The sequence below is a fragment of the Notechis scutatus genome, chromosome 5 (genome assembly GCF_049901735.1).
Source record: "Notechis scutatus isolate UNSWTSFEM ecotype Mainland chromosome 5, rNotScu1.2, whole genome shotgun sequence".
Taxonomy (NCBI): Eukaryota; Metazoa; Chordata; class Lepidosauria; order Squamata; family Elapidae; genus Notechis; species Notechis scutatus.
Window position 1 is genome coordinate 112,305,410 of NC_142013.1, and position 72,089 is coordinate 112,377,498.

Sequence of the window (72,089 nt, forward strand, 5' to 3'; positions counted from 1 at the left end):
AATGAAGGAACATGTATAAATATGTATCACAAATATGGTGTGATTATTCAAGGTAGACCTATTGATGTCTAGGATTTGGGATGTCTAGAGTAGATTGGATCTAGTAACAAGGCTTTGCGGATTCTCAAATCTGATGGACTTTGACCCAACTTCAAGAAAAAGGTCCATTTATGCACCCTTTCTAGTTTGCTGGGTGCTGCAGGAGGCTATCCAGGCCAGAAACAGTCCGTACAGGGGCCTCCTGCAACCCCCCAGGGCCATTTTGGCTGGCAGGGGGCTCCTGTCTCCTTCACCCCTCCCCAGTTATCCCATGGAGGATAATTATAATGCTGATCTGGGCCTCCAAGAAATCCACTTTGACACCAGAGGTGGTATTCAGCTGGTTCTGACCAGTTCTGAAGAACTGGTAGCAGAAATTTTGAGTAGTTTGGAGAACCAGCAAATGCCACCTCTGACTCGCCCCGCCCCCATCTATTCTCTGCCTCCCATTGAGTCCCAGCTGATCGGCAGGGTCTTCTTTTGTTGCCTTGCACAAGAGAACGGAGCTGGAAAGCAGGTTAGTGGGGTGGGGAGGGAATGGGGATTTTGCAGTATCCTTCCCCTGCCATGCTCACCAAGCCACACCCACCAAGCCATGTCCCGCCCACTAAGCCACGGCCACAGAACCGATAGTAAAAAAATTTGAATCCCATCACTTTTGACACCCCTGGTTTAGAACTTATAAAATCCATATTAAAGTCACAACATTTAAAAATATAAACCCCTGTCTTGTATTTCAAGGGGGTGGGAATGCAAATGAGTAGATTAATTAAAAGAAACAACAAGAATGTGGGATCAATTCCTGTTCAGAACTGCATCTCTGCGGTTTTATGCAATGCCTGATGAATCCTCCTTATTTGCCATCAGGGCACCAGCCTGAGTTTGGGGAGGGAATCTCTAATCTGAAAGTAAATAGCAGACTGGTCAGGAAATCAAAAGATAAATTTTTGAAAAGGTCACGCGATTCAAGCTAAGTGCTAAGTTTCATGCAGGGTATACAGCATTAAGAAAGGTTGATATTTTATTATTGGGGAAAGATTGTAACGGAAACAGGAGCTGACATAACTTTTCTCCCTTCTCCTGCCATTGATGATGTCAAAAATGAAAAGAGACAGTTGTGTGCGAGACTCGGATTATTGTTTTCAAATTTAGAGCCTTTTGTCATCATTTGGAAGGTTGCAGTTATCTTGGATTTTCAGTTTTCTAACCTGTTGAGCCCATTCCAATATCACTTCTAATTCAGGGGAATGTGAAAGGAGCAAATGCCATCTTTTCTCCAGGTTTCTGCACATATGGAAATAAATGCATGGTATTCTGGGGCCCATAAGTCTTACAAAGTATCAAAACTCTTTATCCCAATTGAAACCAAAAGGTCTCTCAAGCAAAATCCACAGGCAACACCAAGCTAGATGGCTAAATGGCCCTTCCTAACTGGAAAATGTCTTAATAAACATTTAGAGGAGTGGGTGCCATTGTAGAAGCGGGCAAGGTAAGCCTGTAAAACTTTGGAAAAGGGAAAGATACTTTAACCTCTGTTACTTGCCTTTAAGGATCAAGGGTTGAAGGAAGGGAATCTTCTTCTCAAACAAGAAAATCGAGAAAGAAGATGGTGAGATGCTGAAAAGCCAAAGAAAGACATTGAGAAAGAGTACAGGGAAGAGATACCAAGGTGACAAAGGATCTGGAGATTAAATTATACGAGAAACAGCTAAGGAAACTAGGTATGTTGAAGATAAGGATTATGGATGACAGGATAGCCATTTTCCAATACTTGAAGAGCTGTCACAGAGGAGAGGGGGTCAAATTTAACCTCCACAGCACCTGAGGGCAGGACATGAAGCAACAGGTGGAACCTGAACAGAGAGAGAGAGATCCAACATGGAACTATGGAGGAAGTGAAAACAATTCATCAACACAACAGCTTGCCCCTTGGAATTGTGGGTGCTCCATCACTGGAGTTTTCAAAAAACTATATGTGATGATATAAAAACTCCTGCCTTGAGCAGGGGTTTGAATTAGAAGACCTCCAAGGTCCCATCCATTCTATTATTCTGTAAGATCAGATTGTTGCCGACTTGATCTTAAAAGGAATGCGAATACAAAGGAATAGAATAAAGTAGAGTGCAGTGGAGTGGAGTGGAATAGGAATAGAATAGAATAGAATAGGAATAGAATAGAATAGAATAGAATAGAATAGAATAGAATAGAATAGAATAGAATAGAATAGAATAGAATAAGAATAAGAATAAGAATAAGAATAGAATATTGGAATGAAGAATAGAGTAGAGTAGAATATAGCATAGCGTAGAGTAGAATAGAATGGAATGGAATGGAATAGAATAGAATAGAATAGAATAGAATAATGGAATGGAATGGAGTAGAGTAGAGTAGAATAGAATAGAATAGAATAGAATAGAATAGAATAGAATAGAATAGAATAGAATAGAATAGAATAGAATAGAATAACAGAGTTGGAAGGGACCATGGAGATCTTCTAGTCCAACCTCCTGCTTAGGCAGGAAACCCTACACCACTTCAGACAAATGGTTATCCAATATCTTTTCAAAAACTTCCAGTGTTGGAGCATTCACAACTTCTGAAGGCAAGTCGTTCCACTGATTCATTGTTTTAACTGTCAGGAAATTTCTCCTTAGTTCTAAGTTGTTTTTCTCCTTGATTAGTTTCCACCCATTGCTTCTTGTCCTGCCCTCAAGTGCTTTGGAAAATAGCTTGACCTCCCCTTCTTTCTTGTGGCAGCCCCCCCAAATATTGGAAGACTGCTATCATGTCACCCCTAGTCCTTCTTTTCATTAGACTAGACAGACCCAATTCCGATAACTGTAAATTTCCAGTCCTCTAATCATCCCGGTTGCTCTTCTCTGAACTCTTTCTAGAGTCTCAACATCTTTTTTACATCATGGCAACCAAAACTGGATTCCATGGGTGGCCTTACCAAGGCCTTATAAAGTGGTATTAACATTTCACATGATTTTGATTCTATCCCTCTGTTTATGTAGCCTATAATAGCCTAGAAGGAGATTTACAATGTATGGGTATGGAGGAGTCTGGCTCTCTGATGTTATTCCAGTAAAAGACAGTCTGAAGATAATGTACATAACAGAATAGATCCCTGCAGATCCCAAAGGCATAATTGCTCAATTTTTGCCTACAGGACAGGTAAATAAACAGTTAACAGCAAACAGTAATAACAAGAGTCACAATAACGGAGGCAATCTCATATAAAGATCTTGAGTAAATGCAGATTGAAGAATGAATAGGGTAAGTACTGCATTTTACCAGTATCAAAATCTCATTTAATTCCCATCATTTGGTTTGACGCTGTTGCTAGAGATTGATAATGTTCTAAGCATGTCTGCTTTTGGGATCTATTCCTCTGCCAATATCATGACTTAGAACTGGAATGAATAAAAAACGGTGCTGTCTGTTTATCTCAGCTGTTCATTAGGAGTAGCAACATCCCAGGAAATTTGCAAGTGATGGAAATTAAAGTCTACTAATATGTTAACGGTCTTAAATTACCATTGTCCCACAGAGCCAGGCCATGCAAGGTTTCCATGTGATTGCAAAGAAAGGTTGCAGAAGGCGCAGAATACAAATGCAGCTCCTGTCTGTGACTTTAAAAGATTAATAGAGTTGGAAGGGACCTTGTAGGTCATCTAGATGATAGATAGATAGACAGACAGATAGACAGATAGGAGAGAGAGAGAGATGAGAGAGAGGGTGATACAGAGAGAGTATGGTATATATTCCGAGAGATTGAGACAGAGAATATAAAAGAGAGAGAGAGAAATAGAGACAGAGATAGAGATATACCCGTGTTTCTCATATAATAAGGCGGTCTTAATTTTTTTGAGGCCGAAAAATGGCTAGGCCGTCTTTTTGGGGTTGACTTAATTCCCCCATTGCATCTTCAGGTGGGCGGCGACGGCTTGGATGTTGACCTCGGCGTTGGTGGGGCACCGTATCAGGGTCAACGCAGGCAGCACCATATCCGGTGTGCAACAAAGTACTTCCTAACGGCAAGCCCCCACCATTCCCCCATTTCGCATGTTTTAATATAGGCCTTAATTTGGGGGAGGGGCTTAATTTCATTTCATGCCTATAAAACATGCTGGGACTTCCTATTGGGGGAGGCCATATTGTTGGAGAAACAGGATAGATGAGTGAGAGAACGAGATAGAACATAGGTGATCGATTAGAGAGAGAGAGATACAGACAGACAGACAGAAGTAAGAGAGAGAGCGAGATAGGAAGAAAGAAAGACAGAAAGAAAAGAAAGAAAGAAAGAAAGAAAGAAAGAAAGAAAGAAAGAAAGAAAGAAAGAAAGAAAGAAAGAAAGAAAGAAAGAAAGGAGGGAGGGAGGGAGGGAGGGAGGGAGGGAGGGAGGGAGGGAGGGAGGGAAGGAGGGAAGGAAGGAAGGAAGGAAGGAAGGAAGGAAGGAAAGGAAGGAAGGAAGAAAGAAAGAAAGAAAGAAAGAAAGAAAGAAAGAAAGAAAGAAAGAAAGAAAGAAAGAAAGAAAGAAAGAAAGAAAGAAAGAAAGAAAGAAAGACAGCTATAACTGGGTTTAAAGGGCAATGCCCACCATCCTCTCTTTGGTGTTCCCTAATGGACGGAAGAAGTGTAAGGTCAATTTTTCTTTCTTTTGTCTTTTTGTATTTGATAACACCCGTAGATGGCTACCTAGTCTCATTGTATCATCTTCATATACTACCTCAGAACAAAGCCTCAGGTTCTCATACCGGCGTGGTTATTGCTTCCAAATCCCCAAGAACTCCCAATTCAAGACAGAGCAACAACAACTCCCTTGTCGTTGTGTCCTGAAAAGAGATTTAATGAGTCACAACCAAAGGTGGAATTCTACCGGTTCAGACCGGTTCAGGCAAGCTGGTTGTTAAATTTGCATCTGGTTTGCTGAACCGGTATTTAAACCGACTGGCTGGCCCCGCCCCACCCATCCCACCCTGCTCCTCCCAGGAGTCTTCACATGGCCAATTTTTGAGGTAGGTACGTGCAGGGTCTGCGCAGAGGCTCTGGGAGGGGAACAAATGGCCCTCCCGGATGTTCTGGAAGTCTGGAAATGGGCCCGTTTCCAGCTTCTGGAGGGCCTCCACAGAGTCCAGGGGAGGTTGTTTTCGCCCTTCCAGAGGCCCAAGGGAAGCCTCTGGACCCTTGGGAAGACGAAAAACACCCCTTCTGGAAAGTTCCAGAAGGCCACGCCCTCCATGGCCACACCTACCCAATGAACCAGTTACTGGCATTTTTGAATCCCACCCCTGGTCACAGCAAAACCTGCAGACATGTTCTTGTGCAGTCCGAGGTCTCTCTTTCCATTGAGTTTGCTTGTTTTTAATGCCATGATATTAAAAACATGAGCATGCAGATCAAAAGGAATGGCTTTTTCCTTAAACCCACACCCTGCCTATAAAAAGCAATCAATCTTTTTGTATGGAAGTGATATAGATATGTTAAATGCCATGTTTCAGAACTGGGCAGAATGCAGGAGCCTGGCATTTATAGACCGATTTCTGATTTTTATTTGCTCAAGTTATTGGAGGTTGTATTTATCTCATCTCCGGTTTAAAGCAATCATCTACATTTTGACTCTTTTCTCAGAAAGTAATATCAATCTAAAATTGCAACTTCTGTGAGTTTCCAGAGACAAAAAAATAACCCCGTTTAGTCACTGTTTCATGAAGTCACAATAAGTAACAATAAAGTTATTCTATTCTATTCTATTCTATTCTATTCTATTCTATTCTATTCTATTCTATTCTATTCTACTCTACTCTACTCTACTCTACTCTACTCTACTCTACTCTATTTATTTTTTATTTTATTTGGTTTGTCAATTGCTTACAAGATAATAGGTATAAGTAAAAACATAGTTATGAAAACATGGATACATATAAGAAGAATAAAAGAAACAATAGGACAGGGACGGTAGGCACATTGGTGCGCTTATGCACGCCCCCTACAGACCTCTTAGGAAAGGGGTGAGGTCAATAGTAGAAAATCTAAGGTTAAATTTTTGGGGTTTGGGGAAGAAATCACAGAGTCAGGTAGAGTATTCCAGACATTGACCCTCTGTTGCTGAAGTCGTATTTCCTGCAATCAAGTTTGGTGCGATATTCTGCTATACTCTATCTATTTTCTAATCTAATCTATTTTCTATTCTGTTCTGTTCTATTCTATCTTCTTTCCTATTCTATTCTATTTTCTATTCTGTTGTGTTCTATCTTCCTTTTCTATTTCTATTTCTAATTCTAATTCTTCTATTACTATTCTATTCTACTCTATTCTACTCTCTATTTCTATTCTCTATTCTATCCTATCTGTTCTATCTCTCTCTTCCTTCTATCTCTCATTCTCTTATCTTCATTCTCATCCTATCTATCCTCCCATTCCTTACTGCTTGTCTCGACTCAACTCAACTCGACTATTTCTATTCTCTATTCTATTTTCTATTCTGTTCTGTTCTATCTTCCTTCTCTTCTCTTCTCTTCTCTTCTCTTCTCTTCTCTTCTCTTCTCTTCTCTTCTCTTCTCTTCTATCTTCATTCTATTCTATTCTATTCTGTTACTTTCTGTTCGAATTGACTCTTCTCTTCTCTTCTCCTCTTCACTTCACTATAAACTTGGAGATCTCCTAGTCCCGTGATGGCGAATCTATGACACACATGCCGGAAGTGGCACTCAGAACCATTACTGCCAGCAGACAAGCCCTCGCCCAGGGCAGGTCTACTGTACATGCGCGTGTGCCGCCCACCCGACAGCTGATTGTCAGGTATCTGGCATACATGCGTGGGGAGCGGAGGCTCGGGAGACATGCACACATGTGCAGAGATGTGCGGTGCACGAGGGTGTTGCGTGCATGCACAGGGGATATGGGGGCATGCATTGCCTTCCGGGTGCTGGCACGCAAGTGCATGCATTTACAACTTCTAGAGGCAAGTTGTTCCACTGATTAATTGTTCTAACTATCAGGGGGGAAGGTGTTTGGTGCAAGGAAACTTCTTGAAGTCTGGAAGAAGTTTAAAAAGATGGGGGGGGAAAGATTAAAAATAATAGAGATTGGTTTAAAAAAAACCGAGCAAAATCAAAACAGGAGAGAATTTTACTCGTGTTAAATGTGAGAGTCAATCTTCTCTATAGGATCCCTTATATGAAAAACCTGTTTATAGAGTAGAATATTATACAATTTCAGAAAAATGGCTGTCCTGACTCTTCTTGAAAACCTCCAGTGATGGACCCACAATTTCTGAAGCCTTTCTAATGATTAATTGTTATCACTGTCAGGAAATTTCTCCTTATGTAAGACAGATCTCTCCTTGATTATAAAATCATGCAAGAATTGTCTTAGAAACTGTGGTGGAATCGTGAAGACCTTTGACCGTGTTTGCTCTCCACAGTTCTCCAGATATTGGACAATTCTCCTTATTGCTTATTGACCTCTGTGATCATATTAAGAGCAATTGCGTTCTCTTCGCTGATGATGTAAAGCTGTTCAATACCACAGACAATACTGCTACCCTACAAAAAGATCTTGACTATGTATCAGAATGGTGAAACAAATGGCAACTTCAAATCTCAACAAATAAATGCTCTGTTTTACATATTGGCAAAAAAATCAGAAAATAAAATACAAGCTGAATAGCCAAGATCTTGTTGATGACCCAAGCTCTGTAAAGGACCTTGGAATACTCACCTCTAATGATCTAAGTGCTAGAGCCCACTGCAACTACATAGCCAAAAAGGCATTAAGAGTTGTTAACCTAATCCTACGTAGCTTTTTCTCTGGTAATATCACACTACTAACCAGAGCATACAAAACATTTGCTAGACCAATACTCGAATACAGTTCATCAGTCTGGAACCCTCATTACGTATCTGATATTAGCACAATTGAGAAAGTCCAGAAATATTTCACAAGAAGAGTTCTCCACTCTTCTACTCGTTGTAGAATACCTTATGCCACCAGACTTGAAATTCTAGAACTAGAAAACCTTGAATTACGCCGTCTTCGGTCTGACTTAAGCATGGTATATAAAATCATACATTGCAATGTCCTACCTGTCAATGAATACTTCAGCTTCAACCATAACAACACAAGAGCACACAATAGATACAAACTCAAAGTAAACCGCACCAAACTTGATTGCAGGAAATACGACTTCAGCAATAGAGTGATCAATGTCTGGAATACTCTACCCAACTCTGTAGTCTCTTCCCCAAACCCCAAAAACTTTAACCTTAGACTGTCCACTATTGACCTCACCCCTTTCCTAAGAGGTCTGTAGGGGGGCGTGCATAAACGCACCAACGTGCCTACCGTCCCTGTCCTATTGTTTCTCTTATTCTTCTTTTATTTTTCTTATATGTACCCATTTCATGTATTCACAACTATGTATACACTTATACTTATTATCTTGTAAACAATTGGCAAATAAAATAAAATAAATAAATAAATAAATAAATAAATTGCTCGATTGGCTCTCTCCTTGATTATCAAATCATGCAAGAATTGTCTTATAATGGTATCGGGAATCATGAAGGGTTTTGACCATGTTTGGTTTCCATGGTTCTCCAAACAGGTGAACGGAAGGAAGAGAGGAGATTATTACAAAGCAATGAAACTCAGAAGTAGATAGTGGTAGGAAATTAAGAGAACTTATGCAATGAATTGCAATAGTAATTGCCTAGCCCTAACCTAGATACTACTACGTCCATGGGGCCATCTTCTCACTGTTTCCTATAATGATTCTACCCCAGAGGTGGGATTCTATCAATTCAGACCAGTTTGGGTGAACCAAATGTTAAAGTTACAGCTGGTTTGCTGAACCGGTATTTCAACTGACCAGCTGGCCCCACCCCTCCCAGGAGTCTCCACGTGGCCCACTTTCAATGGCGGAAAAGTGCAGAGTCAGCACGGAGGCTCTGGGAGGGGAGGAAATGGGCCTTCTGGAAGTCCAGAATGGGCCTGTTTCCAGCTTCTGGAAGGCCTCCAGAGCCTGGGGGAGACCTCTGCACCCTTGGGAGGGTGAAAAGTGGCCTTTCCAGAAAAACTGGAAGTCGCGAAATGGGCCTATTTATGACTTCCGGTGGGCTTCCAGAGACTGGGAGAGGCTGTTTTCGCCCTCACAGAGGCCCAGGGGAGGCCTCTGGACCCTTGTGAGGGTTAAAAACGGTCGTCCCTGGGCTCTGGAGGCCCACCAGAAGCCAGAAACAGGAAGTTCTGATAGGCCCTGCTCACCATGGCCAAGTCCACCAAAGCAACTGGGCAGAGAATCAGTTGCTGAGATTTTTGAATCCCACCCCTGCTCTACCCACTTACTCAAAAGCATTTTGTTGCACCATCATTTCTACCTCCAAATCCTTTCAAACGAATTATAAAATGTATGCAATCCGTCTTCCCATCTACTGAACCCACCATCTTGAGAACAAGAAGCCAAAGTTACTGTTCTGTTCTGTTCTGGAACCAGTGCTACTAGCCCACAAAAACCCACACCAAAGGAAAATGAGGTGATTTTCATCTCTCCACCCCTCCATATTTTTTATTATTTGTCGTGAATATTTCTCTGGTCCATTCCTATGACAGGGAGTTTCTAAGATACCCAGCCACCTTTCCCTTTTAGAGATCTACTAGGTTATCCAAGGACCAAGAGCCATAAATCAGGTTAAGACAACAGTTCATGCAAACGGAGCATTGAACTGCCCACACGGGGTGTGTCATGCCACACCATATAACTTTATATACTGTTATTGCCCTCTAGCCCCATCTAGTGGCTGGAGAGACAAATATGCCCCAAGTATATTGTTTTGAAGCTGACCTAACCCATTTTACCCATCAGCCCACACTCTCAAATCAAGTGCATGCTGGAAAGCCAGACTTCATTTCCTTTAGTATTTGGAGAAGGCAGAAGCACATAGTCATCCAAGGACAAACCCACATCCCACACAGAGCATTGTTGGTGAGATTTAAATTGCTTGTATTTATTAACTGTTATGTTCAGCGTAACACCTAATACCATCTATCTTGTATTTGGTTCTCATTGCATGCATCCTTATTTTCCCCCAGTTTCACCATACCCTGTTCTTTTAATAAAGCATTCAGACATATGCATGCAGTCTGTTTTATTGGAGGATAGGTGGCTATAGCTGCATGTTGAGCTGCACGGAGACTAATGTGTAGTGGGGACAGAACAAGGTGTTTGAAAGAAAACCTGAGGTTTACAGCCATCTCAAATACTCCACACCTGAGCACGAAATCAATTAGCTCACCTTTCAAACACCAGATAGAATAAGCCAGCATTACGAAGGTTGCAAAGCTGCCTTCAAGCCAATGCAAATACCCCTTATTAATTTATTTGACAAACAGTGCTTTGTTGTTGTTTGTCCCCCAACGAAACCAAAGGACACCATCCTTCACATCTTGATTAGCAGACTGCTCAGCTGTGAAAGTCCACGCTCTCCTCACACCCCAAAAAGAGATGTGGCTGAGTGTTCATAAATACACAAAAGTAATCTTATTAACACCGGGAAGGATAATGGCTTTCTCGTTACGAGCAGCTTGAAAATGCTTCTGATCTTTTCCCTGGGATGAGATTAGTCTAATTATAACAACAGTTGGGTCATACAGGTGCCACAAATGAAGGCAATAAAAAGCCAACCAGGTAGGCCACATGATGGGAGATGTACATCAGAGCCAACATGCACGCAACTCACCTGTTACACTCCAGACTCATAAACAACTAAGTTTAAATGTGTGTTTGCAGTCTCTCCTATCCTATTGAAAATAAGACAGTGGTGCTTTGATTGCTGCCAAAACAGTCTCAGCACCTTTAAATCTATGGAGATTTTCAGTTTCATCAACTTCAACCATGGTGGCCTAATGGCAGTGGTGTGATTCAGATAATAGATAACAGATAATCAGAGTTGGAAGGGACCTCGTAGGTCATCTAGTCCAACCCCCTGCCCAAGCAGTAGGCCCTACACCATTTCTGACAGATGGGAGTCCAGTCTCTTCTTGAAAGCCTCCAGTGACGAAGCTCCCACAACTTCTGAAGGCAACTTCTGTTCCATCGGTTGATGGTTCTCACTGTCAGAAAATTTCTCCTTATTTCCAGGTTGAATCTCTCCTTGTTCAGTTTCCATCCATTGTTCCTTGTCTGGATTTTGGGTGCCTTGGAAAAATAGCTTGACCCCTTCCTCCTCTCTGTGGCAGCCCCTCAAATATTGGAAGACTGCTATCTTGTCTCCCCTGGTCCTTCTCTTTACCAGACTAGCTAGGCCCAGTTCCTGCAACCGTTCTTCTTATGATTTAGCCTCCAGTCCCCTCATCATCCTGGTTGCTCTTCTCTGCACTTTTTCTAGAGTCTCAACATATTTTTATAGTGTGGTGATCAAAACTGGATGCAGGACTCTAGGTGTGGTCTTACTAAGGCTTTATAGAGTAGTATTAGTACCTCCCTTGATCTCGATTGTATCCCTTTGTTAATGCAGTTTAGGATTGCATTGGCTTTTTTGGCTGCTGCTGCACACTGCTGGCTCCTATTTAGCTGGTTGTCCACTAAGACTCCAAGTTCCCTCTCCCACTTCCTGCTATTGACCCTGGTTTCACCCAGTCTATATGTGTCCTTTTGGTTTTTCAATCGGTGTAACAACTGGTTTGGTGAGTGCGTGCTTTGTGCACTTTACGTGCACGCCTAGGATTTAGGAAAGACCATGTTTAGCTATAATACTTACCTTCTGCTGTGGCCCCAGTGAGTAAAACAGTTGATGTGCAGCAAACCACTCTGCTGGGAAAATCAGCTGTGCTCAAAAACAAGTAAATAAAGAACAGGAAAAGGGTAGGGCTGGAGGCCAGGGCCAGGTGATCGCAGGAACAACTGGTTCGCCCAAACCAGTCTGAACTGGTAGAATCCCACCCCTCCCTAATGATGAAGATGCTGATTTCTCACTCGGAAGGTTGAGAGTTCAATCCTAGGTAACAGCAGATGTTACTCTCTTAGGGTGCAAAGGAAAAGTATCTGCTGTGAACTCTGTGTGGCATCAGGAAGGGCGTCTGGCCAGTAAAGACTCAGCTCCATTCAGTGGCCACAACTCTATCCCAAATTAAAGGATTGTAAATTAAGAGTTGTAAAAAGGTGAGGTGTTTTAGATGATCTAGGTCATGGTTGTCCCAAAGATGTTTTCCAAAAGGCAACCGGGCCTTTGTTGTTGTTGTTTTTCCTTTAAAAACATTTCACTTCTCACCCAAGAAGCTTCTTCAGTTCTTTTTTGACAGGTGGGGAATGGAAGGATTTATATTCCTTGCAGTCATTTGGTCCTTAGCACTCTGAAGGATGGTCCTTAGCTCTCTTGAGAGTTGTTGAGGCCACTTTGGAATTTACCTGCATCCTCAAAGTCACCTGAATTGGAGCACGAACAGATGTGGAACCTTTCTTCAGATTGCTGAAAGTGTGCTCATAAGACCAACTTGATTTAGGATGAATCTGCTAGAAAAAATCATGACTGCAAAATGAATGGAGCGCCTACCAAAATCAATGAATCAATAGTGTATTCTGAGGAACGAGACTATTTTCTATGCAACTACCACATCTTCCAAACCACTAGACACTAAAAAAAACAACACTATTGATTCTGGCTTCTTCCTCTCTTGAAGATAACACTGGAAGTTCTTTGCCCAAATCAGCAGCAGGCTGAGAGAAAAATGCATTGAAATTCCACATGGAATTGCAAATCTCTAGCTTCGTAGTAAGATAACATGCTACATGCTGGCCATTCATATTTTATGCAGAAGATCCATATTTCTTCCACACTATTTTTCCTCCAGGATTTGAGAAATGGACTTTTTTATGTGAATTTTTTTCAGACAAGTACCTCTGCACCAAGGTAGTAACAATTGAAGACTGAAATAATTGAAAATGGGATGACTCTCTTCAAAGTGAGCATTAAGCTTTGATATTTAAATTGTCATCTGGCGCTGCTTCAGTTATTGGTAAATAAATTGTTTAATCATGCCTAATTGATCGCTTTAATGAGTAAATAAACATTAACACAAACCCTGATATAAGAAGAAGGAAGTTTTGTACGTCTGATTTATGGAGGTCACGTTTTAGAATGACAAATGAACATCTCAATTCTGTACATCTCATTTGCCTGTAAAGATATGCTTGACTCTTTAGTCCATCACATTAACTATAGCAAGGTAACAATATTAACTCATTTCCAACATCAGCTACAAAGAAAGAACAAGTATCAGAAAAGGATAGCAATAGCACTTAGACTTACGTACCGTTTCACAAGGCTTTATAGCACTAAGTCAGTATATTGCCCCCAACAATCTGGGTCCTCATTTTAGTGACCTCAGAAGGATGAAAGGCTGAGTCAGTCTTGAGCCAGTCAAGATCGAACTCCTGGCAGTGGGCAGAGTCAGCCTGCAATGCTGCATTCTAATGACTAGAATAGAATAGAATAGAATAGAATAGAATAGAATAGAATAGAATAGAATAGGATAGAATAGAAAGTTTAAAACAGAAAACGTGAAGGGTCATGCCTTGTATATAAAGATATTCCCCTTTTGCATCAAGAGGAACATGGGAGAACTCACAGTTGAAGGAAACTATCAATATTTCTGGGATAATACAGTGGAAAGATATCAAACTGAACAACCAGATGCCAAAACATAATTTGTTGGATGTGTACCAACCCAGGTAGGCAAAGTATACGAATAAAGAATCCCTGGAGAACATGAATCAATGTATTTCTCCTTCTACCCCTTCATTCTGAGATAAAGAGTCAAACAAGTGAGGTATAAATGAAAGCTGAAGTATCATCTAAGAGCAAGAATTATGAGCAGAACAAAAAAATGTGGAAGAGGTCATTTTGTCTTCTCTGGTTTCTTTGGGGGAAAATTTAAGTATTTGTATCTACTAATTTATTTGTAAAACCATGATGGTGTGCTTCAAGTGTTCTCTGATGATCTGATGTCTGTATCCAGATTGTTTTCTTGGCAATTGTATGGAGGTGCTTTGCTATTGTCCTATTCAAGGATGTTTTCTTTACTAAGTCACTTGAAGTGAGATGGGAAACAGGAAAGAAGGGAGGGAGGGAGGGAGGGAGGTGGATGGATGGATGGATGGAAGGAAGGAAAGAGGCAAGGAAGGAAGGAAAGAGAGAGAGAAATAAAGAGAGAGAACAAGAAAGGAAGGAAGGAAGGAAGGAAGGAAGGAAGGAAGGAAGGAAGGAAGGAAGGAAGGAAGAAAGAAAGAAAGAAAGAAAGGAAAGAAAGAAAGAAAGAAAGGAAGAAAGAAAGAAAGAAAGAAAGAAAGAAAGAAAGAAAGAAAGAAAGAAAGAAAGAAAGAAAGAAAGAAAGAAAGAAACAAACAAGTTTTTGGTTAAAGTCTAAACAAATTACAAAGGAATAAAACATGAACAAGGGACTAGCACATCTGAGATACTTCAATGAAAGAGAAAAAGAAAAAGAGAGACACAGAGAGAAAGAAGGAAGGAAGAAGAGAGAGAAAGAAAAGAAAGAGAAAGGAAGAAAGAAGAAAGAAAGAGAGAGGAAGAAGGGGGGAGGGAGGGACTTAAGTATTAACTAGATCCAATCCTGTTTAGGTCATCTAACCACTGTTACTAGCCGAGCATGTATTTCTAATTCAATGTAATATTGCATTGCTTTTAAAAAGCAGCCCAGCATAGCCTCATCCAAACTTGAGTTAGTCTGCATTCCTGTTCTCCATCGTTAAGGATATGTGGTCAGCATTGCCTTGAGCAACCATATTAATTTAAGCCATCAGATCGAGGCTGCAAAATTCCAACCCGCCACAAGAGGGTGGCCAAGAAACACAGAAATATCTAAGCCTTTGCTTGCCACCTAGTGGACTTGGCATTCTTTGCAGCTCAGACCTGGCAGCTCGACGCAGGCAGCATGTCAAACTTTCAAATCCCACTTTAGATATTTACCACTCCAAGATTCCTCTGGTTTGTATTTTTAGACACTTGTTCTTGTTTGACCTACTCGGAGGGCTAATTCGGGGTGAGGGTTTAAGTTATGCTGCCGAGTGCTCCGAGTACCAGCAGTGGATGCTTGACCCTTCCCAAGGGGGGCCTCAATGTCATGCTGAATAGAGCGAGACAGAATCACCTTCCCGTACACCTCCTTTTCCAGAAGTTGGATATTATCTCGGGGTTACAATTCTTGGCACGGTTCCTTTGCTGAGCTCGAAAAACAATGTACAATGATTTTTGTCTCTTTAAAAAAAAAAAAAAGTACCCTTTTCTTTCATGCTTCAACAGAGATACATCCAGGATGTGAAGCAGGACATTCTCCTTTGGAGGTTACCGGGTGAAGAAATTAAAGCTACTTTCCTCTTTTGGGGCTGCTAATCCTCCCACACTGAAATTCTATATTCCTCCTTCGCTGACCATTACGAGTTCCATTTTCCCCCTGTTCCCTTAATCAACGTAGAGCTAGGTGAATTGCAAATAGGAAGAGGTGGGGGGTGGGGGAAGCATTAAAACGAGAAAGGCCATCTTTGCTCATCTGTAATTTTTGTCAAAGTGACAGCTTGAAAATTACAAAGATAAATACAGTGCTAAATAGGGTTGGAAAGGTGTGATTTATCTTGGCAGAACACTTTGATGCTTCTTTCCAAGTACTCTTTTCTTTTATAAAGGTGAGGGCAGGCTGGCATGGCTGCCTCTTTCCATGGCTCCGAGTGGTCGGGAGGAGAATATTAAATATTATTTTTTGCATGTGCAAGTCTTAGCTTCCCTGGCAGGATTTTTGTTGTTGTTGTTTTGGGTGGGATAGCATTGAGCAATTCTTGTGGAAGGCATCGAAAGCAGTGCCATGCCAAAAAGCAAAATTAAAGAGAGAGAGAGACACAGAGAGAGAGAGAGACAGAGAGAGACAGAGTCAGAACTGAAATTTTGAGCTTCAGCCTTGCTTTGCTAGATGCCATCCTGCCATAAACTATGGAAGAAGGAACTGCTGGGAAAGGGAATATCAAAACTACATGTCATGCCTTCTAGAGACATCGATTCATCACCCCAAGGCAAGAGGCTTCGGAAGGGAAATGTAACCACTCACCATCTCACCCACCAATGCAGGGACCATTACCAAACCAATTCCTTGAAATGTAGCTGGATAATAAGTAGATAACCGGGGGAGAGGAATAGAAAAATGAAAGATTACTGGAGAACCTTCATGCACAAACTTTTAGTTCTGGTTTTGCTTTACTGTAACCATTTGGCTTTTAGTAAAAGTATACTTTTACAAAATGAATCAAGAGATTTTTTTTTTCCCTAGAGCACCAAGTTTGGGTAGGGGTGTGTGTGTGTGAGAGAGAGAGAGATAGAGGGAGAGGGAGAGAGAGAAAGAGAAAGGGGAGGAAGAAGAAAGAAAGAAGAGGGAGGAAGGAAGAGGAAGAAGAGAAGAAGGTGGTAGTGGAGGAGGAGGAAGAAAAGAAGAAGAAGGAAGAGGAAAAGAGGGAGGAGGAGGAAGAAGAAGAAAGGAAGAAGAAGAAAGAGGAAGAAGAAGAATTGCAATTAATATTTACAGTGATGTCTTGCATAATGATGAAAAAAATCCCAGGACTGTGTTGCTATTTCAGTCTCTTTGCTTAAGAAGAGCATTAAACATTTATTGCACTGTTGCAGTTTCTACATATGCATTGGCAGCTCTGCTTTTGTTATTTCTGTTTGATTTCGGTAAGATTTTTTCAATCGGGATTAGGCGGAGTTGTTTTACTTGTTTATGATGTTTTCTGTAGGCCTAGAAACCTTCCCCAAGGCAACTTTCCACAAATCTCTTCTCTCGATTGAGATTGCTTCTTGTGTGTTGGCTTTGGCTTTGGCTTTGGAAAGATTTGTTGTGAGTTTGTTGTAGCAGTTTTTCTCTTGGAAAAAAAAAATGTCGTTGCAAATGAACAAACTCAGATAGCCAGCAGTGTGTTTCCCAGAGTACATTAAATCTTCGAATTGACAATGAATTCTCACCGTGTTGAAATAAGGCCCTTTCAACAATCGTCTCCCAGGATTCTGTCAACCAGGTTTCAAGGATGGCTTCACTGTTTTTTCTTCCTTTTCCCCACTTTTTCTTTCTTTTTCCCAAGAGGCCACATGCCCAGTCATTAAGCAAACATTTTATTAAAATAATTTATTTATACACTTTCCTTTAACATATGTAAGTGCTTGGTGAATAGTGTGATGTCTGGGTCAACTTGCTTATATAACAATGCCTGTTTCCCCCCCAAAATACGACCTTCCCTGAAAGTAAGTCCTAGCTTGATTTTTACATGTGTGCCCAATATAAGCCCTACACCCCCCCCCCCAAAAAAAAAATAAGCCCTAATTTAGATCTCTCCCACTCCAGAGTGGACGGGTAAAATTTAAGCTAGGGGGGGTAGAGCTGCCCTACTACTTACTATGGTGGTTTGACATTGAAATGAGACACAGGGAACTGTCTCTGAGAAAATGCCAACCCTGAGAGAACTCAGGTAGCAGTATTTATTGAGAAAAACACAAGCAAAATATACAGTATGCATATTCAGAAAACAATGACCTCAACAGGAGATTACTTCACCAGCATGAGAACACACAATCTTGGAAAGTCCCAGATGTTACCTTGCTAGGATGAGATCATACAGCCACAGAAAGTCTCATGGGAAAGTTTGGAAAGTCCCATGAGAAAGCACAACTGTGTACCTTGTACCTTGAACTTTCACCCATTTTCCTATTCCTTCTAAACTGGCAGAATCAAAACAGAATGAGGCACTCTGAGCAAAGATACTCCTACCCCCACCAAGAATGCCCACATCTCCTAGACTTACTGCTAGTTATACAAAGGCCTTACAGAAAATGATAAAATGATTAATAAAATATATTACCACATTCCCTCCTTTTTATTTATTCAAAGATAGGGGGTGTTTTAGTGGCATAGTACACAGTTCCTCATGACCTGATCCCTCACGCCGGAAGACTGAGGTACACATTTGTAATAGATTAGGAATACATTGAATAAAACAACATAATAAGATACATATAGCAATAATAATAACAACCCCTTGCAATAAGGAGCGAAACCATGATCCATCAGGAAGCCAGGACCACAGACTGTCCCAGAATGATGCATTAAACCCATCGGCTCCAGATTGATGCTGAGCAATACGATCTTCCATGTCCTGAACAGTCTTTGTAATGTTTGGCTCATAATTATGTATAAAAATACAACAATGCGAATGAATTAAAGCACAAACTCCTCCTTGAGCAGCTAACATAATATCTAAAGCATATCGATTTTGCAAAGTAACTGTACGAATTTCAGACATTTCTACATTAATCATCTTAATATTCTTTATAGTATCATTAAACATAGCAACAGTAAAATTATTTAAAATATGAATATCCCTATAGTTCATAGCAATTCCCAAAGGTGGATAAGACCTCGAGAAATTTGTGTCCATAGATTACCTCCCATGGTTAGGATCTGGAATTGCTCTGTTGTAGCACAAGACAACTGTTTTCTCCAGGTTGCATTCTTTATTAAATCTTTTTCCTCAAAAGGCACTCCATGCAATGTTAGTCCTTCTCCCACTCTCCCAGGAAGGTGCATACACAACCAACAATTGGTGATGTTCAAGTTTTTGGCAGTTGTGCGCAAATCTTTAATGTAATTATTATCTGTCCACAAATCATCGCCCAAATCTCCGGCACGCTGAACATGCTGTCGCTGCTCTCTCCGCACCCGAGCAGCCCAGGACAGATTAGGCAGAATCAACAGGATCAGGAACCACAGATGCACCATCCTGCTCCTCCGAAACTTCCTTCACAGGTGCCTGCGAATGATCAGGCCGAACACACCGACCAGGAACCCAACGAATTTGACCAAGATGTTCAACTGCTGCATAACCACGTCCCCACGTTATCAGCTCAGCAGGAACCCATGCTGGATCTGGAAGGAACCGCACCAACACCCGAGGTCTCACCGCATCTGTAGAAGGAGAAGAAAAATGCCTGCTGGCCGCGCCGCAGGGGGTTACCAGACAAATTTAAAAAATTTAAAGTATATAAAGCTAGATTTAATTGATCTTGAATCGCCGAAGCCCCAGGAGCTTCCCTCCTTTTTTATTTAATTTAGTCAACATGGTCTTGAGCGTGGCATTTGAGCAACAAAACACACATTCACACACTGCTCCAAACATCCTTGTAACAGCAAAAGCAATCTTAAAATATCAGGTGATATTCCAGGAGACAAATAAGAACCTGCTACAAAGGGTAACAAATTATACACATACAATGAATCCACTATTAAATTAAAATCCTGATTGTGAAAATTTTGAAAAGCCAAAACTACAGCAGCAAGTTCTGCCTGCTGGGCAGACTTCTGCTCTGAAGTCACTTTTGTATGCCAAATTCAGATTTATCTTTCCAAACACAAGCACCAAAAACTTTCCCTCCATCAGTAAAAACTGTAGGAGCATCTGATATGCCCAATGGTATCCTTTCTTACATTTTGGGCACACTGATTTAGGACGAACACCCTGTCCCATTGATCTCTTATTCTGCTGACTTTGACCCCTCCAGGAGCCCGACATTGCGCTTTAAAATGTCCAGGCTTCCCACAATTGAAACAATTCCCCTTTTGAGCATGTCCTGTTTGTAAAGCCAGAGCTAAAGTTTCCATGTTAAAAGACTGACTCCCAACCTTCCTACATGCATTAATCAAATCTGCGATTTCTCTCTCTCCACTTGCTACCAGTGGATTTAAAATCTTTTGCAATCTGTGTTAGCTTGTTCTACTGCTAACTTAAAAAGTAACTCTTTCTGGGCGAATTGATTATCAATTTGTCTTTCAATAGCCAATTTCAATCTGCTAATGAAATTTTCATAGGGTTCATTGTTCCCTTGTTTGATGTTAGTAAAGGTCTTCTCACCACCTTCGCAGGGAGAGACCCTATGGCTTGAAAAATTATTTGTGGGAGAAGAATGAACCCTTCCTCAGGCATACCATCTCTCTGTTGTTCCACTGTTGTAAAATTACCAGCTCCGTAAAGCTGATCTGGGGTAACATTTGCTGTTCCCCTCTGGACTGCCAGCTGTCTCCATTTCTGATCTAACACCAAATATTGAGCTGGAGTTAAAATCATATTCAACAGAGCTTTCCAGTCAGCCGGAATCATTTTATTTCCATAACCAACTGCTTCTAACAATGCCTGAGTATATGGTGTTCTAACACCATATTCTTTTTGCTGCTTGCTTAACTTCCCTCAAAATTCTGAGCTGTAAAGGCTTCCACTCCCGCTGCGGATTTAATGCAGCATCTATGACAATTTCTACTGGATTAAGTTGAACTTCTACTCCAAACTCCACCAAATCATCTCCTGATAGTTCCCTCTATTCTTTGCTTCTTGAATAGCTGCAGTAACTGCATCCACCTGAACCCTTAAAGGTAAACTCTTATCCTCTGACAAAATATTGCTAGCGCCGGACAGTCCCCCAGATTTATCTGGAGGTGCCGTCGGCGGCAACAAACGTACCGCATGGTAAAGCGGCAAACCTTCTTCGGGGGTGCTAGGAGCGGTTGTTCATAAGTAGCTAACGCATCCATAATCACTCTCCAGGTTAACAAAATTGAAGAAGGGCACGAGGTTCCTCGTGCAAAAATTTCCCTATCTTTTTCCAGGACTCTACTTTAATACTACCTCCCTCTGGATATGACTTAATATTTTTCCAAACATACTGTAGTAAGTCCTCAATTTCTTTCTTTCCTACAGCACAACCCCTACTGCCAATTCCAAACCCAAAATTATTCCCAATGATCCCTCTCAATTCCCTGATGTGCTCTTTCTGAGCCTTCGAGAGATCTCCCCCATACTCACGAAAAGAATCTATCTTCGTCCAGCGAAGAAGATGAGGGCCCAGTCGACGTCCGCGACGATGAGTATAGGATGCGGGAAACGTATAGCCTTCCAAGCTATCACGTCGGGGTCACCATTTATGGTGGTTTGACATTGAAATGAGACACAGGGAACTGTCTCTGAGAAAAATGCCAACCCTGAGAGAACTCAGGTAGCAGTATTTATTGAGAAAAACACAAGCAAAATATACAGTATGCATATTCAGAAAACAATGACCTCAACAGGAGATTACTTCACCAGCATGAGAACACACAATCTTGGAAAGTCCCAGATGTTACCTTGCTAGGATGAGATCATACAGCCACAGAAAGTCTCATGGGAAAGTTTGGAAAGTCCCATGAGAAAGCACAACTGTGTACCTTGTACCTTGAACTTTCACCCATTTTCCTATTCCTTCTAAACTGGCAGAATCAAAACAGAATGAGGCACTCTGAGCAAAGATACTCCTACCCCCACCAAGAATGCCCACATCTCCTAGACTTACTGCTAGTTATACAAAGGCCTTACAGAAAATGATAAAATGATTAATAAAATATATTACCACACTTACTTTTGGACAGTTGTAGCCAGGCTTCATACACCGCAACACCTGCCTTGCCAGCCCATTTCTTCTGCAGCCGGCAAGGCTGGCAAGGCTTTCTTGAAGGCCTCTGTAGCTGAGAACAAAGCTCAGGATCGATCCAGAGCTCTGTTATTGGCTGCAAAGGCCTTCAGGAAAGCCTTGCTGGCCACAGAAGAAGTTCCTGAAGGCCTCTGACAGCGAAAAGGAGGCCGGGGGCCACACACACAAGTGAGGTTAGTCAGTGGCTGACATCCCCCCCAAAATAAGACCTTTTTTTTGCCTTTTTTGGTGGCAAAAGAAATATCAGACAGAGTCTTATTTTGGGGGAAACATGGATACTTTTCCAGCTCCTAATTTCTACCTCTATTATGCCACTGTTTATAAAACTGGTCCCATGTTTGAAAATCCTCTGTATCTTCTTTTTCTTTTATCATTAATGTCTGTCTATTTCTGCACAATCTAATTTTTTTTTTAATTACATCTTCTTCTCTCAGTGTTTCTTCATTTTTTTCCCCAGTACTGCTGCTGTCAAAACATGCAGTATTCAATACAAATTCCCCTCATCATACTTTTCTGGTGGTATACCTAAAAAAATTAAGCAACTTTTTGATGGGCTCCTTAATAAAGAGATCGAATAAATCATTCCTCTCTTTTTTCCCTCTCTTTGGAGGGTGCCTCTGAAACAAAACAGCACTTAAGGTGCCCACTTCATACCATAGAGCCATCGTTCCAAACAAGATCTTCCGATACTGTTCTATAACATTGGTAGTGTTCCAATATTTGATGGGCTGTCCCAAAGAAGAGAGGGTCAACCTAGTTTCCAAAACACCTGAAGGTAAGACCAGAAGCAATGGATTGAAACTAACCCAGGAGAGAACCAATCTAGAAATAAGAAAAGATTTCCTGGTAGTTAGAACTCATAACCAGTGGAATAGCTTGCCTCCAGAGGCTGTTGATTCTCCATCGCTGGACGCTTTCAAGAAGAGCTTGGACAACCACCTGCCTGAAATGGTTTAGGGTTTCCCGCTTGAGCAGGAAGGGGGTGGACTAGAAGACCTCCAAGGGCCCTTCCAACTCTCTGTTATTCTATAAAATTGTCTATTTCATTCTTCTGCTGAAAGAGGCAGAAATGATGCTTCTTGGGACAACTGTTGGAGGAGGAAAAGGAGGAGGTTTTCTCCTAGAAGTTTCCAAGAAGAGACTGGACAGCCCTTTGTCTGACATGGTATAAGGTATCCGGGTGGAGCAGGGGGCTGGACTAGAAGACCTTCAAGGTGCCTTCCAAGTCTGTTATTCTGTCTGTTATTTGAAGGGCTGTCACCGAGGAGAAGGGACTGACCTACTCTCCCAAGCACCAGAGGGCAGAACAAGAACTGACGGGTGGAAGATCATTAAAGAGGGATCCAACCTAGAATTAAGGAGAAATTTCCTGACAGAACAATTGATCAGTGGAACAAATTGCTTTCAGAAGTTGTTGGGCGCTCCACCACTGGAGGTTTTTAAGCAAAGATTGGACACACATTTGTCTGAAATGGTGTAGGGTCTCCTGCATGAGCAGGAGGGGGTTCAGCTAGAAGACCTCCGAAGGCCCTTCCAACCCTACTGTTAGATGTTTTAAGGCCATGGCCTGCCCCTATTTCATTGGGACACTCTGTGTGCCACTTTAACTCCTACACATGAACACTCAAATGAATGGAGCTGTACAACAACTTGTAGCATATTATCGTGGCAAATGTGTACAGATGTATTTGGATTCTAATCTATTGTGTCTTTTCAGAGGCAGAGCTTTGATCCTGGATTCCCAGTTGCCATTGTGACCTTTTGATACAGAGAGAGAGAGAGAGAGAGAGAGAGAGACAGAGAGAGACAGAGACAAAGACAGAAACAGAGAGAGAAGGGTGGAGAGAGATGCTCTGAACCACAGGAAAACTAAGCCCATAATAAGAAACAGGATTACCACAGGAACAATAGCATGAACTTCACTGTAGGCTAAATTGTGAAAGCACAACATTGCAAGGAACAAGCCTGAACTCATTTTAGCTTTGCATCTTTCATTTATTTAATGTAATTCCTAAGGTGCTTTTTACCTGCAAATCAAATTACCATTCATTGTATTCTTGTCTACCTAATTTTTCATTTGTTTTCCTTTTTGCAAAACACTACTGGATGTATCTGTCTATTATATCTCTGTCTCTATCTGTCTGTCTGTCTGTCTGTCTATATCTATCTATATCTCTATCTATTTATCTCTCTCTCTCTCTCTCTCTCTCTCTCTCTCTATTTATCTATCTATCTAGAAACATGATAGAAAGTTTAGACTTATGAAAACCAGTTGTTTGAAGCAAAAAATAATAATAATGATTGACTAATACATTAACAGAAATGTATATCAAGTGCTAATTTTTCTAAAGAAATAAGTAGAAGAATAACAGAACTGTATGTTTCTTATGCCTTTCTTTAAGAATGAAATTCCTGACCCCAAATAGTCTCTCCTTACATCTGAAATTACCGTTGTTTGACTACAGAAGTAAAATTACAAAGATGTTTAAAATTATACATTGATTTGTAGAGAATAAGGGACAGAAAGTGAAAACACACAAATAAGCCATAGATTTTGTAATATTTTTAAAAAAAATTAAGAGAGACCAGTTGGCTGTAAATACAGTTTCCTCTAAATCTAATGGACCCACTGTAAATTTAAATGCAATTCTGACCATGTAAATTACAGTGGCCACTATATATTTTTTGAAACAAAACCACCTGAAGTTTCAGTTTAAAAAAAATACAATATTCCCATGAAAAAGAATGATGTGTACTCTAAAATTCAATTTAGAGCAAGGAATTAAAACTTTCTCCAGAAAGATAGCTGGTCTGGAAGATGTTTAATGACAGGAGCAGTTTTCTAAGACTAAAAAATAGGAGAAATTAATATATGATTCGAAAAACAATCCTAACTCCCTTTTTCTGAATCAAGACATGTCCCTGAATTGATTGCAGTCTGGTAGGGCTTGGTAATACAATTTTAAACTGTGATTAATGAATTTACCCGATCAAATCATTCAAGAAGGAATATAGTCTGGGTTTCTTATTGGCAAGATCTTTTATAACACCTTTTCTCTGGATTGAGAGGAGAACAAACAAGTTTTTCTAAAACCAGGATCTGGTTTTGCATTCTTAGAACAATGGCACCACCTTGTGGCATTTTGCTCCGTTGCTGGCTGATTATCCTCTGTAAAGACACAAAATGTGCTCAAAAATGCAGGGCTGCTGCCATCTAGTGGCTAATGAAACAATATGCTTTCTCATCTGTTACTTTTTTGCTTCCCGAAGAGATTAAAAAGACCAACTTCAAGTGGGATATTTCATATTGAGTTGGGTTGAAAATCAATGGAAGCAGCACGTTTCATTTTTGCAAGGGCTTTCTATGTGACTGTGTGTGTGAGAGAGAGAGAGGAGAGGAAGGGGGGGAGAGGGAGAGAGGGAGGTGGTATTCAGCAGGTTCTGACCAGTTCTGGAGAACCGGTAGCAGAAATTTTGAGTAGTTTGGAGAACCAGCATATCCCACCTCTGACTGGCCCTGCCCCCATCTCTTCTTTGCCTCCTATTGAGTCCCAGCTGATCGGCTGGGTCTTCTTTGGCTGCCCTGCCCAGGAGAATGGAGCTGGAAAGCAGGTTAGTGGGGTGGGGAGGGAATGAGATTTTGCAGTAACCTTCCCCCTGGAGCGAAGAGGGAATGGAGATTGTTGCAGTCTTCTTTCCTTGCCATGTCCACCAAGCCACGCCCACCAAGCCACACCCACAGAACTGGTAGTAATTTTTTTTGAATCCCACCATTGGTGTGTGTGTGTGTGTGTGCTCACTCAAACAACACTGTACAGGGGTGGGCTGCTACCGATTCGCACCGGTTTGGGTGAACTGGTCGTTAATTTTACATCTGGTTCGCCGAACCGATTGTTGCAATGACTGGCTGGCCCTGCCCACATCATCCCTCCCCTCCCAGGAGTTTCCACGTGGCCTTCTTTTGGATTCCAGGAAAGTGCAGGGCCTGCGTGGAAGCACAGGGAGAGCAAAAAGTGGATCTCTCCGAGGCTTTGGAAGGCAGGCCTGTTTCCGGCCTCCAGAGGGCCTCCAGACCCTGGGGAGGACATTTTCGCCCTTCTGGAGACTCAAGGAAAGCCTCTGGAGCCCAGAAAGGGCAAAAACACCCCCCCACACACACACACACGCCATGGTGCAGGCCCACTAGGCCACGCCCACCATGGCCACGCCCACCCAGCAATTGGGCAGAGAACCAGTTGCTAAATTTTTTGAAGCCCACCCCTGCCGTTGCACCTCTGTTTCCAAAGAGGCATCAGGGGCAAAAGGAAGGACGAAAAAGGGAGGAAGAGCCTTGCATTGCATTGATAGGTATGAAAAATACAATTTTGTAGATCAAAGTTCTCCGGAATGTAATGCCCAGAGAAAATTAAGTTTTGCACTGATAATTCGGCGCCAGAAAAAAATAAACACAGATGGCTGATGCTTCATTTAACAACTTTATAAACATAATAAGATTTTACAAACCAGTTGTAGATTTCTCCAACGTGGAGCAAACTCAGACAGAAACAGGTTGCAAGTTCAGAGCGGAGCTCCAGTCTTCAACAAGCAAGTAAGTTCATTTCATCTTCAACAGACAGACTCGGAGCCCAACATAACTTCAGAGCTGCAGAGTTTAACATAGAGCCACGCCTAGACTACTTCTAGTTTCAGTTTCCAGCCTAGGCGACTTCTAGTTTCAGTTTCCATAAGCAGTCCTCATTAGCTGACTTAGTTGCTATGCCTGTTCATTGGCTGACCTTGTTACCAAGCGCTATTCCAGTTCATGAATATATTCTGATAGAGTTGTTATTCTGGGACAAAAGGAGACAAAATGGATTTTTTAAAAAAAAGAAATTAAAAAAATGAAATCTTACAGTAGGATTTTTAGCAACAGTTCTGCACTTTGGAACTGCTTGAGATATGCAATGTAGGAAGGACATTATTTAACCCATGAGACAATGGGGATCTAACTTTCTAATTGTTTCAGAAAAATAGAGGAAAGAAAGACCAGGGAAGACAGGATAGCAGCCTTCCAGTATTTGAGGGGCTGCCACAAAGAAGAGGGGGTCAAGCTATTCTCCAAAGCACCTGAAGACAGGATAAGAAGCAATGGATGGAAATTAATCAAGGAGAGTAGCAACCGGGAATTGAGGAGAGACTACCTAACAATGAGGACAATTAACCAGTGGAACTACTTATCTTCAAAATTTATAGGTGCTTCATCACTGGAGGTTTTTAAGAAAATACTGGGCAGCCATCTATCTGTCTGAAATGGTATAGGATCTCCTGCTTGAGCTGGGGGTTGGACTAGAAGACCTCCAAGGTCCCTTCCAGCTTTATTCTGATGGATGGATGGATGGATGGATGGATGGATGGATGGATGGATGGATGGGTTGATCAGACAGTTTTGAAATAAAACCACTTTGTTATTTCTTTTGTAACATTCCATTTTGAAATCAGGGGCAGAAAGTCCTGAGGGTTTGGCTATTATTTCTCTCCATTAATTCTTTTACTGAGAACTTGTCAAATCAAAATGGAGCAGTGCTGGTTTCTCTATTGATCCTTGAGATTCATTGGAAGACGATTTATCCCCCGGTGAACATCGAAATGCTTCTGCAACAATTTTAGATGCAAAAATAAAACAACTGGATACTGATCTTCCCTAGGATTATTTTCCTCCTTTTGTGGCTACTTGTGGAAGCTGTCTCTTTTCTGGAGGTTGGTTGCCTGCTATTCTAAATTGGATGAACCAGCCATGTGCTGTAGCTGCCAAAAAAGCCAACCCGGTTCTAGACTGCATAAACAGGAGAATAGAATCAAGATGACACGAAGTGTTAATACTCCTTTATAATGCCTCGGTAAGGCCACACTTGGAATACTGCATTCAGTTTTGGTCGCCACGATGTAAAAAAGATGTGGAGACCAGGGATGGGATCTGACCGGTATAACTACCGGTTCTGTCGCTCTGTGCCTGTCGCTCTGAGAGTCGCATGAGTCGCGCGAGTGCAATTTATGATCTGCTGAGCTGCCCGGACAGCTGAGCAGCACTGCATGCACATGCGCAGAGGTTAAAAAAGCCATTTTTTCCCCTGATTTTTCAACCGCAGCTGTGTCACACAAAACAGCTGCGGTTGAAAACGCAGGAAATAAAGGTCAGGTAAGAGCCCGGGTGAGCGGGTAGGCCAAAACAGCAGCAGACATAGAACCCATTCTATGTATGCTCTCTGTTTGCTGCTTTTCATAGCAACCGGTTCTACAGAAGTGGACAGAACAGGGAGAATCCCACCCCTGGTTGAGACTCTAGAAAGAGTGCAGAGAAGATGATAAGGGAACTGGAGGCTAAAACACATGAAGAACGGTTGCAGGAACTGGGTATGTCTAGTCTAATGAAAAGAAGGACTAGGGGAGACATGATAGCAGTGTTCCAATGTCTCAGGGGCTGCCCCAAAGAAGAGGGAGTCAAGCTATTCCCCAAAGCACCTGAAGGCAGGACAAGAAGCAATGGAAGAGAACTAATCAAAGAGAGAAACAATTTAGAACTAAGGAGAAATTTCCTGACAGTTAGAAGAATTAATCAGTGGGGCAACTTGTCTCCAGAAGTTGTAAATGCTCCAACACCAGGGGTGGGATTCTACCGATTCTGTCCACTTCTGTCGAACCGGTTGCTCTGAAGAGCAGCAAACATAGAACCGGTTCTATGTCTGCTGCTGTTTTGGCCCACCTGCCTGCCTGGGCTCTTCCCTGACCTTTATTTCCTGCTTTTTCAACCACAGCTGCTTTGTGCGACACAGCTGCGGTTGAAAAAGCAGGAAAAAAAGGGCTTTTCCAACCACTGCACACCCGCACGCAGCGCTGCTCAGCTGTCCAGGCAGCTCAGCAGGTCGAAAATTGCACTCACGCTACTCACATGATTTGCGCGACGCAGAGCGACAGAACTGGTAGTTATACTGGTTGGATCCCATCCCTGTCCAACACTGAAAATTTTTAAGAAGGGATTGGACAACCATTTGTCTAAAATGTTATAGGGTTTCTTGCCTAAGCAGGGGGTTGGACTAGAAGACCTCCAAGGTCCCTTCCAACTCTGTTATTCTATTCTATTAGGATGATTTAAAAACAAGCTTACTACCTGTAGCCTATCAGATGGAACTGCTTTCCAGTATGGCTATAGATCAGATCATCCTCCCATATACAAAGTCAATACAACTTGCTGATTCTTTAGCTTAACTGAGAAAATACCTGGAAGGAACAAAAATCAACTCTGTAAACTAACAAAAAAGAGGGAAGTTATCTGACCCTCCCAATAACTAGTCAAAGGGGAAAAAATTGACCAAACTCACAGTGCTGTGTGAATGTTACCGCTAGCTCGGTAACAGTTCTAGTTGTGGCTTTTAAACCATTAAGATTGCTGTGATAATGCAAGTATAAAAGGTTCTCTAATGTAAACAATTGGAGCGGCTTTCTGTTCCAGCGTTTTCAGATAGCAAAGCGGTATTGTATTCATTTTGCAAAATATTAGCCCTACGGAAACTAAACCCTGCCATCTGATCTCTGCCCAAATCACAACGCCAGCGATTTCTTTAATGGGGTGGAAATATAGATAATAGTTCAGATTTTTCTTTTTTAAATCCAGGTTAATACCTGCAATTATACGAATAGTCTAGCAACTGTGTGGAAGCAAATGGTAGGGCCTGGAATTACTCATACAAGGAGCCCGAGGCTGCCTTGCAAAGAAATACAAATACCAATACTGTAATTAATTCTGGTTGAAAAGGGAAATTACTGAATGAATTATGAAAAAAGGGGGTGAAAAGGTGATGTCATATCATGATGTCAATTGAAAGCAACAATTCCGTGGTGTAATTTAAATCTAATTCCAGATCAGTAGGTTTCGTTTTTTTAAAAAAGCACATTTTAAGTCTTTTGGTCGGGAAAGACGCAGAGAATTCAACAGCTCAAAGGTATTTTACATACAATGTCATAACTGGCCCTTGATTACTTATTAGCATTTGAATGCTGCAAGGGGATCAGGCCAAGGGGTGTTTCAACCTTCACTGAAGCCAATTGTAGTTGTTAATTTGTGGTGTTTCGTTTCCAACCAATTATGAAAGTGGGGCGAATGGATTGCTTAGCAGAACAGCTCAATTTCTCTTTGATTTATCTGCACTGGAATTCAAGACCTTCTCTTCTGTATAAACAGAGGGATAGAATCAAGATCACATGAAGGGTTAATACCTTTATACTTTATCATTATAAATAACACTTTATAATGCCTTGGTAAGGCCACACTTGGAATACTTCATCCAGTTTTAGTCGCCACAGTGTAAAAAAAAAGATTCGAGATTCTAGAAAGATTGCAGAAAAGAAAAAGGAAGGTGATTAGTGGATTCAATTTTTTTTTTACTACCAGTTTTGTGGGCATGGCTTGGTGGGCATGGCAGGAGGAGCATACTGTAAAATCCCCATTCCCATCCCACTCCAGGGGAAGGTTACTACAAAATCCCCATTCCCTCCCCACCCCACTAACCTGCTTTCCAGCTCCATTCTCCTGTGCAGGGCAACCAAAGAAGACCCAGGCGATCAGCTGGGACTCGGGAGGCAGAGATGTGGTTGGTGGGGCCAGTCAGAGGTGATATTATGAACTACTCAAAATCTTTGCTACCGGTTCTCCAGAACTGGCCAGAACGGCTGAATACCACTTCTGTTTAGGGCAGGGGTCCCCAACCACCGGGCCCCGGACCGGTACCGGTCCGTGGAACATTTTCTACCCGGCCGCTGGTTTGCTGGGTGCCGCCATCTTGTTTTGATGAGAAAGTGCTTCCGGTGAGCTTTTCCGATTGGAAAGCAGCGTTTGGGTCTTGAAGGAATCTTCGTGCCTTAGTTTCATCGAAGGGTGGTGGTGGCTTCGAACAAAACTAAGGCGCGAGGATTCTTTCAGCACCCAAGGCAAGGCGAGTCGAGCGACCGTCCCGAAGCCGTCCCGAAGCCCATTGACAAAGGTACAAAGGAGGAGTTGAAGGTGGCGGGGAGAAGCGGGGGACGGCTGGCTGGCCGGTCGCTTGGCTCACCTTGCTATGCGTGCTGATCCAGGTACTGGGCCGCGGATCATTTTGTGATGCCGGTACCGGGCCGTGGCACAAAAAAGGTTGGGGGCCACTGGTTTAGGGGACTGGAGGCTAAAACATATGAAGTTTGGTTGTTCGAACTGGGTATGTCTAGTTTGATGAAAAGAAGGACTAGGGGAGACGTGATAGCAGTGTCCCAATGTTTTCCTGCTTCGGGCTGCCATCCTACTGTGGACCACTAGATGGAAGTAGAGGCATATTTGTTTGGTATCACCTAAAATCTGTCTAGAATTTTCCATTCTAAGTTTTGGAGCATTAGTAAGATTGTGAGAGGGGAGCAGGTGTGATGTTACTAATTGTTGACATTGCATTTCAAGTCAAAAGCTTCTTTCTCCCAAAAACCTCTATTCTGTGGAATAATTGTCCCAAAAGTGGTTTTTCAAGAGTGTTGGAAGAAAAATCCAGGTCCAGGTCCAAGCTCGGAGAAAGACACTGGAAATAAAATGGACACTGATTGGAAAGGATTCTGTTGATTGATGATGTCATGTCCCAGCATATAACTTTTATAGACTGTTGTTGGTCTCTAGCTCCATCTAGTAGCTGAAGGAACAAATATGCCCCAATGTACAATCTTCATACACTGTTGTTGCTCTCTCACCCCATCTAGTGGCCGGAGAGACAAAATACCAAGTGTATTGTTTGAAGCTGACCCAACCCTATTACCCATCAGCCTGCACTCTCAAACCAAGTGCATGCTGGGAAGCCAGATTCCATTTAATAGAATAACAGAGTTGGAGGGACCTTGGAGGACTTCTAGTCCCACCCCAGTCAAGCAGGAAATGCTATAACATTTCCTTTAGCATTCAGAGAAGGCAGAAGCACAAAGAAGAATCCATTTTAATCTGTACCACATGGTCGTCCAAGGACAAACCCACATCTCACACAGAGAGAGCATTGCTGGTGAGATTTAAATTGCTTGTATTTATTAATTGTTATGTTCAACAATAACTCAGTTCTGCCTATCTTGTGTTCGGTTCTCATTACATGGATCCCAATTTTCCCCACTTTCTAAAGCATCAATGCTCTTTCTTATCCTGATTCTTCCAAGTCCACCTTTTGCTTCCATAAAGTGTCTCATAAGAAAACCTCAAATGGCCCTACTGTGCGGGTTTTTTTAGGTATAACCACCACACCTGACTATTTTTTCTTACCTGCCCACATTGTCATGCCCCTGTCAGATTCTGAATCCAAGAGGAAGATGAACAGCTGACAGGGAGTGGGATTGTGGCTCCATTGGCTCTGGAGGAAACTGGGGAAGAGCAAAGTTCGGCTGGGCAGAACAGGACAGAGGTAGAACAAGGGAGAGGGATTCAGAGGAAGACCCAGGCCCACCCCCTCTTCATCCTAGGGCATGCAGGGAGGACCGGAGAAGAGAGCAATGTGGGTTGTATGGCTTGCAGGGGAGGAAAGGGCCCTGATTCCCTTCATTAGCCACACCTGGGAACAAGAGTTTAAGAGAGATGCAAGCTGAGTGTGGCAGCTGCTGGGAACAAACGTGAGTTTATCTTCTGTTGACTTTGGTTATCTGTGTTCCTGGCATCTTCCCAACCGTTGTTGAGTTATTGCCATGCCTTCACACCTGGAATTCCTTCTCCTGCCCTGCCAAATTAATTACTTCAGTTTGGCTTGTTTGGACTTTAAGCTACAGTTTGTGCTGACCACGTTTTGGACTTGATTCTCTGCAGCCAAAGGCTGTTCCTGGGAGAGTTTTTCTCCAGCCCAGAAGGTAACCTGGACATTGGGGGGCAAAGTTGGAGCTAATAAAGGGACTCTTATTGCTTATCTGTGTTGCTTTTGTGTCACGCCCCTTTGGGTCATTACATCTATTTATACATACATATATGGTACAATACATATAACCTATGGTAAAACAACAAAGCATTAATATTTGTGCAGACTTCCATAGTTTAGCAGCATACAGGTAGTCCACAATTTAGAACAGTTCATTTAGTGACCATTCGAGTTACAATGGTCCCCTTTTGTGACCTTCAGACAAGCAAAGTCAAGGGGAAACCCCAGATTCACTTAATGACCAGGTTACTAACTTACCGATCGCAGGGATTCGTTTAACAACCATGGCAAGAAAGCTCTCAAAATGGGACAATATTTACTTATCCACTGTCTCACTTAGCAACAGAAATTTGGGGCTCTGTTATGGTCGTTTAATTGAGGACTATCTGTATTTACATTTTCTTTGTATAAGACACAATCCATTTGAAAGGAGGCATTATTTTGGCAGCTAAACAATTCTCCCTCTGAATCCATTTGCCTCAAGCATCATGCTTAGCGTCAGCTCCATTGTCTTCACAGACACCTGGGACACAAAAAGGACGTTTTGTTAAAAACTGCATAGAATGGCTGTAAGCAGATCTTAACAGGTTGACAGAGCTGGAAGGGACCTTGTAGGTCATCTAGTCCAAGCGCTCCTGACCAAGCAGGAGACCTTACACCATTTCTGACAGACGGGAGTCCAGTCTCTTCTTGAAAGTCTCAAGTGATGAAGCTCCCACAGCTTCCCAAGGCAACTTCTGTTCCATGGGTTGATTGTTCTCATTGTCAGAACAATTTCTCCTTAGTTCTAGTTTGAATTTCTCCTTGGTCAGTTTCCATCCATCATTCCTTGGCTGGCCTTTGAGTGCTTTAGAAAATAGCTTGACCCCTTCCTCCTCCCTGTGGCAGCCCCTCAAATATTGGAAGATTGCTATCCTGTCTCCCCTGGTCCTTCTTTCTCTTCACTAGACTAGCCATGCCCAGTTCCTGCAACTATTCATCGTATGTTTTAGTCTCCAGTCCTCTAATTATCACTGGTTGCTCTTCTCCGCACTTTTTCTAGAGTCTCAATATATTGGAAGTCTGCTATCATGTGTCCCCTGGTCCTTCTCTTCACTAGACTAGAATAAATTTCTTGAAAGCAACATGGGCAAAGTAAATGAGTTTTGTGATTTTGTCTTCCCGTGACATAATAGCAGATTAACAGGTCATTAGTCCAACCCCACCCCACCCACCCAAACAGGAAACCTTACACCATTATCTGACAGATGGCAGTCCAATCTCTTCTTGAAAGCTTCCTGTGATGAAGCTCCCACCACTTCCGAAGGCAACTTCTGTTCCACGTGGTTGATGGCTCTCCCTGTCAGAAAATTTCTCCATGCCTTGTCAAAATGACGTCCCGTCTCGGAGGTGTTTCGAGGGAAACGGCTTAATTCTTGACCTCCCTGGGAATGAACCGTCGCAATTGTCCCACTGTAACATGTTCGTTCACAGACCTTGGGTAGTCTTTCATTCCAAACTGGAAGACAATCTTGGCTTTGGGGGAGGAATTTAGGACAACCATGAGATTTTCTCAGCTGGATAAAAGATCTGTTAATCTGGGCTGCGGGATAAGAGGGAAGGTCTGAATGTTCGCAGTAAAAGGGTAGGTGTTTCCCGACCAAAGACAGGTGGGCATGTGGACCATTGTAGATACTTAATTCATTGCAAGTTGTTCTCTCAGCAGAAGGGGTGACCCCTGGTGAAAAAGCAATTAGGTGTATTAATATTAACTAGTTAATATTAGCTAGTTAATTACGGGGGGGGGGCGGGGGGGGGGGGGGGGGGCCCCCCCCCCCGGCCCCGCCGCCCGCCCCCCCCCCCCCCCGCTCTCCCCTCCCCGTCGCCCCCCCCTCCCCCCTCCCCCGCCCCCTTTCTTTTTTCTTTTCTTTTTTTTTTTTTTTTTTTTTCCTTTCCTTTTTTTTTTTTTTTTTTTTTTTTTATATTTTTATTTTTTTTTTTTTTTTTTTTTTGGGGGGATAATTTTTTTTTTATCTTTAATATTTGAAATTTTATTTATATTATTATTTTTAGATTACTGATTACAGAATACTGCATTTTCCTATGAATTCTACAGCAAAGAATCAAACTTTGCATTTGTGTAACCAACACAAACAGGGACCTGATAGTTCAGTGGCTAAGACGCCGAACTTGTCGATCAGAAAGGTCGGCGGTTCGAATCCCTAGTGGCGCGTAATGGAGTGAGCTCCCATTACTTGTCCCAGCTTCTGTCAATGTGGCAGTTCGAAAGCATATTAAAAATGCAAGTAGAAAAATAGGGACCCCTTTGGTGGGAAGGGAACAGCATTCTGTGCGCCTTCAGCATTTAGTCATGCCGGCCACATGACCATGGAGATGTCTTCAGACAGGTGGCTCTCTGGCTTTCTAATAGAGATGAGCACTGCCCCCTAGAGCTGGAAACAAGTAGCACATATGTGCAAGGGGAACCTTTCTTTACCTAACCAACACAAGTGACTCTGAGTTCACCTGAACTGCTGTTCCCAAGTTCTTCTTCACCAGTGGTTATATTTCACATACCTAAATCTTTTTTTAAAAAATCGATTTTCTATTAAATACATTTCTTAGTGCTTAAAGAGTTCAGAGAAGAGCAACGAAAATATTTAGGGGCCTAGAAGCTAAAACATATGAAGAACGGTTGCAGGAACTGGATATGCCTGGTCTACTGAAAAGAAGGACCAGGGGTGACATGATAACAGTCTTCCAATATTTGAAGAGCTACTACAATGAATATCGGGTTGTCTGGGTATTTAATTTGCTTAACAATACAAATTTACATTCTTAATCTCCGCCTCTTTTTCCCCCCAACCATTGATAAAATAGATTCCATGTTGGATAATATTCTGCATCTTTCTGTTTAATCGTCAATGTCAATCTATCCATTTCTGCACAATTTAATATCTTCCTGATTATCTCTTCATCTCTAAATCTTCATTTTTTCCCAAGATAATCCTCACTGCTGTTCAGACATGTAATATTCAGTACATACTTTTCATATCATTTTTTTCTGATATTAGCAATAGTAATAGCGTTAGACTTAAATACTGCTTTACAGTGCTTTACAGCCCTCTCTAAGTGGTTTTACAGAGTCAGTATCTTGCCCCCAACAATCTGGGTCCTCTTTTACCCACCTCAGAAGGAGGGAAGGCTGAATCAACCTTAAGCCTGGCGGGATTTGTACTGCCAAATTGCAGTCAGCTGGCAGTCAGCAGAAGTAGCCTGCAGTACTGCACTCTGACCATTGTACCAACGAGACTCTATTATATTATACCTAATAAAATACCTAATAAAAACAATTCAGGTTTAAAATCTACATGTTTCCCTGCCATCTTTTCTAGCCACCTATGTATCTTTGCCCGAATTTTTTTGCTATGCCTAATTCTTTTCAAAATCCCTAGAATTGTTTCGCTCTTACGCAAAACTAGATCCATTGTAACCCAAGGAGAGAGATTTAAATTGTGGGATCCAGGATCGGTAACAATAACAGAGTTCAATTTTTTTTTACTACCGGTTCTGTGGGTGTGGCTTGGTGGGCGTGGCATGGTTTGGTGGGTGTGGCTTGGTGGGCGTGGCAGGGGAAGGATACTGCAAAATCCCATTCCCTCCTCACCCCACTAACCTGCTTTCCAGCTCCATTCTCCTGTGCAGGGCAACAAAAGAAGACCCAGCTGATCAGCTGGGACTCAATGGGAGGCAAAGAAGAGATGGGGGCGGGGCCAGTCAGAGGTGGTATTTTCCGGTTCTCTGAACTACTCAAAATTTCGGCGATGGGTTCTCCAGAACTGGTCAGAACCTGTGGAATACCACCTCTGCATTTCTGATAGATGGCTGTCCAACCTCTTCTTAAAAACCTCCAGTGTTGTGACACCCACAATCTCCAAAGAAAATTTGTTACGCTGGTTAATTAGGAACTTTCTCCTTAATTCTATGTTGCTTCTCTCCTTGTTTAGTTTCCATCCATTATTTCTTGTCCTGCCTACAGGTGCTTTGGTAAATAAGTTGGCTACCTCTATAGTAGCCCTTCAAGTATTGGAAGACTGCTATCATGTTACTCCCTGGTCCTTCTTTTCGCTAGAATAGGCATCTCCAGTTCCTGCAATCATCCTTCGTATGTTTTAGCTTCTTGGCCTCTAAACGTTTGTGTTGCTCTTCTGTGAACTCTTTCCAAAGTCTCAACACCTTTTTTGTATCGTGGCGGCCAAAACTGGATGCAGTAATCTACAAGTGTGTTTTTACCAGGGCTTTGTAGAGAGATAAAAAGATAATCAGAGTTGGAAGGGACCTTACAGGTCATCTAGTCCAACCCCCCGCCCAAGCGGGAAACCCTACATCATTTGACAAGTCCAATCTCTTCTTGAAAGTCTCAAGTGATGAAGCTCCCACAACTTCCAAGGGCAACTTCTGTTCCATCGGTTGATGATTCTCACTGTCAGGAAATTTCTTATTTCTAGGTTGAATCTCTCCTTGTTCAGTTTCCATCCATTCTTCCTTGTCTGACCTTCAGATGCCTTGGAAAATAGCTTGACCCCTTCCTCCTCTCTGTGGCAGCCCCTCAAATATTGGAAGGCTGCTCTCCTGTCTCCCCTGGTCCTTCTCTTCCTTAGACTAGCCAAGCCCAGTTCTTGCAACTGTTCATTGTATGTTTTAGCCTCCAGTCCCCTAATCATCCTGGTTGCTCTTCTCTGTACTCTTTTTAGAGTCTCAACATCTTTTTTATAATGTGGTGACCAAAACTGGATGCAGGACTCTAGGTGTGGCCTTACTAAGGCTTTATAGAATGGTATTAGTACCTCACTTGATCTCGATTGTGTCCCTCTGTTAATGCAATTTAGGATTGCATTGGCTTTTTTGGCAGCTGCTGCACACTGCTGGCTCCTATTTAGCTGGTTGTCCACTAAGACTCCAAGATCCCTCTCACAGTTACTGCAATTGAACCTGGTTTCACCCAGTCTATATGTGTACTTTCGGTACTAGTACTTCACGTGATCTTGATTCTATCCCTCTATTAATGCAACCTAGGGTTGCACTGGCTTTATTAGCTGCCACTGCACACTGCTGGCTCATATTTAAATTCGTCACAAACAATGATTTGAAGTTTGCTCAACTTACCGTTCTGTTTCCCAGCTTTTTCTACGGAGGTCTGTTTCATTCCATCCCTGCTAGTATTGAAGTCTCTGTCGCTGCATTCGCTGTCTCCATTTCCACTGTCTTCTGCGCTCACTCGATCCAAACCCGAATAGCTTACAGCACAGGGAAGAGAGACATAAAGGTCAGCATCTTTTCCAGCCAACATAACACGATGAAAATTTTCAGGGATCAAACATTCTAAAGCAGAAGAAAGTATGATGGGTGCCTTCCAGGTGGTTTAAATCAGGGGTGTCAAACTCGATTTCACTGAGGGGTACATCATGGTTGTGTTTGACCTCATCAGGGGGCTGGGTGGGCATGGCTGAGGTGGGCGTGGCCAGCTCAACGTCATTCCTGCAGCCCTCTACCAGCAAAAATGGCTGCGCATGGCCCTCCCGGGCTCAGTTTTCGGCTGCAACGGACTCCTGCAGCCCTCTGCCAGTGACATGGCCCTTCTGGGCTCCATTTTCACTGTCAAGAGGGCTGCAGGAGGCCCTCAGGGCCAAAAACTGAGCCCGGAAGGGCCACTCATGGTCATCTCAGGCTCTGTTTTTGCTGGCAGAGGCATCATGGGCTGGTCCTTCGCTATTTCCAGGGTGGCCCCGTGGGCCAGATCTAAACATCTGGAGAGTCAGATCTGGCCCATGTGCCTTGAGTTTGACACTCCTGGTTTAGATTCCAACCAATGGGATGGGATGGGATGGGATCTCATAGCACAGCACAGCACAGCACAGAACAGAACAGAATATTGGAATGAAGAATAGAATAGAGTAGAATAGAATAGAATAGAAATATAGAATAGCATAGCATAGCATAGCATAGCATAGCATGGCATGGCATGGCATGGCATGGCATAGCATGGCATGGCACGGCACGGCACGGCACAGCACAGCACAGCACAGAATAGAATAGAATATTGGAACGCATAGCATAGCATAGCATAACATGGCACGGCATGGCACGGCATGGCACAGCACAGAATAGAATAGAATAGAACAGAATATTGGAACGCATAGCATAGCATAGCATGGCATGGCACGGCACGGCACAGCACGGCACAGCACAGAACAGAATAGAATATTGGAACGCATAGCATAGCATAGCATAACATGGCACGGCATGGCACAGCACAGCACAGAATAGAATAGAACAGAATATTGGAACGCATAGCATAGCATAGCATAGCATGGCACGGCACGGCACGGCATGGCACAGCACAGAATAGAATAGAACAGAATATTGGAATGCATAGCATAGCATAGCATGGCATGGCACGGCATGGCACAGCACAGCACAGCACAGAATAGAACAGAATATTGGAACACATAGCATAGCATAGCATAGCATAGCATGGCACGGCACGGCACAGCACAGCACAGCACAGCACAGAATAGAATAGAACAGAATACTGGAACGCATAGCATAGTATAGCATAGCATGGCACGGCACGGCACGGCACGGCACAGCACAGAATAGAATAGAACAGAATATTGGAATGCATAGCATAGCATAGCATAGCATGGCATGGCACGGCACAGCACAGCACAGCACAGAATAGAATAGAACAGAATATTGGAACGCATAGCATAGCATGGCACGGCACGGCACGGCACAGCACAGCACAGAATAGAATAGAATAGAATATTGGAATGCATAGCATAGCATAGCATAGCATGGCACGGCACAGTACAGCACAGCACAGCACAGAATAGAATAGAACAGAATATTGGAACGCATAGCATAGCATAGCATGGCATGGCACGGCACGGCACGGCACAGCACAGCACAGAATAGAATAGAATAGAATATTGGAATGCATAGCATAGCATAGCATAGCATGGCACGGCACGGCACGGCACAGCACAGCACAGAATAGAATAGAATAGAATATTGGAATGCATAGCATAGCATAGCATAGCATGGCATGGCACGGCACAGCACAGCACAGCACAGAATAGAATAGAACAGAATATTGGAACGCATAGCATAGCATAGCATAGCATGGCACGGCACGGCACGGCACAGCACAGCACAGAATAGAATAGAACAGAATATTGGAATGCATAGCATAGCATAGCATAGCATGGCATGGCACGGCACAGCACAGCACAGCACAGAATAGAATAGAACAGAATATTGGAACGCATAGCATAGCATAGCATGGCATGGCACGGCACGGCACGGCACAGCACAGCACAGCACAGAATAGAATAGAACAGAATATTGGAACGCATAGCATAGCATAGCATAGCATAGCATGGCACGGCACGGCACGGCACAGCACAGCACAGCACAGAATAGAATAGAACAGAATATTGGAACGCATAGCATAGCATGGCACGGCACGGCACGGCACAGCACAGAATAGAATAGAACAGAATATTGGAATGCATAGCATAGCATAGCATAGCATGGCATGGCACGGCACAGCACAGCACAGCACAGCACAGCACAGAATAGAACAGAATATTGGAACACATAGCATAGCATAGCATGGCACGGCACAGCATGGCACGGCACGGCACAGCACAGAATAGAATAGAATATTGGAACGAAGAGTAGAGTAGAGTAGAGTAGAGTAGAGTAGAGTAGTTGAAAGGGACCTTGAATGTCTTCTAGTCCATCCCTCTACTCAAGCAGGAAAGAAAGAAGAAAGAAAGAAAGAAAGAAAGGAAGGAAGGAAGGAAGGAAGGAAGGAAGGAAGACAGGCAGACAGACAGACATAGATAGCAATAGCACTTAGACTTATATTCCATTTCACAGTTCTTTACAGCCCTCTCTAAGTGGTTTACAGAGTCAGCCTCTGGCCCCCAACAATCTGGGTCCTCATTTTACCAAACTCGGAAAGAGGGAAGGCTGAGTCAACCTTGAATGCCGTCAAGGGTCGAACTCCAGAGTGGGCAGAGTTAGCCTGCAATACTGCCTTCCCACCACTGCACCACCATGGCAGACTTCTCCCAGACTATCTCCATTTTACAAACAAGCAAACAAAACTTTGCAACCCTTGGTATAAAATACAAATCTGACATTTTTACCCACACCAGGGAGAAACCATGCCAAGCAGAGAGAGAGAGAGAAGTCCAAAGAACCAGACTGGCATCAAAGGTTGAGTTTACCTAAAATTTGAAGTGGATTGGCTCGCCTCCCATTCAGATGCAGGCTCTGCAGGAACAAGGATCTGAGCCTATTAATAAAAGAGAAACAAACAATGTACGATTTCTGTTTTTTCAATACTAAAGAAAAGAACACACAATAATACGTTAGATATAAAGATCTGCGTGGTTAGGTTTGAAAATTTACTGTTTTTTTCCTTCCATTCCCACCTACTTCTGCCTTCTTTGGAAAATGCTCTAAGTCTCAGCTTGAGGCCACAGCTAAATCTATTATTTTTTTTAATTAAATGGACTGCTTTCAAGCCCTCCCACCAAGAAAATCCATACCTTTAGTGATTGGTGTTTTATAAAATAAGCACAATGTTCAACTTTACTTTCCAGAGTGCCAGATAATGGACTTGAGCAGAGGTATTTGTTTCTGTTCTAGTAAAAAATTAGTGACTTAATTGGTTTGCACCTTCTTTTTTTTCTTGCTATAGATTTGGTGTTCTTATAACAGAATATGACTTTAGAGCAGGAGGGATTTAAAACTGGCTTAATCCACAGCAAAATAATAATCCTTTTGTGCAGAGTTAATTTGTCGGGCTTAGCACTCAGGTGAATGTGTGTTTCAGTCATGGATAGAAAGGTGGTTAGTCTCCTAACAGCTAAATTCATCAGTGCAAAAGACGATCAATTGCGCAATTAAAATGGCTGAGGAATGTTTAAATTTTTGAAATGAACAAGACCCAGCTTGTAAAACATTTAAGATAACGTCCCAAAGGTACTTTTTTCAGGAGGCAACTGGACTTCCTTGTTTTTTTCTTTTGAAGATATTTCCCTTCTCATCCAAGAAGCTTCTTCAGCTCTGACTGGATGGTGGGGAAAGGAAGGATTTATATTCCTTGCAGACAGCTGGTCATTTGCATCCTTTTTAGAGAGTCGTTGAGGCCACTTGGAGGTTTATCTGTGACCTCACGGTCACCTGAATACTGCTAATGGTTCCTGTAGTCTGCAATTTTTTTTCCTCTGGAAATCTATTCCATTCAAAGGATGTTCATTCCAAATTGTATTCAACCCTGAGGACACAGATAAAATGGACTTATTGGAAGTTATTTGTATGGGATCCTATAGCTAGGATTGGGCACAGTATGCTCCACTGTTACCTTGATTTAACACACTTAAATCGATTTATTCTAGTCTAGTGAAGAGAAGGACCAGGGGTGACAGGATAGCAGTCTTCCAATATTTGAAAGGCTGCCCCAGAGAGGAGGAAGGGATCAAGCTATTTTCCAAAGCACCTGAAGACCTTAATAATGGATGGAAACTGAACAAGGAGAGATTCAGCCTAGAAATAAGAAGAAACTTTCTGACAGTGAGAACAATCAACCCATGGAACAGAAGTTGCCTTCAGAAGTTGTGGAAGCTTCACCACTGGAGGCTTTCAAGAAGAGACTGGACTGCCCTCTATCAGAAATGGTGTAGGGTCTCCTGCTTGGGCAGGGGGTTGGACTAGATGACCTACGAGGTCCCTTCCAACTCTGATTATCTGTTATTTATTATCTGAATCACTCCACTGCCATTAGGCCACCATGGTTGAAGTTGATTGCCACCTTTTCTTGCCACCGTTGTTGCCACGGTTGACCTTTTCTTGCCACCGTTGTTAAGCGAATCATTGCAATTGTGAGGTTAATGGACACGGTTGTTAAGTGAATCTGGATTTCGCATTGTCAGTTTAGAGAAAAGAAGGACCAGGGGGACAAGATAGCAGTCTTCCAATATTTGAGGAGCTGCCACAAAGAAGAAGGGCGTCAAATTACTCTCCAAAGCATCTGAAGGCAGGACAAGAAACAATGGATGGAAACTCATCAAAGAAAGAAGCAACAGGGAATTAAGGAGAAACTTCCTAACAGTGAGGACAATTAACCAATGGAACAGCTTGCCACCAGAAGTTGTGAGTGTTTCATCACTGGAGGCTTTTAAGAAGAGACTGGAGAGCCACTTGCCTGAAATGGTATGGGGCCTCCTGCTTGAACAGGGGGTTGGACTAGAAGATCTCTAATGTTCTGTTCTATTCTATTCTTATTCTATTCTATTCCATATTTTCTTTTATATTCTATTCCATATTTTCTGTTCTATTCTATTTCTATTCTATTCCATATTTTCTATTCTATTCTATTCCATATTTTCTATTCTATTCCATATTTTCTTTTCTATTCTATTTCTATTCTATTCTATATTTTCTATTCTATTTCTATTCTATTCTATATTTTCTATTCTATTCTATTCTATTCCATATTTTCTATTCTATTCCATATTTTCTTTCCTTTTCTATTCCATGTTTTCTTTTCTATTCTATTCCATATTTTCTGTTCTATTCTATTCCATATTTTCTGTTCTATTCTATATTTTCTATTCTATTCTATTCTATTCCATATTTTCTATTCTATTCCATATTTTCTTTTCTATTCTGTTCCATATTTTCTGTTCTATTCTATTCCATATTTTCTGTTCTATTCTATTTCTATTCTATTCTATATTTTCTATTCTATTCTACTCTATTCCATATTTTCTATTCTATTCCATATTTTCTATTCTATTCTATTCCATATTTTCTGTTCTATTCTATATTTTCTATTCTATTCTATTCTATTCCATATTTTCTATTCTATTCCATATTTTCTTTCCTTTTCTATTCCATGTTTTCTTTTCTATTCTATTCCATATTTTCTGTTCTATTCTATTCCATATTTTCTGTTCTATTCTATATTTTCTATTCTATTCTATTCTATTCCATATTTTCTATTCTATTCTATTCTATTCCATATTTTCTATTCTATTCCATATTTTCTTTCCTTTTCTATTCCATGTTTTCTTTTCTATTCTATTCCATATTTTCTGTTCTATTCTATTCCATATTTTCTGTTCTATTCTATATTTTCTATTCTATTCTATTCTATTCCATATTTTCTATTCTATTCCATATTTTCTTTTCTATTCTGTTCCATATTTTCTGTTCTATTCTATTCCATATTTTCTGTTCTATTCTATTTCTATTCTATTCTATATTTTCTATTCTATTCTACTCTATTCCATATTTTCTATTCTATTCCATATTTTCTATTCTATTCTATTCCATATTTTCTGTTCTATTCTATATTTTCTATTCTATTCTATTCTATTCCATATTTTCTATTCTATTCCATATTTTCTTTTCTATTCTGTTCCATATTTTCTGTTCTATTCTATTCCATATTTTCTGTTCTATTCTATTTCTATTCTATTCTATATTTTCTATTCTATTCTACTCTATTCCATATTTTCTATTCTATTCCATATTTTCTATTCTATTCTATTTCTATTCTATTCTATATTTTCTATTCTATTCTATTCCATGTTTTCTATTCTATTCTATTTTCTATTTCTATTCTATTATTCTAATCTATTCCTATTCCATTCCCATTCCTATTCTTCCTATTCTTCTTCCTATCTCTATTCCTATTCTATACCTGTTAAAATAGGAGGTGAATCTCAGCAGCCAAACGAGGTCAGGGTCATTTAACCCTAGTTGAGAAGATACCTGGGAATCTGAGCTAGGCGTTTCCGTCTCAGTCACACCCAAGGAGTCACCGCTCCCTTCTTCCGCTGGTGAGAAGGCTCCACGCTGAGCAGAATCTTTGGGGGTCCCTTTCCCCCATCGAGAGGCAGGATGGCTTCCTCCTCCCGTGCGTCCTACCGGCTTCGCTGCCTTCCCAACTGGGAACTTCCTCCTGCCCACCCAAATAGAGGCTCCCACGAGCAGAATGGCCACCAGCAAAACCCCACAACCTCCTCCCAGCACGGCGATCCACAGCACCGACGCGTCCCATGGCTCTCCTCCGTCGGCGCCAAGCTGCAGTGCCACCATCTGCACACTAGAGGGCAGCGTCTCTGTGCAGATCAGCCGCAGAGTCGCTGTGCAAGTCAGAGAGGGCTGCCCGCCGTCCTCGACGGCAACGACCAAGCGGAAAGCAGAGCCGGGGGCTGCTTCCCGTGGCACCCGCTCCCGCAGAAAGAGCTCTCCAGTCCGCGGCCGCACTGCGAAGAGCCTGGGCGCCCCCTCCAGGAGGGAGAAAGCCAACTCGGAGTTACGACCGGCGTCGTTGTCCCGGGCTGCCAGCCGGGCGATCAGGAAGCCGGGCAGGGCGATGAGAGGCAGCGGGAGATCCGCCGAGCCGTTCAGCAAAGGCGGGGAAATGATCCGGGGCGCGTTGTCATTCTGATCCTCCACCCGGACAACGACCAGGGTGCGTCCGCAGAGCGACGGGCGGCCCCCGTCGCAAGCTTCCACCACCACGTCATGCCATGGCGCCTCTTCCTCCTCCTCCTCACGGTCCAGGGAGTGCTGAACTCGCACAACGCCCAGGCGGGGATCCACCGAGAACAACAGACTCGACGGGGCGGGCGTTCCCAGCAGGCGGTAGCTCACCTTGCCGTTGGGCCCCAGGTCGGGGTCAGAGGCCGCCACAGTGGTCAGGTAGGCCCCCGGGGGTTGTTCTCCGGGCAGGGCCACCTCGTAGCGGGCCTTGGCGAAGCGCGGGGCGTTGTCGTTCTCGTCGGCCACGCGGACGGTGAAGGAGCGGACGGTCTTGGCCGGGGGAGAGCCCAGGTCCTCGGCCACCAGGGTGAGGTTGTACTCGGCCACCCGCTCGCGGTCCAGGGCGCCCGTGGTCAGCACCAGGTAGCTGGCGGCGTCGTAGGCGCGCTGCAGGGCGAAGGGCTGGTGGGGCGCCGGCAGGAGAGCGCAGCGCACCTGGCCGTTGGCGCCCGCGTCGCTGTCCGAGGTGCTGACCAGCGCCACCAGGCTCTGGGCCGGCGCCGCCTCGCTCACCGCCGCCCAGCCGGCCTCGTCCTCCGCCTCCGCCGCCGCCTCCGCCTGCTGCTGCTGCTGCTGCTGGCCCCGCGCAGCGTCCGATCCCGCCGGGGCGCCCAGGGCGCTGATGGCCACGGCGGGCGCGTTGTCGTTGACGTCCAGCAGGCGCACCACCACTTTGCAGGCGGCGGCCAGCGGGCTGGCGCCCCGGTCGCTCACCTGCACGTCCAGCTCGTAGGTGCGCTGCAGCTCGTAGTCGACGGGGGCGCGCAGGGCCAGGCGGCCCGAGAGCGGGTCGAGGCTGAAGAGGCGGCGGGCCTCGGGGCCACCTGGCTGCCCCAGGCGTAGAGCAGCTGCCCGTTGGCGCCCTCGTCGGCGTCGGCCGCGTCCAGCTCCAGCAGCAGCGCGCCCGGCGGCGCGTCCTCGGGCAGCTCCAGGGTCAGGAGCGCGCCCCGGGGAAGGCGGGCGCGTTGTCGTTGGCGTCCAGCACGCGCACGCTGAGCGTGGCCGTCCCCGAGCGCGGGGGCTCCCGCCGTCCTTGGCCACCAGCTCCAGCCGGTAGCCCGCTTGCGCCTCCCGGTCCAGCTCGCGCAGCAGCACCAGCTCGGCGCAGCGGAGCCCGTCGGCGCGCCTCTGCGCCTCCAAGCCGAAGGGCTGCCCGGCGAGAGGGCGAAGCTCTGCAGCCCGTTGGTGCCGGCGTCCGGGTCGTGCGCCAGGGGCAGCGGCAGGCGGGTGCCGGGCGCCGCGCTCTCCGACACCTCCAGGGCCACGGCGGGCTGCGGGAAGCGCGGCGCGTGGTCGTTGAGGTCCCGCACCTCCAGCTCCACGTGCACCAGGCGGAAAGGCGAAGCTCCCGTGCCCGCCGGGCCGCCCAGGCTCAGCACGTCGAAGGCCAGCAGGCAGGGCGACTCCGCCTGGCTGCACAGCTGCTCCCGGTCCAGCCGCTCCGGCCCCAGGCTCAGCTGCCCGTCCCGCTCCCGGACTCGAACCAGCGACCCGTTGCCCGGCGCCTTCACCAACTGGAAGCCGCGGGGCTCACCCTCGACTGGCCGTTGCAGTTTCTCGGCCAAGATGCCCAGCACCGTGCCCGGAGGGGCTTCCTCGTCCACGCTGAATCGGACGCTCTGGCTCCCCGCCCCGCGGAGGAAAAAACCCTGGAGTAAAACCATGAGTAGAACGAGGAGCCTGGCCATGAGTCCCTTCGAGAAGTTAAACCGGGGCTTAATCTGCTCCTCTGCTTTTACTCCACCGATCCTGAACGGCTGTCCTTGGAGTCTGCTGCTGATCCTAGCGATCTAGCCAGCTGTTCCCCTCTTCCCTGGGATCATATGGTCCCCAGTATGCAAATCAGCCTCCTCCAGTCCTCCATATGCAAATGAGGCCCCCCCTCTTAAAACTTCTAATGATGTCTACGGAGATTCTCAGGTCATGGTTGTCCCAAAGGTGATTTTTGTTTTCCCAAGAATCAACTGGACTTAACCAGAAAGTCCAGTTGCCTCTTTAAAAAAAAAAACATCCTTGGGATAACCACTGATGGTGTTTGTTCTTCTAAGCAACCTTCAGAGGATCAGGACATAAGGCAGGAGTCTTCAAACTTTGACAGCTTTAAGACTTGCGGACTTCAACTCCCAGAATTCCTCCTCCAGTCATGTTAGCTCAGGGAGTTGAAGTCGACAAGCCTTAAACTGGCCAAGTTGGAAGACCCTTGACGTAAAGGCTGGTATTGCTCACTAAGCTAAAATAGGATAAAACGTACTATTGCGTTATTTGCATGGGATCCTACAGCTAGGATTGGGCACAGTGTGCTCCACTGTTACCTTGATTTAACACACTTAAATCGGTTTATTCTAGTCTAGTGAAGAGAAGGACCAGGGGTGACAGGATAGCAGCCTTCCAATATTTGAGGGGCAGCCACAGAGAGGAGGAAGGGGTCAAGCTATTTTCCAAGGCACCTGAAGGCCAGATAAGGATGGAAACTGATCAAGGAGAGATTCAACCTAGAAATAAGGAGAACTTTTCCAACAGTGAGAACCATCAAGCCATGGAACAGAAGTTGCCTTTGGAAGTGGTGGGAGCTTCATCACTGGAAGCTTTCAAGAAGAGACTGGACTGCCATTTGTCAGAAATGGTGTAGGGTCTCCTTCTTGGGCGGAAGGGGGTTGGACTAGATGACCCACGGGGTCCCTTCCAACTCTTTTACTGTGTTAAAAATTCCTGTGGGATAATTTTGCCCAGTTAAATGCCACCAGACTTCAGTGCCACCTGGAAGAAAATCGGGGTCTATATAGAATAACAAGAGTTGGAAGGGACCTTGGAGGTCTTCTAGTCCAACCCCCTACTTAGGCAGGAAACCCTACACCACTTCAGACAAATGGTTATCCAACATCTTTTTTTAAAATCTCCAGCGTTGTAGCATTCATAACTTCTGGAGGCAAGTTGTTCCAATTGATTATTATATACCTCAATTATATATACCTCAAAGATCCATCCAATAGTTGGGTAGATCAGTAGATCTATGAAAAGGTTGTTCCAGTTTGTCCTGTTCTTAGTAGCAGAATTATTCTCAGTTCCTGCCCTGAACGGGGAGTTAGACTAGTTGATCTCTAAAGTGTCTTCCAGATCCCGGATATTGTCTTCCTCTAGAATACATCCTTGCCCGCTCAAAGAATCATTGCTTCTGAAGTGGGCTAGCCTGACGACAAGGGGGCAGGCCCAAGTTTATGGCACAGACTCTACAAGGTGGCAGCGATCTAAATTCTAATTTAGCTAGTCTGTTCCATCATCATAACAATCTCATTCAGACTGTCACTAAACTGATTTAGTTTGGAACAGCAGCAATCCAGCAAAAAAAGCTTGCTTACACGTTATCTAAGACTGCAATCACTGAAATGGCCACTAGATGTCAGTGACGACTTAAGAGTTCTTTATATCCTTTTTTTTTTCTGCCTCTAGTGGTCACCCAGATACTTCAATATGCCTAACAAGGAATGACAGCACCTACATACAATGGCACGCGTGTGTCTTTTCCAGGGTGAATGTCGCTATGCAAAACCACAGAAAATAAGCCATTAAGGGAAAGGAAATCGAGGGCCAACCATGACAAGGGAAAGAAAAGAGAATGTGGTTTCAGCAACAATGACACTGAAACTCAACATTTTTCATTCTAGATCCCTTTGTGTTGGGGGGGAATGTATACATCTCTGCAAATCTCAGCTCGCTTAACTATTCTGCAGGTGGTGCTACTGCAGATTTTCAATCATGAGCTAAGATTGATTGGTTTACAATTCAGGATCATGTCGCTTCTGTTTGAATTCACTCTGGCTTGTTAAGCTGAAGCCAATGTGCTATGCTGAATCTGAGCTAACATGTCTGAATTAAGCCACCAGTTATTGAGGTAGATGGTTCCAACTTTCCTCCTCCTCCTCCTCCTCCTCCTCCTCCTCCTCCTCCTCCTCCTCCTCCTCCTCCTCCTCCTCCTCCTCCTCCTCCTCCTCCTCCTCCTTCTCCTCCTTCTTCCTCCTCTTACTCATCCTCCTCCTGCTCCTGCTCTCTTCCTCCTCCTCCTCCTCTCCCCACAAAGATGATTAGGGGACTAGAGTCTAAAACATATGAAGAACTGTTACAGGAACTGGGTATGGCTAGTCTAGTAAAGAAAAGGACCAGGGGAGACATGATAGCAGCCTTCCAATTCTTGAGGGACTATCACAGAGAGGAAGGGGTCAACCTATTTTCAAAAGCACCTGAAGGAATAATGGAGGGAAACTGATCAAGGAGAGATTCAACCTAGAAATAAAGAGAAGTTTTCGGATAGTGAGAACAGTCAACCAATGCAGCAGAAGTTGCCTTCAGAAGTTTTGGGATCTTCATCACTCGAAGCTTTCAAGAAGAGACTGGACTGCCATCTATCAGAAATTGTGTAGGGTCTCCTGCTTGGAATGGGGTTGGACTTGAGGACCTAAAAGGTCATTTCCAACTCTGTTTATTCTATTCTGTTCTAGTCTATTCTTCATCTTCCTCCTTCTCCTTGAATTAAACCACAGATTATCACAGATGTGATAACAAATGGTGGTTAATGAAGAAAACAAAACTGATTTGTTTGAGGCTAACCCAAAGGAGGAAAGAGCAAACCTCCAACACTCTCTAGGTCTCTCATTGGGGTCAAGCACAGCCTGACCTGCTTAAAAAGCTTTGACATGATGTTAGCTGATCCTCAACGCAAAAGCTTGAAAAATAACCATTGCCTGTTTGAAACCTTTTGGAAATCATAAAGTCACATCCTTCTGAAATATGTTGGTGAGGGTGGAACCTGTTTAAAACCACTATATCCATAACGAAAACATTCTCAATTCAGCAAAATGTGAATGTAAGGCAAAAAGAGATGCTTGAAGGCGACCCTTAAGCCATTGTGATCAGCAGATGTTTACTGGGGTCCAAGTCCTAGATATTAAAAGTTGACACCTGAGATCCTCAGCCATCCTCACAAATGGTGTGAAGCAAATGAGCAGGGTGGCCCTTATTTGTTTTAAGCAAAAGGTGAGAGAGGCCGGCACTGAGAACCAAATGCAAGGAATGTGCCCTTAAATTCATTGGTTCTTGTCTGTTTGGACAGCTCGGATGTTGGTCAAATGGAAGGAAGGGCAAAAAAAATCGGTGGTCAGATTCAACCCAACTAAGCAATGTAATATACCATCTTTCTCAGAAACAAACAAACAGACAGACACACACACACGCATTCACACATGGTAGTGTTATGCTATTTCATCAATAGATATGTCCTTTTAAAAAAATAAAAATAAAATTACAGTATTTATTATTGAACCAAGTCATTATCTTGCTTATACCTCCCTCCCCTCAAGAAATTTTTATTATCAATAATTTTTTTTCTCTCTCTCTGTGTGTGTGTGTTATATTCTTAATTACATATGATAGCTAGATAGCAAGATGGATGGATGGAAAGATAGATGATAGATTAGATAGATAGATAGATAGATAGATAGATAGATAGATAGATAGATAGATAGATAGATAGATAGATAGATAGATAGATAGATAGATAGATAGATAGATAGATAGCAGTTGATAGATAACAGTTGATAGATAGATAAATAGATAGTGGTAGATACAGAGATAGATACAGAAATAGAGTGGTAGAGAAGGATGGATGGATAGATGGATATATGATAGATGGATAGATGATAGATAGGTAGATAGATAGATGATAGATAGATAGATAGATAGATAGATAGATAGATAGATAGATAGATAGATAGATAGATAGATAGATAGATGATAGATAGATAGATAGATATAGACAGATAGATGTAGGTAGATAGGTAGATATAGATAAGTTGTGCATGTGTGTATATGTGTGTATACACACAGAGAGAGACACTTAATTACGTGGTGATGTGAAATTTTATCAATAGATGATGTCCTTTTGAAAAATAAAAAAAGGAATTACTGTATTTATTATTGAACCAAGTTGTTATTCTTGCTTAAACCTCTTTTCCCTTCAAGAAATTCTATAAACTCTGTAAAAGTGGGGGGGAAAATAGGCCCTGTTGGTTTTGTAGAGCTGTTTTGGCAGAGCAATTTTACTGAAGGCGTACGGTTAATTTACAATTACTGAATTACAATTTTACCGAAGGTGTAATGCTTTGAATAAATCTCTTCCGTTTTATTTTAATGAGACAACCATCTCTGCGATTTCTAAATCACACAAGAATCTCATGCGGCACTCTAATTATAGATCTAATTCCTTAATAAATGAGAATGCTAAGATTTTACAGCTCTTTTAATCACAGAATGCAACTTGTTTTTCCAATTGTCACCAAGTCAGCTTCAAGCTGGATTTCGGGAAGTCATCAAGTCATATCGTATTTTTAGTCCTGCCTCTTTCATGGACTGAAAATTGACAGGATCCTGAATTATTTAGATCCACATCCCAAAATCAAATCCTAGATGGATACAACTTATGAGGTCTTTTACCACATTTAAAGCAAGGTTAATTTTTAATGGCGTTTTAATCTTCCCTGTCTCTCTTTTAAAAAAATAATAACTTTTATATACCATTTTTATTTTTCAATAGTTTTATTGTACATCGCCCACAATCCCTCTTGTCAAAGAGTTGGCCAATTCCCAAACGTCATAAATAAATAAGGTAAGACATTTGTCAAAGAAACCTATTTTTTCTCCTCTTCCTTTTGAATGTGGTGTTACAATGTTTTGCTGATGTAATTAGAAATTCCGCAAACATTAAAGGAATCCAAGTGGGAAATTGAGCTCAAGATTGTCCTACATAACAGATCAAATTTTATTCTTTCGGTATACCAAAATTGATCTGTCTACTCTCATTTCTTTAATACTTTAATGCCCAGGTTTAGTATCCGATGTGGTTATTGTTCTATCCAGTACAGATAGTCCTCAACTTAGGGATACAGTTGAGCCCAAAATTTCTGTTGTTAAGCAAGACATTTGTTAAGTGAGGTGTGTCTCGTTTTATGATCTTCCTTGCCACAGTAAATCACAGCAGTTGTTAAGTTAGTCACTTAGTTATTAAGTGAATCTGACTTCCCCAATGACTTTGCTTGTCAGAAGATCGCAAAAGGGAATCATGTGACCCGGGGATGCAACCGTCATAAGTACATGCCAGTTGCCAAGCCTCTGAATTTCGGTCATGTGACCAAGGGGGATGTACAATTGTAAATGCGAAAAATGGATATAAGTCACTTTTTTCAGTGCCGTTGTGACTTTGAACGGCCCTCAAATGAAAGATTATAAGTCAGGGGCTATATCTGTATTGCATAAACTATCCCATATATTCAAATTTCTTGTGTTTCCAAAATCAAATCCGGAACAAATTCCTTGTGTGTCCAATCACACTTGGCCAATAAAGAATTCTATTCTATTCTATTCTGTTCTGTTCTATTCTATTCTATTCTATTCTATTCTATTCTATTCTATTCTATTCTATTCTATTCTATTTTACTCTACTCTACTCTACTCTATTTTATTCCATATTCTATTCTATTCTATTCTATTCTATTCTATTCCATGTTCTATTCTACTCTACTCTACTCTACTCTAAACTATTTGATGGAGCCCATCAAATGGCTCATGTGATCTGCTGTCGTTGGGGTGGGGGGTGGGAGTTGGGGGGTGATTTATTATTTTTTCCAGATCTGTTCTATTGTACTTTATTAATTTATTTGATTCTTTTTGTTGGTTTTTATTTGTTTGTTTTTTAGTATGGTTTTTACATTCTGTAAGCTGCCTTGAGTCTCCATGGGCAAAAGGGCAGCAATAAATTCAATAAAAATAAGAAATAAATAAATAAATAAATAAATAAATAAATAAATAAATACTCTACGCTACTTTATTCTACTCTATGGAAGTCTATTCTATTCTGCTCTATTCTACTCCATTCTACTCTGTTCTATTCTACTCTACTCTACTCTACTCTACTCTATTCATTTTGTTAGATATCAAAATCAAGTTTATTACTGTCAAAGACCAGAAACCAGAACAAATAAAAACACTCAATGAATACCCATATATTAGATGGTGTCTTCTTGTCATTGGGACATAGCAAACATTGTGATAAAATAGAAAACGTGGTGTTTTCAAGTTCTTTCTTTCTGATTCCAGGACCTTTCTTCAAGTGATAAATTTCATCTTAAGCCCTATTGTGATGCCAATGGAAAAAAAAAAAAAGATTTAGAGAGACAATATAAAATCCCCTTGAGTATTTGGGGCCCAAATAAATGCGATTAAGCTCACTTTAAGTCAAAGGCTGATTTACATTTTGAGAAGCCTTCCAACATTTTCCCTTCACCTTATTTTAAACAAATTGACACCGTATGAAAGAAATATCTCTGATCAGGGTAGCTGGTGAGATATTTATGGAACAAATTGCGGTGGCCTACTGGGAAAGATTTAACTTTTCACATTTTTCAGACTGAGCGGTGAGCATTTATTCTACTTTCAGTCACTGGCCTGGGATAAGAAACGTTGTAATTTGGTATCAAGTGCTATTAGAGAGCTATTAGTAGACCCGTTGATCTCGCCTGGCTCTATCGAGCCCCTACTTCACAAAAAATAATTGGGTATACCTGATGCCTTACAATGTAGATGCAAAATATTGGGTCATGGATAAAATTCTGGACCATTTCCCCATGTTAAAAAACCTTTTTAAAAAAGGTTCCTTACCAGATTTGTTTTCTTTTTAATGACATTATAAAAAAAAAATATTTTACATCAGTTGGTTTGACTTTTGTTGAGTTATCTGATTGTTGGGTCCTACCCAGGGTGACTTTGGGTGAGATTTCAGCTGTATAAATTTGATGAATAAATAAATAAGATTTAAAGGCTGCCTGACTCTAGAATGACTCTGGATAACTTAATCTAAAAACTAGAAAACAATAAAAAAAATCCAATGTATCCTGATTAACTGTGAGAGGGAACTTGGAGTCTTAGTGGACAACCAGTTAAATATGAGCCAGCAGTGTGCAGCAGCCACCAAAAAAAGCCAACGCAATCCTAAGTTGCATTAACAGAGAGATACAATCAAGATCAAAGGACATACTAATTCCACTCTATAAAGCCTTCGTAAGACCACACCTAAAGTGCTGCATCCAGTTTTGCTCACCTCACTATAAAAAAGAGGTTGAGACTCTAGAAAAAGTACAGAGAAGAGCAACCAGGATGATTAGGGGACTGGAGGCCAAAACATATGAAGAACGGTTGCAGGAACTTGGCATGGCTAGTCTAGTGAAGAGAAGGACCAGGGGAGACATGATAGCAGACATCAGCAAAGAAGGGATCAGGGGTTCAAAATATCTGGGACGGGGAGGAGGAAGGGATGAGAAGGTTGCTACTCCTGGTTGTGAGCTTGTCATAATTGAACGTGGGATTTGTCACTCTCCCTTCTACTTTTTCAACAACACGGTGAGAAAGATTTGATTGAGGAAACCATCCAGGGTAAGGTTAGCTATCAAGTGACGTGACTGAAAGCATCCGACATCTTTTGTAACTGTCTTAGAGATAAACAGACAAAGCCGGTTTGGTAAACACGGTTTATGTGACGCCAGGTGCAAATGCTGCAAATTAACAGCTGAAGGAGAGTGCGCTAACACTGTTTTGTGATTAACAAGGATACAGCATGCTAAGAGTAGGCAGAAGGTTGCTCCTTGATTTGTAAACAATAAGACAGGAAGAGAGGGAGGGAAACAGATGCACTATTATTTAAAAATAGCAAAAAAGAAACCCAAAAACCAGACTGATTTTTGCTCCCACCTGAATTAGACTTCTGAAGTATAAAAATTTACTTTTATATAAAATGACAGCTGACTGTGGAGTGATAAGAAATCCCAAACATTTTGATTCAAAAGCAGGAGGGATGGCACCATCTTATTTTATGTGAAGTAGATATATTTTATATCCAGCTCAGCTTTGGTGAAAGTAGTGAAAAAACAAATTAGAGCTGACCAATTTCAAACCTGCCCAGTGCATATTTTTCTGTGCTAGATTTTAATTAAGCTAGCTCAGAGTCCATGGATCTTTACTTATATATTTACAAATAAGTGTTTTTTTTAAAGTGCTATTTATTTCCAGAACTTGCAAAATGACAGGGACTGTACCTCTGAATATGTTTTTTCCTTTGTTTTTCCATTTTACAAGCTTCAAATGAGCCAATCATACGATTTCAAGAACCACAACAACAATCAGCTAGATGACCTACAAGGTCCCTTCCAATTCTGATTATCTGTTATCAAGTCTCAACATCATCACAATCAACGAGAGTGATCCAGCAGAATTTTCTTTATAACTATTTTTGAAGAGCAGGTTGAAAAGAAGACAATGGAGGCCGGTGAACACTAAGGTAAGAACGGAATAACACAAAAAATAATGCGACATATTCCACTGGGTGTCTTGGATGGAGTGTTTTAAGTCTTCTGCTTCTATAACTTCCATCTGCTAGGCTACATGTTACAATAATATTTTCCAGTGTGTATCAGGGAGAGGAGGGGAAGGGAAGGGAAGGGAAGGGAAGGAAGGAAGGAAGGTAGGTAGGTAGGTAGGTTAGGTGATTTTGCAAAAAACCTTCAGTGGACACAACCTACTGTCAAATGCATCAGGTTAAAAGTCCAAAAAGCAGTTTGGTTAGCCACAGCTGTAATGACTGCTGCCAAAGTGTGATAGTGTGTATGCATGTTTGTGTGAGTACTGGCCAAATGTCAAAATATTTGTCATGGGGGCAAATGAGCCAAAAGAAGAGGAGTTTTATTCCTCACAAATCAACTCCAAACTCCCCTGCCTTTCCAGAAGGCCATTTGTGTTTTTGTTGCTCTCTCGGAGCCTAAATTCACCAAATGTTTTGTCGTTTGCCTGTTGTGTAAGCCAACCAAACTGCAATCAAAATGCAAACTCTTCTACAGGAGGCATAGATGAGATGGAGGCAAATGATCTCCTCCACAATGTTTAAATAATCTTCAAATATCATGGTTGAATGTTCTCTAACCTGTTTTTGAATGTGGAAGCAGTGTTGGACATCATGGGAGAATGTTATGAGTGTGGGGAGCAAATTTCTCTTAGACTGCCAGAAAAAGAGTTCGAAATCTTTAAAAAAAAACCAGCCAAAATGATTGATTGATTGATTATGTTCCATCAAGTCATTGTCAACTCTGAGTGACCACATACATAAATTTCCCCCATAATGATCTGTCCTCAGCTTGATCTTTCAGATTTTCCAAAAGGATGTCCCCATTGCCATTATAATTTAATTCATCCCCTTTGATTACCATCTTCTTCTCTTTCCTTCCTTCTTTCCCAATATTTGAGACCTTTCCAATAATCCGAGTCTTTGCACAACATGTCCAAAGTAGGATAACTTCAGCCTGGTTATTTGTTCCCCTATATACAGGGATGGGATTCAACCAGGGGTGGGATTCATTTTTTTTAACAACCGGTTCTGTGGGCATGGCTTAGTTGGTGGGCGTGGCTTAGTGGTCATTTGACTGGGTGGACATGGCTTGGTGGACATTGGCTGGGCGTACCCAACTCAACATCACTCACAGCGAGATACGCATCTCCTCTCACCTCTCATGACTGTGGGGATGCTGCAACAGTCGTAAGTGTGAAAAATGGTCATAAGTCACTTTTTTCAGTGCCATTGTAACTTTGAATGGCCACTCCACACAAGCAAAGTACCAGCAAAGGAGGGGGAAAAAACTCCAGAGAAGTTCCTGAGACAGGAAGTGTAGTCCTACCAAGAATGTAATAAGGGTTAATGGAGAGGCAGTTTCTGTGAGCAACACCAGAATGTTTCCTTCCTGCCTTCCTTACAGGATTAGGCCAGTAATTTCTTCTAACAACCGGTTCTCCAAACTGCTTAGAATGTTAACAACCAGTTCTAGCAAATAAGTATGAACTGGTAGAATCCCACCCCTGGATTCAACTGGTATTACTACCGGTTCGATAATTACGTTTTGCGCGTGGATGCACATTTTGTGCGCATGTGCACCAGGTGCGTGCTGGGCACGCATATAAACAACCCTTAAGCTGTGCTGGCCAGACACTTTGCCCAAATTTTTTTTGCTATGCCTAATTCTTTTGAAAATCCTTAGAATTTTTTCGCTCCTACGCAAAACTAGATCCATTGTAATCCAAGGAGAGATATTTAAATTGTGGGACCCAGGATCAGTAACAGTAAAAGAGTTAGAAGGGACCTTGGAGGTCTTGTAGTCTAACTCCCTGTTCAAGCAAGAGACCTATACTATTTTTGCAGTGGTGGGATTCAAAAAAAATTATGAATGGTTCTGTGGGCGTGGCTTGGTGGGCATGGTTTGGCTTGGTGGCCATGGTGTGGCTTGGTGGCCATGGCATGGCTTGGTGGGCATGGTGTGGCTTGGTGGCCATGGTGTGGCTTGGTGGCCATGGCATGGCTTGGTGGGCATGGTGTGGCTTGGTGGCCATGGTGTGGCTTGGTGGCCATGGCATGGCTTGGTGGGCATGGCGTGGCTTGGTGGCCATGGCATGGCTTGGTGGGCATGGCGTGGCTTGGTGGCCATGGCATGGCTTGGTGGGCATGGCGTGGCTTGGTGGCCATGGCATAGCTTGGGGGCATGGGGTGGCTTGGTGGCCATGGCATGGCTTGGTGGGCATGGCGTGGCTTGGTGGCCATGGCATGGCTTGGTGGGCATGGGGTGGCTTGGTGGCCATGGCATGGCTTGGTGGGCATGGGGTGGCTTGGTGGCCATGGCATGGCTTGGGGGCATGGCGTGGCTTGGTGGGCATGGCGTGGCTTGGTGGCCATGGCGTGGCTTGGGGGGCATGTCAGCCACAGACTAATGGCGTGGCTTGGGGGCATGGTGTGGCTTGGGGGCATGGTGTAGCTTGGGGGCATGGTGTGGCTTGGGGGCATGGCGTGGCTTGGGGGCATGGCGTGGCTTGGGGGCATGGCGTGGCTTGGGGGCATGGCGTGGCTTGGTGGGCATGGCGTGGCTTGGTGGCCATGGCGTGGCTTGGGTGGCCATGGTGTGGCTTGGGGGCATGGTGTGGCTTGGTGGGCATGGTGTGGCTTGGTGGCCATGGCGTGGCTTGGTGGGCATGGCGTGGCTTGGTGGCCATGGCGTGGCTTGGGGGCATGGTGTGGCTTGGGGGCATGGTGTGGCTTGGGGGCATGGTGTGGCTTGGTGGGCATGGCGGCATGGTGTGGCTTGGTGGGCATGGTGTGGCTTGGTGGCCATGGCGGCATGGTGTGGCTTGGTGGGCGTGGCGTGGCTTGGTGGGCGTGGTGTGGCTTGGGGGCATGGTGTGGCTTGGGGGCATGGCGTGGCTTGGGGGCATGGCGTGGCTTGGGGGCATGTCAGCCAATGACTAATGGCGTGGCTTGGGGGCATGGTGTGGCTTGGGGGCATGGTGTAGCTTGGGGGCATGGTGTGGCTTGGGGGCATGGTGTGGCTTGGGGGCATGGCGTGGCTTGGGGGCATGGCGTGGCTTGGGGGCATGGCTGGCTGGCTTGGGGGCATGGCGTGGCTTGGGGGCATGGCGTGGCTTGGGGGGCATGGCGTGGCTTGGGGGCATGGCGTGGCTTGGGGGCATGGCGTGGCTTGGGGGCATGGCGTGGCTTGGGGGCATGGCGTGGCTTGGGGGCATGGCGTGGCTTGGGGGCATGGCGTGGCTTGGGGGCATGGCGTGGCTTGGGGGGCATGGCGTGGCTTGGGGGGCATGGCGTGGCTTGGGGGCATGGCGTGGCTTGGTGGGCGTGGCAGGGGAAGGATACTGCAAAATCCCCATTCCCTCCCCACCCCAATGAGATTCGAACTGCCAAATTGCAGGCAGCCGGCAGTCAGTAGAAGTAGCCTGCAATACTGCACTCTAACCGCTGTGCCACCGCAGCGCTTCAAATGTATGGAAGTGGCCTTCACCCTGCAGTGAATAGACAATGGCTAAAATGATGATGATGATGATATGAATTTCTCATGAAGACCATGAGATGTAGTCACCTTAAGTACCAAGCATTTAATGGGAAAGTGATGTATAATTCTAATAAGCTTCGACATGATTCTAGCCAACGAGCATGTATGTGTTATGCCTAAAAGCTACTACCCAAAGCAGCTTCTTAATTACTTTTTTTTAAAAAAAAGATATTTTATCTATGTCCACTCTACTAAAAAGATTTAAATGGACTTTTTAGACTCGCACACCTCATTCATCTTTTATGAAGACCGAGATTTGAATTTCTGCCCCCAGGATAACATCTAGCTTGTTTGAAGTTCCATCATTAGTTTTGTTTCCACAAAAATGGAAGCCGACACAACCATTGTCATCACTCTGCCAAATGCCATATAATTCTTAGTTATACCTTGTGGGGGGGGAAAAGGGAATATATTACGTTGCTGTGCACATTAAAGAAAACACTGCAAGAAGCCTGAAGGAACGTTGTTTGTGCTACCGAAGGTGTTATAAAGTTAAATACCAACAAAACAACAGACTAATGTGCCTGTATAATAATGTGTTTGTAGGAGGGTAATCCAAGCACTCTCGCTGAATTAGACGAGCTCTCCACCAATGTGAAATAATTATCGGTGGTTTCTCTAAATTCTTTACCTTCCAACGTGTACAAGAGTTTCTCCATAATAATCAGTTCTCCTCCTTATCTTTTTACAATGTTGTTTTACAGGCAGTTCTGGACTTACAATGGTTTATCTAATGACCTTCCAAAGTTACAGGGGCACTGAAAAAGTGATGGAGCATCCACAACTTCTGGTGGCAAGCCGTTCCACTGGTTAATTGTCCTCACTGTTAGGAAGTTTCTCCTTCATTCCAGGTTGCTTCTCTCCTTGATTGTCTTGCCTTCTGGTGCTTTGGAGAATAAGTTGACCCATTCTTCTTTGTGGCTGCCCCTCAAATACTGGAATACTGCTATCATGTCACCCCTAGTCCTTCTTTTCTCTAGAATACCAATTCCATACCAGTAGGTCTCCTTCGTCAGAGTATATTCATGAACTGGAAGAAGAGCTTGGTAACAAGGTCAGGCAATGAACAGGCATAGCAACTAAGTCAGCCAATGAAGACTGTTTTGGAAACTGAAACTAGAATTAGCCTAGGCTGGAAACTGAAACTAAAAGTAATCTAGGCATGGCTCTACACTGAGCTCTGCAACTCTGCAGCTATGTTAAGTTCTGAGTCTATCTATTGAAATGAAACTGCTTCTCTCCTCTGCTTGCTTGCTTGCTGAGCTAAAGTGAAACTAATGTCTGTTTTTGAGATACTGAAGTTACTTGTAACTGCTTCGGTTTGCGTTTGCTCCATGTTGGAGAAATCTACAACTGGTTTGTAAAAGCTACTTATTGTGTTTATAAAGACGTTAAATGAAGCATCGGCCATCTGTGTTTATTTTTCTGGCGCTGAATCAATGCTGCAAAACTCTGAATATCCTTTATACCTTTTAGCCTCCAGTCCCCTAATCATCCTTGTTGCTCTTCTCCGCACTCTTTCTAAGTGGTAAGCTGGGGACTATCTGTAGACGGTCCCAGCACCAAAAGAGGATCTTCTTCAGGGTAGGGTGGGATCAGATATGATGAACAAGGGACGTAAGGACTATCTTATGAAAGTCCATTTCACCACATCTCCAGGCACTGTGTGTGTGTGTGTGTGTGTGCATGTTAGCGAACTGACTGCACCATTTTAGTACAATGAGAAATTTAATCATATCCCTATAATGAAGGAACACCTGTGGCTGCTTCATTGGAAAACTGCATCGGATGAAAACAGCAGGGATGATGTCCCCTGTCAAGAGCGTTGACCCTGAAAAGCAAAAGTTTGAGCTGGAGAGAGCTTCAAGGTTTCACCATGGCACGTTTTGAAACGTTTCCCCTCCTGGGTCTTTTAATGCGGCGATAATAAGAATGAGAACTCGGTAGCAGCCTCCGAGGAACCTAATGGGACATTCAGCTGGATTGATTCAGAAAGGGTTCTATCCCGATTAAAATATATATGTATATCTCTATGTATGAAAAGCGAAATATCCCTCACGCATCATCACAAAATCTCCAGAACTGTAAAATCTACAAACTTGAAATTTGGCCCATGGGTTCCTCTTGGCCTCTAGGTGCTCACTGAGAAAGGATTTTTCCAAATGACCATCAGAGCATTAGTATTTCCTATGTTATTATTATCATTATTATTATTGTTGTTGTTGTTATTAACATGCTCTGATGCTAAGGAGTTCTACTCCCCCTCCCCACCTGTAAAGAAATCTCTTCCAAATGCAAAACACAAGCAGAGGAGAGGAGTTTCAGTTTCAGTTTTAGTTTCACAGCACCAAGCAGCTTTAGTACAGAACAGTTGAGCTAAGCCACACCCAGGCTCCTTGTTGTCTCCTTTTTGCTCACACAGCCAATACTGTTTCAGTTTCCAAACAGCTCTCAACTCCCTCACACACTGACAGGACGCTAGCCAGATGAATACCGATGGATGCTGATAGGCAGAGGCAGAGTTTTCCCCCCTTATTTTCCTCCCCAAAAACTAAGCCCAATCACATAGTTTCGTAGCGAAGCAGGGGTATGGAGCTAGTCTATACATATTTGTGCAGAAATGATTTTCAAAAGAGAGGTCGCTGCATTTTGACCACTTTCTTTTCAGTGTTTGTTGGCGCAAAACCAAATGGCGCAGCTTGGAAAGGGCACATTATTTTGTATAACCCTTTAAAAAATGTCTGGGAAATGTGTGTTATTACTCCTGCAAATAAGCCACTATTATACACAGAACTAGGTCATGGCAACAGTTTGCCATCAAACTGCAGTGAAATCTAGGTGAACTAGCAGGGTTCATATGTTCCCGATACAAATCTCCTTGTGTGGCCTTAAAATTCACATTTCCATGAGAAGTTGAAGTGTTTGGAGTTTTTTTTTCCTCCCTCCGCATAATTGCTTGTCCCACTTTCTGTCCTGGAGATTGGACATTTGAGCTCTTTTGAAACCAAAGGCAGAAGTTGCTTGAACTGAGCCTGAGAGAATGGTGGGTGGGGGTGGAAAGGAGATTAACTGTAACTCCCAGGAGTGTCAGATTAAAGGCTGGGATTGCCAAGAGGGGAAAAAATTAAAAAAATTATAGATAGATAGACAGACAGACACACACACACACACAATCCAATAAAACTAGATAGTCTGTAAGAAAACAACCAAGCTCAGAGAGAAGCAAGAGCCCCTCACAACCCAATCTTATAAATTCCCCCGAATCTGCAGACAAACCTGAGAAATTGCTACTGTTGTGCCCCAGCATATAACTTTTATATACTGTTGTTGTTCTCTAGCCCCATCTAGTGACTGGAGGGACAAATACCAAGTATATTCTTTGAAGCTGACCCCACCCATCAGCCTGCACTCTCAAAACAAGTGCATGTCTGGAAGCCAAACTCCATTTCCTTTAGCATTTGGAGAAGGCAGAAGCACAAAGAAGAATCCATCTTAATCTGCAGCACATGGTCATCCAAGGACCAACCCACATCCCACACACAGAGCATCGCTGGTGTCGGAAGAAATATCCATCTGGTTCTGTTCCAAGCTAGGAGAAAGACACTGAGAACACGGAGACTGATTGGAAAGATGGTTTAATGATGAAGCAGAACCACATGGGTTCTGGTGCAGCTGACCACGTGGAATTGAGGGGGGTATTTATGCCTTCTCTTGAACTTTGCACTTGAGCTTCCTGTTCCTGTGCAGGGACATGTATTCTATTGGCTGTTGTCTGACTCCCATGGGACCATTTAGGAGTCATGTTTGTCTGAGCTAAGTTTGGTTGAGGTTTGGTTGAGATGATGCAATGTCCTTAGGAGATTGTGCAATGTAGTGAGCTCTGTGTCTTAATGGGTTAATCCTATTATGTTCTGGAGGGGCATGTCTTAATCCCTTCACCCTGCAGCTGAAGATCTTTTTTTTTTTTTTTTTGGAGATAGGCTGGCCCAATCTTTCTCAATGGGCATAAAATATCTGCAGGGCAGAGGGAGCTGGGGCTCTGAGTTTCTATCTCCTTTAAGATTTTTATTTCTCTTTTAGGGGAAATATTTCATCCTGCTTTTTTTAATACCCTAACAAAATATTTCATTCTACCAGGAAGGGGGTCGGTGCTAACTTTGCACACTGATGAGATGTAAATTACATGTAGTTATGAATTGTTATGTTCAGCAGTAACTCAATACTGTCTATCTTGTATTTGGTTCTCATTGTATGTATCCTTATTTTCCCCAGTTTCAACATATCCTGTTCTTTCAGTAAAGCATTCAGTCTGTTTTATTGGAGAATAGGTGAGTTTAACTCAGGGGTGGGATTCAAATTTCTTAACAACCGGTTCTGTGGGTGTGGCCTAATTTGTGGGTGTGGCTTGGTGGTCATGTGACTGGCTGGGTGTGGCATGTATGTAAATATTATAAATATTTATGTAAATATTGAATTTTTTATAAAAAAAGAGAAACTTTTACCAAAATCAGGCAAAGCAGGCAGGCAGATTGCATTGCTCACGGAATCACAGATTCACTCAGAGATCTATCTTTCTGCAAACTGCTACCTGAGTCTGCACTGAAAAATAGAAGCTTCAGTCCTAAGGAAGGTTCAGCTCTGCTTTTAGATTAGCTAGAAAGCAAGAAATCCAATGATTTCCTGCTTTCTAGCTAATTTAAATCTCCTGGCACAGCAGAACAGCTGATGGTTGTGGGGGGGAAAAAAGGAAAAATAGCAACTTACCAAACTCAGGCAAGTTGGATGGCGCCCATGCCAGGTAAGGAGTGAGTGGGTGGGGAGAGGAGGGTCCAGCCAGGGGCATGATTTGCCAGTTTTCTGAACTGAGCAGAATTGTAACAACTGGTTCTATAGAACCAGTCCGACCAGGTAGAAACCAACCCCTGGCTTAACTGCATGTTGAGCTGCAGAGAGACTAATGTGTAGTGAGGACAGAACAGCTACCTAACTTATGAGTTGGCAGGAGCTTATTCCATGCTTGAATAACTAAGGTACCAACAAATAATCTACAGGTCAATATTCAAAAATTCACCTACAACGAACAAAGTGAAAGTATTAGGAAACTGGGGGGGGGGAATAAAACTTGGGGAATGAAGCAACTTGTTCTTTGACAGGAGAAATATGTCAGGGATTTGGGAGAATTGATCAATTTAGCTCTCCAAGAAAAATAGCTGACAAGAGTCAATAAGGTTTGGCAGCATTTAAAAACAAAATTGTACCGAATAGCCATTTAAGTCATTTCTTCAGAATTTTCTTTCTTTCCTTTTTTTCAATTTAACTCCCTGTTAAATCGCAGCAGTTATAAATGCCATTATCTTCTTTGCATTGAAATGTTTAAAGTCTTATTACATATCTATGTATTAAAGAGCGATATAGTTTATAGCGCAATAAAATTGGGAAGTATTTGCAAAAAAAAAAAAATGGGGGGAGGTTAATGGAATCAGAATGACTGCAGATGTGATGAAGTCGCCCAAGTACTTCTCTTGTTAGAAAAATTACAGATGATGTGTTTCCATGGAAACTAAGTGTTCTACCTTTCCTCAAGTTTTCTGAAGGGAGGAAAAAAAATCAGATTTTTTTTTCCTTCCCAACCTCCACTCAACTTTGAGTAAAATTCTTTCTCTCTGTGTAGGTAAAAATAATCGTAATAATAACGGGACAATTTCGTTTTTCTGCTGGAACAAAGATTAAAGTCAAGAGAGAGGGAGAAATGAATTCATAGATTCTGATTTATCAGGAATATCTTTGACGTGGGACAGAAATACTGGATTTATTTCAGCTGTAGGTACTGGTGGTCTTCGGCTTACGACAATTCATTTAGTAACTGTTCAAATTTACATGGTTTAGAAAGTTAGCACCCACCCTTCTTAGAAGAACGAAATATTTTAGGAAATATTAAAAAGGCAGAGTATTGTATTTTCCCTAAAGGAGAAATATGTTTCTAAAGACATATTAGACATATTACAGCTCTAAAGACTCAGAGATTCTGTTCCCTGCTACCAGCAGTTATTTGGTGCCCATTAAGAAAGACTGGGCCAGGCTATCTACAAAACTGTTCTGACCCAAACCTGGTTCCAAGGAAGCCAACACGAGACAAAGGTACGACCTTTTAATGTTTCTTAACGAATCCTGTTCCTTCACGGGAGAAAAGGCTGCTTCAAACCAATTAGCTCCAATAAGAAAGAGCCTTGCCAGGTTGTGCAAGGCTCCCAAGAACACTGGATAAAGTTACTAAGAAATATTTCAAACACAAAGAGTCTCCAAACACCAATTTAGATATTCTTAACGTCCACCAGGCTCGAGTGTAAAACTTCCTTGCCTTCTGGAAAGAACTGTAGTTTCTCAGGTGGCTTTTATCTCTTAAGGGAGGGGCCATTACCTTGCAGCCTTACTCCCGAGTTGCCCGTGCTGCTGCAGCTGCTCTTTCCTTCGAGCAGCCCTGCACGCATGCACGTGCGCTGTGCACAGGCTCCTCGGGGACCTCTTCATCACTGCTGCCAGCCTCCACAATCTCCGATACTCCTGGCCCCATCCCTGCATCCCACGCAGGCCCCTCATCTGAGTCCTCACTCTCTGAGCCCTCAGCCATCCCCACCTGCTCCCGGCGAACCACAACAAAAACAAAAGCTCTAGGATGATGGGATTATCCTTCAGGGCAAAGCCATTGAGCCACAATAGAAACTGCACAACAAGCTCCTTCATTGCATCAGCCCAAGCTTCAACCGATCTTGACTCAGATAAACCTACAAAAATCAGCTATGACCCCACATGGCCCCTTGGAGGCCTGACAGCAACCAATAGAATACATGCCCTTGCCACAGGAACAGGAAGCTCAAGTTCAAAGCCCAAGAGAAGGTATTTTAAAAAACTCTCACTCTCAACTCCATGTGTTCAACTGCCCAGAACCATGAGCTTGGTGGTTCTGCTTCACCATGAAACTATCTTTCCGATCAGCCTTCATGCTTCCAGTGTCTTTCTCCCCACTTGGAACTGAACCAGATGGATATTTCTTCCAACAAAGGAAAATAATGACTTGTGACCATTTTTTTCCTCACTTGCAACCATCCCATTGATTTGAACCAAGAACAGCTTTCTCTATATTTATTTACAAAATGCAAATCCTGACTAATGCATAAGCAGGAGAAACCAGAAATACATCTGCTAATATTTGTATCTTCACTTATCAGTCTTCTACTGGTATACAGATTGGATGGTTTGCACTAAAGTCAGCCAAGACAGGGCAATCCAGAGAGGGGGCCGAATGACTTTTAATTTGACTCTTCATCTTCAAGAATGATAAACCTTGGGCCATTTAAACCCACAATTTATGTCTTCGCACTGCCACACTCCTGAAGGGCTCCGATATATTAAAAAACAACTCACCACATTGTAAATAAAACCAATCAATCATTGATGATAAGCATACAGTTACAAAGTTATTAACATTTTCAAAATTACCTGGTGTTCTTCTCTGACGGTGATGTCAACCATCGAATGCTCTAGGCAAGACTTTGCTTCCAGAGGGCTGGAAATATAACTAAAGCATATTAAAATATGAATACCCTCCGAATTTCATCTGGATCCTAATCCCACCCTCAACATTTCTTCATGCAGAGGTGGGATTCAGTCAGTTCTGACCGGTTCTGGAGAACCGGTAGTGGAAATTTTGAGTAGTTTGGAGAATGGGAAAATCCCACCTCTGATTGGCCCCACCAACCCCATCTATTCTCTGCGCTGAGTCCCAGTTGATTGGCTGGATCTTCTTTGGTTGCCCTGCACAGGAGAATGGAGCTGGAAAGCAGGTTAGTGGGATGGGGAGGGAATGGGATTTTGCAGTATCCTTCCCCTGCCATGCCCACCAAGCCACACCCACAGGACCAACAGTAAAAAAAAATTGAATCCCACCACTGCTTATTAGTCAAGTATGATCTTAATTTAAGTCCTATGACTAGAACATAGAATATCAGGCTTGGAAGGGACCTCGTAGGTCATCTAGTCCAACCCCCTGCCCAAGGAGGAGACCCTACACTATTTCTGATAGAGGGCAGTCCAGTCTCTTCTTGAAAGCTTCCAGTGATGAAACTCCCACAACTTCTGAAGGCAACTTCTGTTCCATGGGTTGATTGTTCTCACTGTCAGAAAGTTTCTCCTTTGTTCTACATTGGATCACTCTTGGATTAATTTCCATCCATTATTTCTTCCCTTCCTTTCTGGTGCTTTGGTGAATAGCTTGACCCCCTCTTCTTTGTGGCAGCCCCTCAAACATTGGAAGACTGCTATCATGTCTCCCCTGGTCCTTCTCTTCTCTAGATGAGACATACCAACAGTCGCATTCCTGCGACTGTTCATCATATGTTTTAACCTCCAGTCTCCTCATCGTCCTTGTGGCTCTTCTCTTCACTGTTTTCTAAATAGACAGACCAATGTAATGTCCACAGTACCATTGTGACGTGTGAGCAGTGAGGCATAAAATATTGCTGCATTTTATGCCAGCTGCAACTTTTGAATAATCTTCAGAGTCAGACCAGATCTGTGGAAGAGATGTGAAAAAGTCAACACCACTTATGGAAATGCAACTTGGTTGTTCTAACTTGCATTCACTTGTGTCTCTACAGACAAGAAATGGTTAAAATGTTGAGACTCTAGGAAGAGTGTGGAGAAGGGCAACAAAGAGGATTAGGGGACTGGAGGCTAAAACATATAAAGAACGGTTGCTGGAATTGGGAATGTCTAGTTTGATGAAAATAAGGACCGGGGTGACATGATAGCAGTGTTCCAATATCTCAGGGGCTGCCCCAAAGAAGAGGGAGTCAAGCTATTCTCCAGAGGACCTGAAGGCAGGACAAGAAGCAACAGATGGAAACTAATCAAGCAGAGAAGCAACCTAGAACTAAGGAGAAACTTCCTGACAATTAGAGCAATTAATCAGCAGAACAACTTGCCTCCAGAAGCTGTAAATGCTCCAACACTGGTAGTTTTTAAGAAGAGTTTGGATAACTATTTGTCTGTAATGGTACAGGATTTCCTGCCTGGGCAGTGGATTGGACTAGAATACCTCTAAGGTCCCTTCCAACTCTGTTATTCTATTCGATTCGCATCTTGATATATATTTTTTCAAGCACTGGCAGAGTATGGGTGCATTCATTTGAGTGGAAAAGTAGAAAGAACTGGAGGGGAGGGTTTTTTATTTTGGATAAAAGTGTCCTGCCCTAGGACTGTGGCATCTTCTTTCAAGAAATTAAGAGAGATGGATACTTCTTAGCAAATATGAAGTTCATCTCCCTGAAGCTGTAACAAGATTGATCTAATTTCAGAAGGAAAATATTAGATCAAAAGCTTGAATAACCTGGAGTAAAGAAGGTTAATTATGCAATATTGCAAAAGAAACCAGGAATTGATGAAATGGTGCATGAAAAGAGCCTCATCAGCCTTTATAACCCTACATGTAAATATTGATGTTTCTTTCAAAAGTGGGAAGCTAGCTTCTTAGTTTTATCTGCCTCTGATGTGGTTAATAATATCTGCTTGTTTTGGAAATTGTTGCCTTGTGGATTCAGATTACATGAATGTAGCAGCCATAACTATGCTGGAACCCGCAATCAATTTTAGTCCAATATTTTGGTTCTTCTAATGGTTAACAAAGTGAGTCCAGGTGTTTGCAAACAAGAAATTTTAGATATATCCTTCTCTTGGAATGGAATGGAACGGAACGGAACGGAACAGAATAGAATATTGAAATGAAGAATAGAATTAGAATTAGAATTAGAAATAGAATTAGAATTAGAATTAGAATTAGAATTAGAAGAATTAGAATTAGAATTAGAATTAGAATTATTAGAATAGAACAGAACATAGAACAGAATATAGAACAGAACAAAGTAGAATAGAAAATATACTATAGGAAAGGATAGGATAGGAAAGAACAGAATATAGAACAGAAAAAAACAGAGTAGAATAGAAAATATACTATAGAATAGAACAGAACAGAATAGAATAGAACAAGAGAACAGAAAAGAATAATAACAGAGTTGGAATGGATCTTGGAAGTCTTCTAGACCAACACCCTACTTCAGCAGGACACCTTGTACCATTTCAGATAAATGGTTGTCCTGTCTCTTTTTGAAAGCTTTCAGTGATGAAGCACCCACAACTTCTGAAGGCAAGCTATTCTGAAGAAAAGGAAGGAAGGAAGGAAGGAAGGAAGGAAGGAAGGAAGGAAGGAAGGAAGGAAGGAAGGAAGGAAGGAAGGAAGGAAGGAGGGAGGGAGGGAGGGAAGGAAAGTGTGGAAGGGAGGAAATATACTTTGTAAAATATATCTATCTATATAATGCAAATCCATTGTGAAGTATTTTTCCTGAATGAATTTCCAATGCGGTGATTTAAAAAAAAAAAAAGAAACCATTTCATAAATTGAGTTGAGAAATACAGGTCAATTACTTGTCGCTTCCCAGTGATTTTTTTTTCCTCCTGACCCTTTTCTTCTTTCCAAATCATTTGTGGAAGCTGAGTCAGATCAAATGATTAAGGCGATGATGGCTTTTGAGCCTCTGGAGCAATTTTATCCAGGACCTGGCAGCTCAGTCAAATTCAAATCGGATGTGACATTCTTTCTTTCTTTCTCTCTCTCTCTTTTTTTTAAAGCAACTGTGCTCACCATTTCTCATAAAAGAAAGAAAATATCCCGGGTATATAATAGATTCACCAAATGATATCATTTTCTATCAGATTTGCTACATAGATTCTGGAGGAATGTTATTGTTAAGCAGGGGGTGGTCTTATAGTCCTGGGATTGGCAAACAAAAGAAACACTACCCTGTTTCCCTGAAAATATGACCTACCCTGAAAGTAAGTCCTAGCTTGATTTTTACATGTGCACTTAATATAAGCCCTACCCCCCAAAATAAGCCCTAATTAAGCTCCCACCCACTCCAGAGTGCACGGGTAAAAATTAAGCTAGAGTAGAGATGAGGGGGGAGCTGCCCTACCTTTAGATATTTCTTCTGCAGCCAGCAAGGATGGCAAGGCTTTCCTGAAGGCCTCTGTAGTAGCTGATAACAAAGCTCTGGATCGATCCAGAGCTCTATTATCAGCTGCAGAGGCCTTCAGGAAAGCCTTGCTGGCCACAGAAGAGGCCGTTCTTGATGGCCTCTGACAGCGAAAAGGAGGCCACGGGTGATGCGCGCAAGTGAGGTTAGTCAGTGGATGACATCCCCCGAAAATAAAACCTGGTGCCTTTTTGGCAGAATATATATATATATATATATATATATATATATATATATATATATATATATATATATATATATATATATATATATATATATATATATATAAGACAGGTTCTTATCCCACGTTAGGGGGCTTTAAAGTTGTACAGTCAGAGATGGATGGATGGTTTACAGAGAGAAGATAGATGGGTGGTTTTAGATAGACAGGGTCTTAGAAACACAGGATGGATAGATGGTTTGAGAGAAGATAGATGGATGGGGATAGATGGGTAGATAGATGGATGGATAGATAGACAGATACAGATAAGATGGGTAGATGGATGGATGGATAAATAGATGAACGCGTGATAGTAGAAATCTTTGAATCCCACCACTGCTCCAGGCCTTTAATCATTCTAGTTGCTCTTCTCTGCACTTTTTCAGAAGTCTTGACATGTTTTTGGTGACCAAAAACTGGATGCAGCCCCTCAAATACTGGAAGACTGCTATCCTGTCACCACTCGTCCTTCTCTTCTCTACACTAGCTATACTCAAATCATGCAACCCTCCTTCGTATGCTTTAGTCTCAAAGCCGTTATCCCAGTTCTTTCCAAAGTCTCAACATCTTCTTTGTAATATCCAGAACTAGATACAGTATTCCAGGTGTGGTCTTACTGAGGTTTTATAAAGCTTCACTTTATAATACTTCATGTGATTTTAGTTCTATCATCATCATTTAACAACCCCATAATCCCTTGCGGGGTGGAGTCTGGGCAACCTGAATGGAGCTGGCAGAGTGTTTTAATGGCTGGATGCCCTTCCTGTTGCCAATGGGGAGTTTTGTTCAGCAGATATATTCTCATTGTGCCCAGAGAGAGAAATCCTCTGCCTAGGATTGAACTCACAGCCTCCCGGTTGTGGAGGTGAGAACTCCATGTCTATGCCACTTGCACCACTCCACATGATTTTGATTCTACGACTCTGTTTAGAATAGAGTAGAGTAGGGTAGAGTAGGGTAGGGTAGGGTAGGGTAGGGTAGGGTAGAATAGAATAGAATAGAGAATAGAATAGAATAGAATAGAATAGAATAGAATAGAATAGAATAGAATAGAATAGAATAGAAATTGGAATGAAGAATGGAAGGGAATGGAATGGAATGGAATGGAATGGAATGGAATGGAAGAGAAGAGAAGAGAAGAGAAGAGAAAGAGAAGAGAAGAGAGAGAGAAGAGAAGAGAAGAGAAGAGAAGAGAAATTGGAATGAAGAATGGAATGGAATGGAATGGAATAGAATAGAATAGAATAGAATAGAATAGAATAGAATAGAATAGAATAGAATAGAATAGAAATTGGAATGAAGAATGGAATGGAATTGAATGGAATGGAATGGAATGGAATGGAATGGAAGAGAAGAGAAGAGAAGAGAAGAGAAGAGAAGAGAAGAGAAGAGAAGAGAAGAGAAGAGAAGAGAAGAGAAGAGAAATTGGAATGAAGAATGGAATGGAATGGAATGGAATAGAATAGAATAGAATAGAATAGAATAGAATAGAATAGAATAGAATAGAATAGAATAGAATAGAATAGAATAGAAATTGGAATGAAGAATGGAAGGGAATGGAATGGAATGGAATGGAATGGAATGGAAGAGAAGAGAAGAGAAGAGAAGAGAAGAGAAGAGAAGAGAAGAGAAGAGAAGAGAAGAGAAGAGAAGAGAAGAGAAGA

The 72,089-nt window shown here is 42.7% G+C and overlaps 1 protein-coding gene across 1 annotated transcript; it reads right to left on the reverse strand.

Annotated features, from left to right (window-relative positions):
- Positions 1–32,056: 32,056 nt before the first annotated feature.
- Positions 32,057–46,916, reverse strand: LOC113419798 (protocadherin-8-like). The gene is given in 8 exon segments (XM_087967450.1): positions 32,057–34,253; positions 37,682–37,812; positions 40,816–40,883; positions 44,372–45,969; positions 45,972–46,085; positions 46,088–46,165; positions 46,168–46,296; positions 46,299–46,916. Coding segments are annotated over 8 exon segments (3,183 nt in total). The 5' UTR covers positions 46,837–46,916; the 3' UTR covers positions 32,057–33,726.
- Between the last annotated feature and the right edge of the window lie 25,173 nt (positions 46,917–72,089).